The sequence below is a fragment of the Microtus pennsylvanicus genome, chromosome 7 (genome assembly GCF_037038515.1).
Source record: "Microtus pennsylvanicus isolate mMicPen1 chromosome 7, mMicPen1.hap1, whole genome shotgun sequence".
Lineage (NCBI taxonomy): Eukaryota > Metazoa > Chordata > Mammalia > Rodentia > Cricetidae > Microtus > Microtus pennsylvanicus.
In genome coordinates this window covers 66,410,502-66,482,590 of record NC_134585.1, presented here as the reverse complement: position 1 = coordinate 66,482,590, position 72,089 = coordinate 66,410,502, and positions in this window count along the sequence as shown.

Sequence of the window (72,089 nt, the reverse complement as noted above, 5' to 3'; positions counted from 1 at the left end):
ACCAGTAACCAAAAAGGAGATCTCCCATTTCCAAATAGACAAAGAGAATAAAATTGGAACACAGTTGAAAATGCCTCCCAGTAAAATACTTCAGTCCTAGCTTCTTATGCAGAAAGCCTGTTTTCTTAAATTCATATTTCAATACTACGAACATAAAAATGATATGTATGAGTCATATATATGATATATATGTCACATATATGGCATATGTAAGTTATACATACACATACTCACACACATTTATACACACACACACACACACACACACACACACATTTCAAAAGGCTACCTAAATTTTAGCTTTTACTATTTGAGTAGTAAGATGTTAGATTCTCAACATTAGGGATTTTCATGTTATTTCCACTATAAAACCAACTTAATTTTAGCATCTTATGGAATGCAGGTAATATCACCCAGCTTATTGTTGTCATGGTATTTAGCATACATTAGGAAGCCTAAACAGAGCTGTGTTTCAGGAATCACATTTCTTTAAAGCGAGTGACCTTGGTTCTTACAGGAGATACTTGAAAATTTTTTGTTCCTTATCTTACTTAGCTCGTTATTGTGCTCTTTCTAACATCAACAATTATAGTCTCTAGTTGCCTAAACATTTCTGATTCTTTCCAGAATCTTTCACAGAAATACTCTGTGTTGATAATTAGTTTCAACCTGCCACCAGGGAGTTAAAGACAGAAATATTTGTAATTTTTTAGAATAGATCATCGTTGTTTATACACACAAGATTGTAGCCATACAAGGAAGTATAATCTACAATAATTCAAGAAGAGATTGTCTTTAAACAGAACCAGTTTCCCTGTTACTAACAGAGAGGAAAGTTTGGACAGAGATTTCACTAGCTGTAAAATAAATTTACATGAAACAGTCTTAGTTACAATTTGATGAGTTATTAAGTACTAAGACACAAAGTCTTGAGCACTGTCTGCAAATGTTATGTACGCATGCACACACTTGGAGTGTTTATGGGCTACAAAAAATAACAGCAAGGCAACAACTATGACGCGGTAGTTCTGCTTTGGTGTTTGCAGAAATACAGCAAAGGACAGACTGTCCATGTCCTGTTATGATTTCTTCAGAATTTCCTGTCGCCGTTTTTCCTTTAAAGCATAGAAAGCGATCGATCACTCAATATACCCTATTGATTTTTTTTCCAGTTACGGATTGATGTAAAATCAGCCTAATTTTGAAATTCATTTTTGTTTGTTTTTCTCTGATTTGGGAAGTTGTTTAAGGTGGCTTACCCCCACTGCTTTGACTATCCCCATTTTTGTGAGATTTATAACCTTGCACAGACTTGTATCATGGGTATAGTTGGGTATTTTAATACCACTGGTGAAGAAATTGCTATGTCATGAAGAACTAGGTTTTCACTGAGGTTTAGAAATGGAGACCTGAGTCCTTTCCTCCCTTTGGGGACTAGAAATTCTAGAGACAATGATGAGAAATGTACATCCCTCCAAGTTAACCTATGGATAGTCACTTAGGTCTTAACTAGAAAGTATTCAGAATTATTGACTGATGTCTGAAACAGGTCAATTAAATAAACAGACTTTGAGGTGACATGCCCAGTCATTTTGGCCATCAATTAGCTAAACCTAACCCATGGAATTTAAAAATAAAATAGTCAACTCATACCTAATTTCTGCCCATATTTCCAGTAGTTCATCTCTAAAGTATGTTTTTTTTTTGTTGTTGTTGCTTTTTTATTTTTATGTTTCGGCTATCACTGAACACCACTGGCAATGGAACTTCATAAACTGGGTTTCACCCTTGTGGTCCCTAGTGACATGGATTGATTTCTAAAAACTATCCAAGTGCAATGAAAGAAGGGAACAAATGAGCACCTTTCAGTGTGGGGATGGGGACGGCTAACGTGGCAGCAGCTTTCCCCTACCTCATTGTTGGTGAATCCTCTTTGTTGTTGTGTGATGAAACTTTGTTTTGCAGATGAGAGCTGAAAGCAGAGTTCTAGGCCACAAAACTAAAATTAGGGAGCATTTAAGTCAGACTTTGAACCTTGGTAATACGGAGACAGTCAACAGTATTAATAGTTGTGTTCCAAAGTCCTTCGTCTGATAACAAAAACTTAGAGAATCTCCCCACAAAATGATTGTGATTTAATGATGATAATAATCAAATATGCATACAATCTTTGAAAAATGTTATTTTCTATAAATTTTAGATGATTAGTCAGGGTTGTGAATTGGCTCTTTTGGCTTAGTTTGTTCATTGAGAAGAACAGCAAAGTAATTTAACATGGCTTATTTTCTAATAGTAAGAACATATATAAAGACTTTACTGGGATTTTCAAAACAGTCATTTCATTTATGCTGACAAAAATGCAGCTGAGAAATCTAAATATGTATTTAAATGTACAGAAAATCATTATTTCTCTTCCTACCCCCACGTAAGCCCTCTATTATCCCTCTGGAATTTCTTTATGCTATGTAATGGCTCTTTTGTTGCTGAGTTTTTCCTGTGTTATTCATTGACAGCTGTAAAATTGCTTTGCCAAGTTAAAAATGAAATCTGTATTTTGCAAGACAGTTATTTGTTAAGCATGAGCAGATTCATTTAGCTGCCTGTTTATAGTAGTTCTCAAAAAATGTAAGTTTAGGAATATATTTTTATATCAAGAGACTATTAAGATTTGATTACATTTATCCCTGTTTAGGACCCTACTCTCTCATTTCCATCACATCCATAAAATACTATCAAGATGGACTCACCTTTTTTTACTTTGGACTCCCTTATCCTTTTATCTGCTCACTAGAGGAATACAACCAGATGAAAAATTTCTCTTAGATGCACATTAAGAAGGTAACACATCTGGATCCATCAGTTACTACATGAAGGCTCTATGATGATAGTTGGGATGTTCACTAAACTGATTATAGGGGGAGACAAGTCTCAGCTCCAGGAATCCAATTAAAGAGAAGGAGGAGGTGATATATGGAGGTCAAGATCATGATGGAGGAATCTGCAGAGACAGTTGAACCAAGCACATGGAAACTCATGAACTTTACACCAATAGCAGTGGGAGGAGTTTCCATGGAACTGAACTAAGACCTCCATATGTGGGAAACAGTGGTGAAGCTTGAACTATCTGAGGGGACCCTGGTAGTAGGACCAGGATCTATCCCTGGTGCATGAACTAGCTTGTTGGAGCCCATTCCTTATGGTGGAATGTCATGCTCAGCTTTAATGCAGAGGGGAGGGTCTTGGTCCTTCCTCAACCTAATATATATTCCAGACGAGGTTGACTGCCCATGGGAGCCCTTACTGGGAGATAGGGCTGGGCTGGGAGGAGTGAGAGGGGGCAGGAGGAGGAGTGGGAGGAAGAACTCTAGTTGGAATGTAAAATAAAATTAAAATAAATAAATAAAATAATAGAAGTTAGCACAGCAGCAGGGGAGATACAGTGGTTAGAAGCACCTAGTAGGTACTCTGCTGGAGCATGGGCATTTGGTTCCCAGCTGCAGCTTCAGGGGGCTTCCACAGGCACCTACATACATGTGCACTTAGTCACACACAGGGATATCCGCACACATAATCATACAAGAAAGTGTCGATCTTTAAAAGAATGTAAATGCAAAGTGCTGTGGGAACTGTTTCAGCCAATAGCCTTTAATATACCAGCTCACTTGAGCATGGTCTCCTGTACTATAAATGTAGATGTAAAGCTTGAATGTGTTCTTTCTCTCTCTCTCTCTCTCTCTCTCTCTCTCTCTCTCTCTCTCTCTCTCTCTCTCTGTCTGTCTATCTCTCTTTGTCTCTTTCTCTGTCTCTCTCTGTCTGTCTCTCTTTCTCTCTCTCTCTAAATAAAGAACCCCTAAATAAAGAACCCTTTATCACACTCCATTCCGAGCTAGTGTGGGATTACTTTATAGCGTCCATCAACAGCAAAGGTGGTTAATGCGGTGACAGTCCCTAAAGCTGTTGTCACCTAGGCTGTGCACTACTCTGATCTCTTCCCTCGTCTCATCTTGGATTCCTTCTAAGTGTCTACTTTCTACTGCACATTGCCTGCTTCCTGGTGAATACTCATGTTGAGGTGCTAATGGACACTTAACAGGAACTTATTTGATGCAACCCCCAAAACATCCCTTTCTGTTATTTATTGAAGCTACATTTCATGGTAGGGATTTCTCAATCTTTTAAATTGAAACTTGAGCAACTTTCTTTAGGCTGTGTGAGTGTGTGTGTGTGTGTGTGTGTGTGTGTGTAGAAAAGGCATGTTAGTATATTAATTTATTTTTGGTTAAATTAATTTTAATGATGATATTGCATAAAAATAATAATTGTACTCCAGAAAGAACAGTAATACTTAGCTCATATAAAGACAGATTACAGATTATATAAGAAGCTTTTATTTGATATCTGTCTCTTTAGTAGGCTCAAAGGTGTGTACAACCCAAGAAACTCAGGAGACTCACAAACAGCCTGCACCTTCTGGTCAAGTATTCTAATAAAGATTGAACATAATTTCAATGAAGTAAGTTGTGGCTTGATGTAGTCATGGGGAAGCCACATCAACTTAAATGTAGGGATTCTGTCCTGGAACTAGAACCTCCCAGTTGCCCCAGCAGTTCCTACCTTATACTCATAGAAAGGCAGTGAAGATCATTTGAGGAGGTATGCAACGCATGCCAAAGGAATTCTTGTGAGAGGAGATGAGAGGAGATGGGACATAGTGTGGTCTGTCAGTCTGTGGTGGGTCACTGATGTGGGAGGAACTGACCTGGGAGGAACAATACTGTTTAACTGCTCCATACATGGGCAGTTTTGTTTTCTATAATTTCTGAGTTAGGCCTCCCTTAGGCCAAGGCTATTTTTCTTTAAATTAGTTAGCTCCAATTATAGAGTTTTTAATCTGTCCGAGTTGTCAGTGTATGAGGCATGATCATCTTTAATAAACCCACATACTGTCCTGTATATTTGATAAACCTACAAACTGTCCTGTATATTTAATAAACCCACACATTGTCCTGTATATTTAATAAACCCATATACTGTCCTGTATATTTACAAGGTATAAATTTCCTGTCTTCATTTTTGAGATCAGAAATATCACATTTGCTTTTTTCCCTAAATCAAATTAAATTTGACTATGAAAGTACAGTCATCAATCCAGGAGAAATTTCACCTTAAACTTGAGACAGTTTTTCTCTTTCATTGTTATTTAGAAGTCCAAAGACTTAAAATGTGGCCAGGATGAAAAAAACTCATTTATTTTCATCTCATTCTCAATACTACTGAATACTTATTTTCTCTGATCATGAAGGACATTTCACTCAGACACTTCCAAATGCCCAAGCTCATCATGAGATGGATATTACTAAGTAATTTTGAGTCTTAACACATCCACCACACAAACTTGTCTTATTGATTATGGAATCTCTCCTAAATTCTGTGAATTGTGACAGTGGTGTGCTTTATTTCGGAATCCAATCCTCCATAAACATATTTTACTCTCTGGTTTATGGAAATTTTTTCTTCTTGAAGGAAAACCAAAGCCACTATATCTGTAGGAACCCAGATTTTATCAGTTTAGACAGGTTCCTTCTCTCCCATTACTTTTTATGGTAGAAGAGGTGGCAGGATATGATGAATGAGAGGAGGTGGGCAGAGACTGTCCTTTCTAAGAGTCTGATCTTATGTGTAGTCTCAGACACGATGTATAAGTGAAGAAGGTAGTTGTAGACACATGGTGTAATGTGTATCTGAAGAGCCATTCTGAAAGCCTTTAATGTAATTGAAAATAAAATAGTTAGGTCCAATAGAATGAGAGAGGAAATATTAGGATATGAAATGAGATAAGAAGATTGGAAAACTCCATTTCAAAGTATATAAACAGGCAGTTCATTTAAGTGTCTCTGGGCTGCATGGAGATTTGTGAGTCCAGTGTTGTGATTGTGTATTTTTCTGTTCTACATTCATCTTCAATATTATCAAACAGCCTCTCTCTCTCCACATACACACATACCATATATACGTACACACATATCTATATATGCAAACATACACATGTATGTATGTATATACACATGCATACATATATGTCTATATAATTTATCAGAAGAGGGAAAGAGAGAAAGTGGGGAAAGGAGAGATGAAGAGAAGTTGATGAAAGGATAAAGGGGATATAGATGTGTGTGTGTGAGAGAGATTCGGAGAGAGAGACAGAGACAGAGAGACAGAGGGAGACAGAGGCACAGAGAGACAGAGAGACATGGTTCTGGATTCCGGAAAGGCCATCCATCTTCAGGGTAGGAGACACTGAGGAAAATGTTCCTGTGTGAATCTTGAGTTCCGAATCAGGAACAAAGCTAGGGTTCCAGTTCAAAGACTGTCACACAAGAGGCAATCTATCCAATTAGACCAGGGCCAACCTGGTCTTCCAAATTATGGAAGTCAGCCTGTGACATGCCCTCTTAGAACTCTGTTCTTTCAGAATGTGTTTCCTGGCAAGGCTCCCGCTTCCCAGCTGTTGGCCTTTGTCCCCTCCTGAGCAATGTTCTTAGGATGATTTCTACTCACTGTGACTTTCATTTAAAAACACCTGCCTTTAAAAGGGACGTGTCTCTGAGTATGTAAAAGAAATAACATTATTTTCCCTGTAGACTTCTTATGTATATTATTATAAAAAATCACACTGAGTTAATTGAAAATGGCCTTGTGATGAAAAAATACATTTTTTCCCCTTGAATAAAAGAGTTTTTCCTTTGGCTCTGTCTCAAAAAGCACTGATCCTATCAAAACAGCGTTAACAGCGTTTTCAGGATATATAAGGAGCTGCCTCAGCACTAAAAATAAGTGTACTTAGGAAAATTCCAACTTTTTCTTACCATAGCTCATTCAGAACAATTCAACTAAGTAGTCTTTTTAAAAGAAAAATCATATTCACCTTATTTATGTATTATAAACCCTACAGAATTAGCTCTTGCTATCTAGAATAACTGACTTCCCACATTGTGAATGGGCAGAGGTCAGCAGGTGTGAAGAACTCAGTCTTCACAACATTTCCCAGCTGCTGGATTGTTCTCTTCCTCAGGATCTGTCTCTTAGGATTCTCTTATTAATCCCACTTAATAAAAAAGATTATATGGACTCTCTTGATTCTGTTTTAATATAAGGCATTGTTTCTAGAAGATCATCAGCATCACCTCCTAAGTGAAAACTCTGCAAAGTTGATATAATATAATAGCTTCTTCTTCACGGCACACTGTAAAATGCCAGAAATGCATTTTTATTTTCCACTGTGTTTTCCCATAAAGCTTTATATAACCTATTGACTTTATAGAGCACATTCTTTATGTCTTTTCTCTAATCAATGCATGTCCTCAAACAAGCCATTATGCAAGGCCTGATTAAATGACATTTCCTCCTTAAAGCTTTCCTTGATGCAGCATTAGAGAAGATGTTTTTCTTCTCTATATATTTCAGAAATGTTCCTAATCCCTCTCACAGAAAGAACAATTTGCACTTTGAATCATGATTATTTATGTGTGTTTTTGTAACCTTGCTAGAAGTCTTCTGTGGCTAATTCATTAAAATACCCCAATCTCACCAAGCAGAGTAGGTACTCAATAAACACATGCTGAGAACATAATTTTCCCACTGAATTTGAAAACTACTGAGTAAAAATTTGGTTCTAATGTTTAGCTTTTATATCCTGAGTCTGTTGATCTCTGCTTAAAAAGTTGTCCTAAACTACTCTAAGAAAAAAAGGTGTTTTATGTCAATTAGTTTTCATTAAAAAGCTACCATAGGACTCCTCTTCCTAGGCTGTGTACCTCCCAAGGGTCACCTAGGAGTCAAGGGTCTCCTTCTCTACCAACCCAAGAAGAGCCCATTTCTTGGCCTGTATGGGACACAGGGAAAGACTCTTATTTCGAGAGAAGACTGAGATCTGGACAGAGCACATAACTTCACCTTTGTAGAATAGTTTACTAAACATTTTGCTATTTACTTGTTCATACATTCCAAGACCATTCTGCAGACTGTCTAAAAGAGTCTACCTTTCGCCACTCTGATCCTCTTAGGGATCCAACTGTATAATCTTATTGTAGTGACTTGTACATCAGAAACCTCACCGATCAATAAGACGGAATGATGCTGCAACTGTAAGGATCAGTAGCCATTCTATTCATAACGCATAAAGGAGGAGGCTGTATAGACCCATGCAGATACGACTCCACTGGTAAATCAGATTCATAGTATACACACAGTGAAGGACAGATGTCAGACTCCTAATACAGATGTGAATCAATTTGTTGATGACTGTATATTTTAAATTTACTTAGCATATATTAGCATTTTATTTTAGAAAATAAACTATGCTAAAAACAACTTCCAAATTGGTTCTGATTTTGTTTTTCTATGAAACATGATTATAAATATTTTCTATTTCTCTTTTTTTTGCTTTATTGCACAAAGCAAACAAACCACTCAAATCACTAGATCCATTGTCTTACATTAGACCATAAGGGACATAACAAAGCAGGGGATGTTTTGATACAGCTCTTAGCTTCAGGGTGGTCTTACTTTGATATTTATGTATTTAATCCTTTCAAAAACTGTACTCTAGAGAACAAAGCATTATGATTATATTTTTATTATATTTTTAACTGGCATCTCTGCTTCCATTTCAACTATTAAATATTTAGAAAAAATGATATTAATTCACTTTTCCTCAAATGCAATAAGCCATAAGAGGTAAAATCTTCTATTTTTAATTTATCCACATATTTAATTAGACATGTGATCAGGATTTTCTTTTGTAAAAGCAAAAAACAAACAAACAAATAAAAAGCGGGTGGATTAAGCAGAAGCCGACCAGCGAGGGTGAGTAGGGTTTGATAGGGACCGTGACCAGCTATTCTTTAGGTTCAGAATTGTCCATATCTTTTTAAAAACTGAAAACAGACTACATGCCTGCCAAGAAATTAAAGTATTTTACAGATGTGATAAATCTATAATAAAATATTTGGTCATACAAAGGAATCCTATGTGTTACCGTATGCATGAACCCACACAGCTTCCTCCCATGTGACATAAACAAAACACAGAAGCAAGAAGGACATTGTGTTGACACTTATGTGCAGAATGCATACTAGCCAGCCTCTCCGAGACAGGGGAGAACAGCATTGGACAGAGCCAGGTAACAGCGCTAATCATGAGATGGGTTCCAGTATGCGAGCTATCCATCAGGATATGCCTGAAGGTCACAGCATAGTAACCTTGGTTCTATGAGCTGTGTTACTTTTCTGGAAATCTCATGCCACCATGGAAATGAGACCCGTGTGATAGCGCGGCTGTGTCAATTCGCTTAGGTAATTGTATGATGCATATGCATATACCGAATCTCAGTCTTGCAATTTTGCAATTTTGATTTCCTTCTCTGTGGAGCTATAGAACACATGATGGATTCTCAGTACCCCCCCACTCACACACAATTAAATAAAAAATCATGTAATCACAAGATACAACTTCGAGCTCTGTTTATAGAAAGGAAGAGTTATTCTTACCAAATTAATTTTTAATTTGTTTCTTTAAGTTTCCTTTTAAAGTTGATCTAATTTCAGCTATACTACGCATATAAAACTTAAGTCATTAAATTGTTTTTCAAATCAAGCCGAGATCTAGATCATGGGCTATTTCAAAATCAACTTAATTAATTTTGTACATCTTTACCTTATATATAATTATTATAAATCAGCTAGAGTAAGATTTCAATAACTATTTTTGTTCATTTTTAATTTTATTTATTCCTTAGAAACCCCCCCCCCCAAAAAAACCTTAAAAAATGCTTGTCTAGGTAGACGGTCAGTACTGGAGTCTCACTGTAAACCCAATAGTGGGATGTAATGTATGAGCTGGTCTTAGAGCCCAGTTTAGAACTGAAACCTGCGAGTTCCAGTTACCCGAGGCACAATAAGATCTAGATTTAGTTCTGATGTTCCCACCCTTCAAAGTAAACAGGCAAACCAACAGTTAAAAGTCCTTGCATGAAGAAAACAATTCCCTTTCTGTTGCATGATATGATGATTTTATTTCAGAATTAAAGACATATTTATAATAAAATTTTCTGAAATGTGTTTTCTCCTCTGCTTGTCAAGACAAGACGTAGAGAAGACAGTATTTCCATAGCTGCCTCCTGCAGCAGTGCTTTAAGTAACAGAAAGGGAGGCATCTCGGAGGGATGCTGTGCTCTGGGGAAGCCCCTTCAAATGGGGTGTCTGGGCAAAATGTGAGAGTTTCTCACATTGCACTTAGTGTTAAGCACTTCTGTGGGATGCTCCCTTCAGCATCATTTTACTGCATTCCTCCAAAAATAGTAAAAACATGAATCGGATTGGTGGGGAGGAGCATTGAGAGAAGTGACAGTCGCATCAGGATGGTGGCTTTGGACGATAAAACAACACCACTGTGAGTCCTCGCTGAGCAACCACCAACCCATGGTGCCAGGAGGTTAGGTCATCGACAGGCATCTCCACATCCCATAGCTAAGGAGAAAATATGAATTAGTAATATCTGATCATTTTCAATCAAGGAAAGTGATAATCTCTTATGATCAGAATTTGCAATTCAGTCCACCAATTTAGCAAACATGCTTTGGTGACACAAATGCACACCACAGAGAAAGAAGCTGGAGGGTATGGTCAGGATCAATAACTTTGTTGACTTGGGTATCATTATAGCAAGACCATATGAATAGTGAACCCCAAATAATAAATTCTTATTTTAAGTATGGATCTTTTAAAATTAGGTGGATCCCGTAGTTGCATCCCACAGAAACAACATTCACAGATGTGGACCATCTACAAGCAGGATGGGATTCAGACACGAACTCTTCTTCTGGACACAGAGCGTATCTAGAAGTTGAGTGTGTCATCTATGAAGGAACTTTCTCCTGACTTGTGAGAGGGATCCCTAAAGGGTTGCCCGACTCAGGTAACTGCTCTTACAAGCTGTTCACAAACTTTTGTCAGTGTGACATGGGACAACCTTACCTGTCCCAATCACCTTTCATCTAAAAACCATGTGACTTAAAAGAACACAGTGCAGGATGCTGAAGGAACACTGCTAGGCATGTGTCTGATGGTAAAAACCTTATGACCTGACTATCCATGGATCATCCCAGAGAGACATCAGTGTGTGAGAGTGTGTGTGTGTATTTGTGTGATCTCTAATGTTTTCTAAAGTCTTCCCATGCTTATACTCCCAAATATATCATATTTGCTTGTGCTTTCTGTGATTATTAAAAGCTTCTCATTTTTTCACATTTGAAACATCTAAAAGGAATCATTTTATATTAAAGGAAGTTGCTTTTTCCTTTTAGAAAAATAAATTAAAATTCTACAATATTTTATGTATGCACACACTTGTGTAAATGTGGTCTAATTATATAATTGTTTATAAATCTGTTACAGCATAGCCTATCCTCATGAATGTAATCATGAAAATAAACCTACCTGGGAGTCTTCAAACTCAGCAAACCAATACCTGTGAACTCCCTATAGACACCTCAATTAATTCACAATATTTTTCTTGGTGAAGAATCCTTAATCCTTACTCTGATCCTATATCTTTGTAGGATATAGCAGTATTTTTCAGTACTGACCCTCCTTTTTTTGTCTCAGTAATAGCGGAACAATGCATTTTCCATTACTGCTTGAATTTCATGAAAATGACACCATGATACGCACAGTCCTTTCTGATTTGCCTTTTATTAGCTCAACATGAAAAACCATCAAAATTCATCCCTATCATTGCAGAAAACTATAGCTTATTAGGTTTTCACTTCTGTTCACTCCCTTACTGTATGACTCTATCCCAACTTATGTGTATAATTTCCCTGGGGATGATAATCAGGGTAATTCTGATTTTGTTGTTTTGAATGATGCTGGAGCAAATATCTCCACAATTGCATGATAATTCAAAATAAAAATTTCTCTAGAGTGTATGTCTAAAAGGGTGATCAGTGCTTACAGCATGTATCATTTTAACAAATTGTATCAAACTGATTTTAAAGCCATTCAAACAAACCCTCCTGGTACTGAGTAGTCTACCCAAAGCCTTAATTATATTTGATCGTGTCTAAAAGTTTCATCAGTTTGTAGGCCTGGCAGTTATTTTGTTGACCTTAACTTGTTGCTTTTTTTTTTTTTTTTTTTTTAGAGCAGAGCCCTTTAAAGATTGGTGTTTCCAGGTTAACATTTCCTTCACATTTTTTATTTACTGAAGTCATTTTTTCTGCTTTTACTCAATCATAGTCTCTTGTTTAGAGTCCTTTCTGTATAATAGATACTAACTTTGTCTCTACATTCCTAGTTTTGTGTTTTTCAAATATTTCCCAATCTTTGACTTATTTTCCATGAATTGATGCCAATGGTGTCCTCTAAAGCTGTAAGTACTATCCCAGTGTAAACCGCATCTTCTTTGAGGGAACAGTAGATGCTGGGATTGACTGTGCACTGTTAAGTTTTATTTTTAACTTTTAGTTCTTGTCTTCTGTCTTTGGAGTCTGGTGTTTGTAACACAAGGGTTTCAATGCCTAGTTAAAATTTGACTTAATGAAAGAAGCATAAAGCAATATTCACACATTGGAATTATGGTAAAATATTTGGGATTTTATTAGTTTGGGAGACATAAAGCTTCATATTTTCTTAAAATAACTAAAATATACATGTTTTATTGGTAGCATACGTACATTATATATGTTTTATCATATACATTAAACCATTGCTGATTATTCTTTTTAAAAATGGAAGTGGAAATGACATTTTCAGTCATCGGTTTCTCTCCATTACTATTAAGGGATTTTGAAGTCACAGCTGTAATGTCTCACTTGACCTTGTGTGATTAAAGTAAAAAATAATTATCCAGAAAAAAATTCCAGACACTGACCCAACAAAGAACTGAGTGGACTTAGAAAGAAGTGGAAGGTGAACCTTCTCAGCATGAAGTATAATCAGGGAGGGTGCACTATTGTTCTGAGAAAACATCTCTGTAGCATTTCATGTTAAGAGTGTGTATGTGTGTCTGCGTGTGTACGTGTGCGCGTGCGTGTGTGTGCGTGCGTGTGTGTAAGAAAGAAGGAGACTGCATGGTTCAAAGAGTAGAAAAGGTTGAAAATGTCAGCTCCTGGTATTTCCCTTCAGTCGGCAGACTGGAAACAGAACAACTAAAGATGAATAAAGTTTTTTACAGTTTTGCTCTCTCCCTCCCTTGCTCACAAGAAACCTCCTAGTTGACTAGAAAAGGAACACATCTATAGGTCCACAGTCTCAAAAATTCTTCAGCAAGGTAGCTGAAACAATTTACTGAGCATCACTAATTTTAAGGGCATGGATGTGAAACTATATATATATATCAGTCAACAAAACAGGTATGGTGTTTTATCAAGTGCTCTGTGGTAGGCTGTTTCTGATCTACTTAAATCAGTCATGAAGGGCAAAGAAGAGGGGAGGGCAATGGCCAAGGAGACTCCAGTTTCCCCAATGCAGGACTTCAGACGTCCCTAGCATTGTGAGTGTGCTCAGGGAAGCTGAACCAATCCAAAGCAATGACGACTTTGGAACTTTGCATGTCCACTAGTGTTCAGTCCAGAAGGAAATCAAATCCATTAGCTATCATCTCTTCTTCCCTTTGCAGAAACTTTGGCATTAGAGTGGCACATTTTCTTGTTCCCTGTGATTTACAACATCACATAGAATCTCCTCCTTTGTTAAAAAATTAGTTTATGTTTTTGAAGGAGTTTTTTTCCTTTTATTTTACACCTTTACTAACTTGACTTTTGCTTTTGTATGTCCTCACTAATATTCTTAATAATCCTAGCATTATATTTAAAGATGAAGGTCAAATGGTTTTTACCTGATTTTGTTTCAAACACACACCTTTGCAGAAGCCATTTTTACTGACAGCAGTGTCCTCTTTAGCTCTTTTAAGTTGCAAAACTCAGCCTGAAAAAAATTAAAGGTTTAGCTTGATTAAAACTGTTTCCCCAAATCCAGTAAACTTGCAAAGTGTGTGTTCCTTGTCAGCAGAGATTTATAATGGACAGGAATGACTATCTATCAGGGCATAGCATAGGCTGGTCAGTTATAAATTCAAATGTGTAAAGGGACGAGAGTGCCTGGATACATATCAGGTCCTGGGATAGACAGAGACAGAAAGAGTCTTATTAACAAAGCAATGATGATGTTGTTCTTCTGTTTCTTGATAAGAGTTAATGAAGAAGTCCCAAGAGCATTTTAGCTTAAGTGGTTTGCTGTTTCTTTGGGGGCTCCATCATAAAATAGTGTATTTTATTGCTGTCTGGCATTGTCAGGTACCTTCCCCGAGCATGCAGTAATAAGTTCCTATTAAATCGGAACAGAGTAAGCCCCAGTTGATCCTCATGGGCTCCATGATTCTCAACTCTGTGTCATTATGTCAGACCATGTCCCCAGCCAGAATGAGAATGGCCCTAATGTGGCTGATGTGGGAGCCGTGACTGAGTATCGCTTCTTTTGGTATGCATGGCTTCTGAGAATTTGGCTCAACTATCCCTTCCTCCTAAGTTGCCTCAGACTTATGCGTGGGCACACGCTAGTGGAGGCCAAAGTGACCAGTAATCTGTGCATTTAGTTTCTCTTTAGAAAGGGAACAAATTGACTGCATTACATGAACAGAGGCACAGAAGGCGCCCTATGAAAATGAAGTCAAATACATGGCAAATTGAGCTGTGGCCTTTATAGCAATTCACAATAATCATAGTGTCTCAGACGTGCAGGATACTTCCTTTCCTTTGGTGAACGGAGTGTGCTCCCTGTCTCTCAAATCTGCCGTGTATGTACAGAAAGCTTTTCCCCATTTGTCAGAGATATTATCCAAGATATAGAGAGCAGTTATATGAGGTCACATCGAGAGGGACTGACAAGATGTAAAGTTAAAGAAATGGTTTTAATTATTTCCCTTCATTATATCGAGAAAAGTGATTATGATCCAGTAAATCCTTAAAAGCCTTATGCTATTCATACCTGTGAATAGAGAAAAGTAGAATCTCCCAGTGAATTCTTAGTAGGGGCATGTATTTTGTGGGAAGAACTGGATTTGAACCTTTATTGGACTTTGTACTGAGTGGTGATTGCCATGCACCAAACCCTTGGTCTCTAGCTTATTAATTGGTATTTATTGTTTGCATCGTCTCAGGGAGGGGATCTCATAAAATTGAAAGTTTGTCTTGAGGACGTAAGAGGCTTGATTCGTTCTGAGTTTTCGTCTCTGCAGGAGACTATGTCTCAATGGCAGGAAAAGGCCCTATCATAGTTACTCACGGCTATATACTCATGCATGTACTCAGTGTTGAGTGAGTACATACACAGACACACATGCTCATGCATCTACCATAAAGTACAATAAGCTGAAATACAGTCGAGGGAAACACATTTTTGTTATCACTGTGCATCAGTGCGGGGTAAAATTTAATTTACGGTTTTGTACATTGTTTAGAAAGGATCTCACAATGTAGCTCTGGCTGACTTGGATCATTATGTAGATGAAGCTGGCCTTGAACACACATTTTTCTGTCCCTACCTTCAAGGAACTAGGATTAAAGGTGTGTGCTGTCACTCCAGCTAAAATATAATTTTATTATAAAATATAATTTATAGAATATCAAAGTGATATTAGAGAATATTAGAGAATTTTAATTGTAAGTTCTTATAGGCAAACTCTTTTATTAATAATAAGAATTTTGCTTTTGTATTTACTAGACTTTTTTTACATGGCATTTTTTTGCCATAAACTAGCTATATCTATATTTAACTATTATTTTCATTTTCTTAATAGATAAATGACTTTGGCATACTAGATTGGCTGAAATGTATTTAACACTTAGACCATTTTTTTTTCAGATTTTGTTTGTATTTTTTAGATGTGTGGGGACGTAAAGGATTCAGTCCCTGAGCGCACACACTGACTTCCAGAGGACCTGTGTTGTGTGGCTCACAGACACCTGTAATTCTTCTAGATCCAGGGAACTGAACCATCGGCCTTCCTCTGGCCTCCACACACATATGACATACACACAGATATAAGTAAAATGATAGCACATCTTTGCAATACTGTAAACGTGTGTCTGATGGAGCCAGTATCCTCAATACCACACTCAGAGCTTCTCATTTCTCCAAGCTGCTTTGGGCTCTACCCCCATTTGCCTCCCTGCCAGCCCCAGTTCCTCGATGTTTCCCTCATATATTCCTCAGCTGAGCCTTCAGTTGTGCTCCTGTATCTGATGTCCATGTCTTTCTTCTTTGTAGCTATGAGTTTAAATATGCACTGTTCCTTCATGACCATTTCGGGAATTGTCGTGAATCGTACAGACATCTGTCTGCTTTACCTTCATCCAGTATGTTTAGGAAATATCTCAATGCAGGTGGATGAAGAGACCTGCAGCTCAGGTTTTTGTGGTCTGTTTTCTTACGATAGAATAGTGAAAAAACCCTAACTACTATTTTGATAAGGGATCTGAAAACTTAGAAATATAGACCATTTTGCTTAATAACTTCAATGTCAGAAGAAGAAATGCTACCTCTATGTATATAAAATGTATCATACACAGGGTTGCATGAAACTAACAACAGTAGGAGTGGAAGAGATTAATTACAGCTGATGTTTGCATGAAAGTCTCATATGCATACACACACATACACATACACACACATACTCAAAGCTATACCCCTATCTGTCTACTATTTATCTGTTTTTTCCCTTAAGTGAATTCAAGCACGTGGTGCTGTGTCCATTAAATTTTCTCAGTATGTAATGTCTTCCAGTTATGGGAAAGGGCACCGCTTACTGGTCAGAATGGGCTTCACACCTGTTCCTATGACCAGTTGCTGGAGTCCCATCATCTCTAGCAACATCACAGCTGGGCTAATTGCAATACTGCATTATGCCCCATGTCCTTACAGTGAGCTCTATGATAAAAGCTGGCACTGCCACTTCTGATATACAGGAAATAAACAGAACATTGTTTTCAGAGCTCCAAACACTGCAGAGTCACTTCCGCTTGTCATCTGTATCACCTGCTGTAATTGCATGGCAAAGCATGCACGAATCGACAATGCTGTTTGAAGAAATCCACTTTGACCTGTTTGTAAGCGCCACATAGGCCTCTATCAGGGGGCTGACGGCAATGGATTGCTCCGTTTATCATCCAGTGGGAAGGGAAAGTGCTTTTCCGTCACTATGGAGGCCTGGACTTCAAAGGCGATGATGAGCTGTCTCTGCACGACAAATCTAAGCACTACAGCTGGAGAACAAGAATTCTACGCTTAAAAATATTGTGCCTCTATGGCTAATTATGCTTTTGCAAACTTAGTACAACATTGCTGTTTATTTAAACTTGGGCTGCATACGCTCTTCCTCCAGTGAATAGGAGCTATTCTGAAAACCACGAGTAAACATCTATTTTGTAGAGAAACCAGCAATTAAAACTTGTAATGAATTCTAGTCTTTTTCAATCTTTTTAAAAAGAACATCATGAAGCCATAGAAAAAAATAGGATATGGGTATTCTTTACAAGACTGCTCCGTCTTTTTCTGGTGAGTTTAAAGAAAATCCAGCAAATGTCTAATTTTTTATGTATTTTTTATTTTTAAATTCATTTTTTTCTTGGGAAATTCTATGACTTCTGCAACTCAACAGTCTCTGGAAACACTCCGCATATAATTGGACAGTTTTAATATCTGTAATATTATTATAGATTGGTGAAATAATTCTCTAGATATTTCTTTGAAGCTCTAGCTCCATGGTACAGATTTGCTTTTACAGGTTTTTTGGTGTTTAGTTTACTTAATTAAAAAAAAATCAAGGCTTGTCCAAAGAGCATATAAAATGTTCCATAAATACTGGATTAATTTATCTTATATAAATGTAGCCAACATTATAAATTCTGATATAACTCAGGCTATTTATGGACATAAATGATAAAATTCTGTTGATCTATCAAGTGTGATAGTTTTTGTGAGTTAGGACAAAATCAAAGAATATGTGGCTATGTATATCTTTTTTATAATCATTTAAAAGTACATATCAATTTAAAGTATTTGAGAATTGTTTTCTTTTTTATTGATTTTTATTGAGTTCTACATTTTTCTCTGCTCCCCTCCCTTCCTCCCCTTCCTGCCTTCTGCTCTCCCCCAAGGTCCCCATGCTCTCAATTTACTCAGGAGATCTTGTCTTTTTTTACTTCCCATGTAGAGTAGATCTATGTAAGTCTCTCTTAGGGTCTTCATTGTTGTCTATGTTCTCTGGGATTGTGAATTGTAGGCTGTTTTTCTTTGTTTATGTTTAAGTATTCTATTCATATATAACAGAAATCAGGGCCAAATATAAGCAAGGGGGAGCCATTCAAGATAGATGGATCTTGATAATACTACCTGGAGAGGAGGGAGGGTTCAGATACTAGGCACTCTGTCACCTAAACCACAGCCATAAAACCCTCCCTTCCTATGCTCCCTAAATGCCCCTGGAAAGGTCATGTGTACCCTGGGGTCTCCCCCATGGCAGGCACACAGCGCAGGCCTTTTATTTACTGCAGCTGCTGGTGCTCTTTTTGATATTCTGAATCATAAAGAATTCATAGAGCAGAGAAGCGAACAATTACAAGACCAAGGCTGACAACAACCCTGGTATTCTCTCACCATAGAGTGCCTTGCTTTGAATTCGGGAGTGTTTAAGGTTGAATTGGAAGTTGGAATGCCATGCCAATTTCAAGACAATCATTTGGATTTAATCATATCCCACACTGCTGGTCTTTATAAAAAATAAAATCAACACATGAACAAAAACAATGAAAGGAAAATGCTTATCATCTCTGCTCCATAACCATGCCATGCATTGTTAGAATAGTGGTCCCTTTTTATATTTGAGTAGGATGTCAGTGGAACTGCATTCCGCCCTTCTTATGTTAAGAGGACACTGAGGTCTATGCTACTTATAGTCACTGTGACAAAGTTCACAGGAGCTACAGAATTAACATAAAATCAATTTATTCTCTCCAAACCCTCCTTAAATATTGGTGAATCTTAAAAGAATCCTCTATGGGTATTTTCTACTAGATGTGATGTGTTGCCCCATCTAGACTTCTAACATCATAGCAATGTCACTGGGGCACTGTGACAAAGGAAATAGGAAAGGAACACTGGATTTTCCACTCATTTTGATAATACTATTATTATCATTATCATTATTATTGTTATTATTATTATTATTGCTGTATTCTAGCTGCTAGAGACAAGCAAGCTGAGAAGATTTAAGCTAAAGGTGTTATGTATCCTCAAAACAAACTGTAGCTCTTCAAACAGGGTTGAAGGCACCAGGGCCAAACCAAGTAGGGGAACTCTTAAGACCAGGGAAGATGTAACTTGGTACAAAGTGCCAATGTGTCCTTCATCCTGGGAAATCAGGGACACTAAGTATGGTTTGCAGAGAGGGAAATGGACAGGCCAATCTACAGCAGAAGAGACATGCTGGAGACGTGTTTCTTTTATGTTTAAGTCACCCCCGAAGCCCCAGATCTCCTTAAAATATGTGATGTAAGATCATTGCAGCTGGGGAACATGTGATTTTGAACAAGCTGCCATCCTAGTGACAGGGTGCTAGTGCTAGGAGACAGGGGCTGACTTTCAGGATTTTCAAGAATTGTGCCAACTGTGAAATACTCACTGCTAAGAATTAAGTTTATCTTAAGGATAATCATTACTCCTAAAATTGTATGGATTCAGATAATGATTTCATATATATATAATTTTATATATGTAATTTTATGTATATATTCTGTATGTGCATTCATTTTTCAGGAAACTTGTTTTTAATTGCTACTTACAGACTAGCATGCTGCTGATGTAACCCTTTCAGACTTCAGGTATTTTTATTTGCTATAACTGGTGGACACACACACACACACACACACACACCCCTCTTAGGTTGAGCAATATGGAATGATAGACTATTTAGCTAATGCATTAGTAAGGCAGAGCATCCTTTTTGATCAATCTGAGTAGATTACATGCTTCATCTCCACAGTCAGTTTTCTTCCCAGGAACACTGCCTCTGTGTGTGACAGGAGGAGAGCCGCTGGCTCATTTAGAAGGCACATGAAGACCGGCTCCAGAGAAACAAGCCTTGAGAACTCCAGCCTCGTCAAGGGTTGCTAAGGCAACCACTGCCTGATAACAGTGCAGAGCAAGGAGAGAAAAGTCAGTCTGAGTAACAATGCCTCTCAAAATCCAGAGCAGAAACAAAGCCCAGAGGCCCACTGGAGAAGAAACAGTGTGCACTGGCCACGGGCTAAGTATTTCTTGGGTAGCAGAGGGATGGACAGACTCTAGCAGGGTGGAAACCGGTGGAGTTGGGACACATTTACTGTCTTTTTGATCTACAGCTTTAAGTTCTCAGCGTTAGTCTATGATTTTTTTGTTTTGTTTTGTTTTTTAAACTCAGATACTCAGAGAGCCATCCCCAGATCCTTACAGCGGGGATGGAAGCGCCTGTGTTATATGACTTTAGTGGGTGCAGATGTGTGTATTAACATATGCATGGAAGTTCTGAAGCCCCTTCCTAGGTCCCTCTGCCTCATTCATAGTGGCTGGGTTTGGCTTCTCATTGAACCCGAAGCTTACCAATAAAGCATGAGCAGCTGTCTAGCTTGCTCCAAGGTTCCCCACCTAAGATTTCCAGGCTCTGAGGTCACAGTCCCCTGCCCCATGCACCCAATATTTATCTAGTTCTGAGGATCTGAACCCTGTACCTCATGCCTGCTAGGTAAGTGTTTAGCAACTGAGTCCTTCCATGATAACTTTTGAAACAGGGCCTTGCAAGTTTGTTTGGCCGGGCTGCCCAGCAAGCTTCAGGGATCTTCCCTTCTCTGCCTCTACTAGGGTTACAAGCATTACCACACTTGGCCATTTTTGGGTTCTGGGAATCAAATCTATGTCCTTAGGCTTGCGGTATAAATCCGTTACTGACTGGGCCACCATCCCCACCTGAGCCCAGATTACTTCTCTTTAATGAGTCAGTAAGCATCTTCGAGGCTAGTTTGCAAACACAGGCTGATCCCGTGATAGCAGCGAGCAGCAGATGTTCGTGTGAGGAGAGGCCCCTGGGAATGGAGCAGTTTACTGTTATCAATATAACAGGTGCTGCGAGTTAATTTGACTGATGAATGGAAGCCATTAGTAAGAGAAAGATATGGAATGTATGGACACAGTTATTTTAAATCCTCCATTAATCCAATGAGTAGGGTAATATTTCTACCTTTCAAATGATGAGGATGAGGGTTCTGAGTATTAAATCCTACCCATTGGCAAACACCAATAGCTGAGCTGGATTCTCAGCTCATCCTTACTCTCGACCTGTAGAGGCTACAGTTAATGAAAGTTTCACAGATACATATTCAGAATGATTCCTTCTTGTTCCTTTGGGGTCATCTATACATTGTTTGCTATTGTTGGCCTTTCTGGATCTTAGATATCTTTCCGCAAGAACTTAGAGGAAGGATCTCATCCTAATGGGATCTGGTTAAAAGAGCTGATGTTTTTTTTCTCCAACCCAGCTATTTTAATTTAGCTGCTGACCCACTAGAAATCACCCTACAAACAGGAAACCATATGCAGATACTTGGTTTTAGTTCAGAAACGCTCCATGCAGATTCCTTAATTGTCAGTGCTGCATCTGGAAATTCCAGACATTAGCAATGAGCTGGAGAAAGTCTCCTGTCTATGCTCTGAAGGGATCGCATCTCTAGTTGATGTGGACACAGATCAAGGTTGTGAACAGCACTGAATTGTACGCAGTAAACAAATGCTGAAAACAATCTTAAACCAAATCAGGGAAATGAGCATTCAAGACATTTAATTTAGAAACTAGCAGTTTGAGATTTTATTTTATGGGACATTTGGTTTTCTTTCTTGGTGGTAATTTATATGACATTTAATGGTCATATCCGGTCATGGGCTTCACGGATATTTGCAAGTTTACCAATGACGTGCATATTTTACAACAATACATTTATTATAAATATTACTAAAGTATTGGACAGATAACTGGTCAATGAGGCTTGTCCATGCTTCTTGCTATTTCTAAAGCAAGGGGGCTGTAATGGGTGCCTGGCTATCAGTGTCCTCAGAGATTGTTTAAATTGGAACAATGCTCAAAGTCCAAAGGGGAAAATTATTAGAAATTCTAATTCCTGAGACTTCCCTGAATAATGAGTTCTAACTAAGCATGAACATTTGGTCACTTTGTATGCAGGTAATTCAGAAAAGGGGCGGGGGGACTGGACTATTGTAGAAGACATGCATTATTCCCTCGGGAGCATCCTTACACCCTTGCAAAGTCAGGAGGAAAATGCGTTTGTTTGCAGTCCTGCTGTTGTTCGATAAATGGTGTCTCAAGTGTGTGGAGCAGTGTGGGTTCGCAGGAGAAGACCCGGCTGCTAGCTAAGGGTCTTTGAGCCACCGCTGCAGCAAATCAGTTTGCCGAGCAAGGTTTTGCTTATGGTGTAAGGCCACCTCCTGTAAGTGGATGAGCCTTGCTTCTGTGCCTACCCAGTCACATATCAAATATACAGTGTAACAACTCCTCTTGATTTCTGAGTGTTTGTTACTATCTTTCAAAATTACCATCCTGGTCACTCATGTAAAACAGTGTCATGTTGCCTTGAGAAGTGAGGCGTGATAGTAATTAAACTTCATGCTTCTTCCAGGAACATTTTTACTTCCAACCGCTTTTTTTTCTAAGTCAGCATATTTTTTTTCTTATCCAATTTATTCAAAGGGAGTAAAAAGGACAGATCTGTTATTTAACCGAGCTTTCGGTTTATACTCCAATTTGAAAACTCTGAACTCTTTCACTTCTGGTACGCGGCGTTCTCCATCTGTGTCAAATCCTTCAAATTCTCTCTACATTTCTCAAGGACGATTTTCTTCAGAGCAGTAAAACATACAAAACTAATCCACATCACCCCGAAGAGCACGCCCTGGGTACGGCGGGGGAAGACAGCTTTCCATCACCTACATCTGCTAAATTTCAGAGCTGCGGTTTAAGAGATGCATGACATTTTATTAGCTTTTGCAATTTACCTTTGGTGGTTTAAACAATTTACTCAGTCAGGACATCAAATCTGGTGGCAGGACTTAATTTTTTCTATTTGTGCAAATTTGCCTGCCTGTTCCTTCCCCTGTCTATTTACTTAGTCATGTGAACTGCAGGATTCTAGGAAAGGTATCCTTGGTCTTTGATCCAGGTCCCTTACATGGCGGCTCTACAAACAATTGGAATTTTCTGAATCCTTTGTCTGTCCTTCACATGACTGGTGTTTCGGGGTGGTGGGGGTGGGTCATGGAACAGGGGCTTGAGCATTCTGTATCTTACTGGTAGAATAAGATGGCTGAGACCAGGACCTATGACCAGTGACTGCATCTACCATGTCTCTGTCACAGTCCTCTATAAGATCTTTAATTCAGGATTGGGTGATGTACTTTTATATCTGTACTCTGGTGAAGCCATCTCACAGAAAGCAATTTGAGTGGGTGGGAGAGTTTGCATCAGCTGATAGTCCTTGGGCCATTACAGACGGAGTGAGAGTGGAACTTGAAGCACAAACCATGGAGAACACATCTTGCTGGTCAGCTCATGGACAGATCCATTTGTAGTTAGATTTCTTAAGCATGCCAGAATCACCTGCCCGGAAAATGCTGCCATCCGTGGTGCCATTCACAACAGAATGAACCTTCCTACATCAACTCACAATCAAGACAGCCCCCAAAGACGTGTCCAGGAACCAACCAGTTAAAGCTAACGAGGGCAATCTGCTTCTTGGAAAATTAAATGGGCCAGCATAATCTAGTCCATTCTCCTCCATTTGTATGCAGTCTAGATCAATATAAACTGTCCATTCCAAGTAAAGAATGGCCAGTTCATGGTCATTTAGTCACACTGGCCTTCCTTCTGTGGTGGATGACAGTCATCTTTGAGGATACCTTGGCTCCTTACCAACACAGGGCAAGGGCCATGACTTCTTCCCTGCCATCGTCAGATTCCCTGATCCAACTTCTCAGCATGTCCATGTCTGATTTTCTCCACTGTAAATTCCACTGGGGACTGACCTTACCCAGACACCAGGGGAAGCTGACCCAGGTTGTGGGACATGCAGTTACTGAGTGTTCTCAGGTCAGTAGCGAACTCAATTTCAAACTATAGGCTCCTCTTTAAGATGGCATCAGACTAGAGGACTTCAGGGTATCCATGGGATGATATTGGATGGATTTATTGGAAATGCTGACCTAATTGTGGGAAGCTTACTGTCATGGTAGGTCCATACACCCTGGATTCAAAGCCTCTGAGAAGCCATGTCTGGGCATCTGGATGAACAGTCAGACCTTGTCTCAGGCATACGAGACCCATGTGATTGATGTGGCCATGGGTTCTGCCTCACTCCCCATCTTGCTGTGAGGAGCTTGGGTTGAAACCCTGCTTTGTGTCCTGTTTTGTTTTTTTCTTTAGAATTTCTGCCCTTCTTCGGCTCAGTTGCTTGAAGTGTCCTGAGATGATGCTTCTCCTCCTCCTTCCCTTCTTTCTCCTCTTCCATTCCTTTATTTACATATTTATGTATTCATTTATATGTTTGTTTGTTTTTTGAGACAAGTTTTCTCTGTAGGTGGCCCTAACCGTCCTGGAACTCTTCTGTAGACCAGGCTGCCCTCCAATTCACAGCGATCGTCCTGCCTCTGTATCCCAAGTGCTGAGATTAAAGGTGTGTACCACAGCCTCCCAGTACTGTCCTGAGATTGCTGCAGCTCTGTACTTCTTAATGGAAGAAAGTCAGTTTTATGCTACTCTGATTCCTGTCAATCAAAGAATCAGTGCCTGATCTTCTAACTTTTATGTATTTTATTCTTCTGCATTCTGTGTACCTTGGGTTATAACTTTTATTTTCAACTTCCTTGACACATATTTATTTATTGGTTGATTTTATACTTTGTTGGTGCAGATGTTGGAAGCTATTGGTTTTTAGCTAACTCTCATTTTGACATATTGGTGGTATTCTGATACCTACAAGTTTGCTCATTGTTATTTTCAGCAATCCCATGATTTCTGTCTGGATAACTTCTCTTACCAAATGGTTGTCTAACGGAGTGTCTATTAAACATCCAGATGGCAGAGCTTGTTTTTTTCTATTTTTTAAAGGAGAAATGAGAATATTTTAAAATTCCATTTGGTTCATAGTAATCATTAAGATTTCTGGATTTTCATTTTATGTTTTCTCATTCCATGGCTGTCTCATGAAATGGAGAGAGAAGTGTGTTATTTATAGAGCCTGATGTCCCGTTTCTGTTAATTTCCTGTCTTGCCCATCGTATACTGAGTGGTGTGCTAACCACACTCACTGTTCACACACTCTTCTATTCGGTTCTCCCTCATGACCTCCGTAGGTTTTATTTTGTAGCTATCACTGTTGTTTCTTTTAATAGATATTAATACTCAGTATACTAACCCCATGGATCCTGGATTCTACTTCAGTTTTATTCTATACATTGCGCAATGTTTTCTGAGTAAGTCCATTGCAAGGAGGGGTAAGATGTTCAGTCTGTTTTCTTCTGCTTCCATCTGCATGGGGAATTTCAGTTCTGATTGGCTACTTTGGATGAATGCAGCTTTAAACAGATTCCTACATATATCCTAGAATTGGGATTGTTTAATCAGAAAGTTGAAATTGCGCTTGGTCTCAATTCCACGACACAATCTGATGTTGTCTGGGATGCTCGTGTGCTGTTGGTGAGTTTGTTTCAAATTTGTGCATCTTCTTTACATTCACTTTCCCTTTAGGAATGTCTGCACTCTCTGCCAGTAGGTGCTCCCTCCCTCCCCACCTCCTTCTCTCTCTCCTTCCCTCCCTCCCTCCTCCCCACTTCCCTCCCTTCCCCCTTCCTCCCCTTCCCTCTTCTGCTCCCTCCCTCCCTTCCTCCCTCTCTCGCTCCCTCCTCCCCTCTTCCCTCCCTTCCCCCTTCCTCCCCTTTCTTCTCTCGCTATCTCCCTCCCTCCATCTCTCCCTCCCTCCCTCTCTTCCTCCCTCCCTCCCTCCTTCCTTCCTTTCCTGACAGGACTGAAGACTGTTCCTAGGACCTCATGCCTGAGGCAGGTGCTTGGTCCTGAGTGTCACTACAGAGCATCAATCTCGACTATTAAGTGTACTCAACTATCTTCTATGACATTTCAGTTGTAAATGGCTCTACCCATTCCCTATCAGAGATGCAGTGATAATTCTTTATTCCTTCCTTTAGAATTTCTGAAAAGTCGCCGCTTGGTCTGATTATACTTCTGATGCTGTTTCCGTTCGATCTTAACACTGTATTAGTATTACTCAGGTGTCAGGCATCAATTTTGTTAATGTTTCTCTTTATTTTTTTCTCTGCTCTCCTCCCTTCCTCTTTCCTCCCCTTCAACCCTCTCCCAAGGTCCCCATGCTCCCTATTTACTTAGAAGATCTTATCTTTTTCTACTTTCCATGTAGATTAGATCCATGTATGTCTCTCTTAGGGTCCTCATTGTTGTCTAGGTTCTCTAGGATTGTGATTTGTAGGCTGGTTTTCTTTGCTTTATGTTTTAAAACCACTTATGAGAGAGTACATATGATAATTGTTTTTCTGGGTCTGGGTTACCTCACTCAGTATGATGTTTTCTAGCTCCATCATTTGCCTGCAAATTTCAAGATGTTGTTATCTTTTCTGCTGTGTAGTACTCCATTGTGTAAATGTACCACATTTTTCTTATCCATTCTTCCTACAGAATGGGAAAAGAGCTTCATCAACCCCACATCAGACAAAATATATAAAAAATTCAAGAAATCAGTCATCAAAAGAACACATAATTCAATAAAATAATGGAGTACAGACCTAAACAGAGTAATCTAAAATGGCTGAAAGACACTTAAGGAAATGTTTGACATCCTTAGTCATCAGAGAAATTCAAATCAAAACAGCTCTGAGATTCCATCTTACACCTGTAGGAATGATCAAGATCAAAATCACTGATGACAACTTATGCTGGAGAGGATATGGGGTAAAGGGAACACTTTTGGGTATATATCCAAAGGATGCTCAATCGTGCCACAGGGACATGTGCTCAACTATGTTCATAGCAGCATTGTTTGCCATAGCCGGAACCTAGAGACAACATACAGGAGTGTTTTTACATGTATTTTCTGACTTTTCTTTTGTCATGTCATAGGTATGAGATACTTTTTTAAAAAAATTGCTTGCTTTCCTATTTTGAGCCTGTCCTTGAAGTCATGGGCCCTCAATCAGCTGTCCTTCATGGCTAGTGACAGTGCTGCCCAGTGCCGGAGGTAGAGTGTTTAGGAGACGATTCTCCGTTAATTTCTACATGACCTTGTTTCAGGGCTTCTTTCATCCCCAGTATTTCTGCGCATTTCCCTCTTTTGGGAATATCAGTAAAAGTAAAGGGGCTTCCTTCCTTTCTCAGTTTAGGATGGCTGCCCCTTCCTGTCCTCCATTCTGGTCTTCTCCACTGTGTTAGAGAATTTGACATTCATTTTAGGTTTCTTTCAGGGGGTAATTTAAACTACATTTCATTTATCATGGTTTTCATAGTTAGGGCACACTTGCTGGGATGTGTAAAACCCTAATTCTATATCTAACACACACACACACACACACACACACACACACACACACACACACACACACACCAAAACAACAATAAGAAACCGAAGAGCCAACAGACAAACGAAAACAAGACTCTTTTTACATCTCCTTTAAAAGAAATGATTGCATCTGTAGGCTAGACTGGTTGTCTTGAGATTACTGTGTGTCTTCAGCTGGTTTTGAACTCACCCCCTTCCTACCTTAGCCTCCCAGATAAGCATTAGCATCCTTGGAGTTCCCTCTCATCTGTTATTGACTCTCTTAACGACACTTCTAGACACATAGGTACCCATCCTCCCCTCTCAGGAGCTGTGAAAGCTGATTAGAGGCTCCTTCAAAGTCAAGATGCACCCACTTTACAATGCTAAAAGTGTCTGTATAGTTCAATTTTTTGTCATTGTTTCTGCTTCTTGGGAAACACTTGGGTGTTTCTTAACAAGACTTACTGAATTAGATGGGGCCTATGACTTTGAATTTTAGGAAACAATGTTACTATTTTTGTGGACATTTAAGAACTATTTTCTAGCCGGGCAGTGGTGGTGCATGCCTTTAATCCCAGCACTCAGGAGGCAGAGGCAGGTGGATCTTTGTGAGTTCAAGGCTAGCACAGTCTACAAGAGCTAGTTCCAGGACAGGCACCAAAGCTACAGAGAAACCCTGTCTCAAAATACCAAAAAAAAAAAAAAAGAAACATTTTCTTCCAGATAATTATATACTAGAATTAGAATACCAGGCACATTCTGTGAAAGCATGGATTTGTGTTCTGAGTATGTGGTAATAGATGAATAAAACTTTTGGAAAATAGAACATTTTAGTTTGATTTGTCAAATTTCTGGCTATGTACCTGAGATCTAGAATATACACATATAATAAAGGCACAAGGGGGCACAATTTATTTCAGGTTAGTCACTACTTGGATCACCTTTAAAATTCTTAGGAAGAAGAATGATGGACGTACTCTCTAAGACCCTCCTCTTGGTTCTAATATTTTCCCTCCCTATATTACTAGTGTAAAATGTTAATCTCTCCACTTTGAAAGTCGATTCTATGGATGGGTCCATCTTGGCCTGTGTGCAGTTCCTTGACACAGTGCTCATAAATTCAGCAGCAAAACCAGAAGTTTTTCACAGTGAAAAGGTATAATGAGCCCAAAAGGAAAAATACTACCATGAGGCAAGATCATACATACTAGGAACAAGTGACTTAGCTCAAGAGAACCTGGAATTTAATATATATCAGATTGCTACCAGTTTAAACCAACCTTAAGAATGATATTTAGAAGTACAATTCAGGACTGGACAGATGGCTCAAAGGTAAAAAGCACCGTCTGTTCTTTCAGGGGTCTTGAGTTCAATTGCTGTCAACCATGTGGTGGCTCAGAACCCTATATAATGAGATCTGTGCCTTCTTCTTTTGTCAGCACATCCTGTCTGCAGTGGAGCAGTTATGGGTGCCAAGGAAGCCTACATGCCATTGCCTCAGACAACAGGGAGGACTGACTCTTTTTACAATACCACCTAGATGTCCATTCCCAAAAGCTAACTGTCAGCGTCTTTACTTAAGTGAGCAATACCTGGAATCTCTTAGGAACTGGTCTCTGAAGGTGGTGTCTTCCAAGAACATAAAACTAGTCCACACTCTCAGCAGTTCAGATGCCATGGATGGTTTTGTCTGTTTGTTTGCTTCTTTTGTCAACTTGACACAGGCTGAAACCATCCAAGAGGACAGAATCCCTTTGGAGGAATTGCCTCTACCAGATTTGCCTGTAGGCAAGACGGTGGGGACATTTTCTTGAATGACAGTTGAAACTGGTAGGTCCAGCTCACTACAGCAGTGCCGTCTCCAGGCAGGTTGTCCTGGATGCTGTGAAAAATCAGAAGGAGAAAACCACAGAGGTAAACCAGGAACCAGAACCCTCCATGATCTCTGCATAGTTCTTGCCTCCAAGATTCTACCTTGAATTCCTGCCATGACTTCTCTAGGGAAGGACCGTGCCCTATAGGGCAAACTAAACAAAGCCTTTCTATACCATGCTGGTACTGGTCATGGTTTTTATCTAAGCAATAGAAACTCTAACTGGAACAGTAAGAGGTGTCAGGATCTGACTTCTCTTTGTGCTGATGTGCTCGTGGTGGGCGAGGAAGACCAACAGCTAAAAGACTGCCTGTTTCGTTCTTAAGGACCTGCTATCAGGATACTGCTCTAAAGACCAAACCCTTTGAATTCCTTGTCTGTTATTCAAGTCCAGTGATGCAGTTAAAACGTAAAATCTGAAACTCTGGGAGGCATCTGTGCTTGGGTCCTGACAGGTGCTGACACTGCTCTCTCCTCCTTTGCTGCTTTATTTTACTTCTGAAAATGTCTATCTTCAAGTGAGTTACTAAATTGTCTATTCATTTACCATTTTCTGCTTAGTACAATGTCTACCTTCAAGTGAGTTACTAAATAGTCTATTCATTTACCGTTTTCTGCTTAGTCCACCACTGACTGTAAGATACAAGAGAAATGAGAGGAATTTTCAATGTTATGAATCTAGTACCCATGTAACATTTAGAATTCAGCTGACTATAGGCATTTTCCTAAGATGTATTGCGAATAAAAAATCGTGAACACCCCATTTTATTTTAAGTTTTGTTATTTGACAACATTTTTGAAGGGTTTGTTTATAGCTACTGATTAAAATATGTGCAGCATATCCTATTTTAAGCAATCATGTTTTATTATAAAATACAATAAAGTAACAGATGTAGATTATGTAATTCACATTTGTAACTCTGAATAGCCAAGATCATATAGATGAGGCTATAGGTAGATTAAATTGTGGTTTCATTATTCATTTCCCTAAAATAACCAGAAACTTAACAACAGATTATATAATAACAGAAGAAGCGTGAGGGAGAAATTCTCACTTCTCTATTATTTCCTGAGATCATACGTTTGCCTTATTAAAATTTATAATATTCAATATCTTTCCATTCTATTCCCTACAAACATCCGGAACAAAGAACTCATTCATTAGCTTTACATAACAGTGGTTATTAATAGGTTCATAATCAATCCATATTGCCTGAATCAAACCAATCACACTAAAAAGTTTTTGCATATTCATACCTCTGTTTTTCTAAAAACAACTAAATTAGATCTGTAAATCTACAGACTCTTTTACAAACGTGTTAAGGAAGAAGGTCGGTCTGTTTTCTTTCTGTTCTGTGGTACTGAGGAGAGAATGCGGGGTGTTCTCATCACCTGGGTTTGAAGATTTTATCTATTTTCCTGCCAGTCACAACAATTCTATAATGGACATAAGCTTCCTTATTAGCAGCCCTGGTTACATGTTGATCAAGGACATCCTGCTAGCCCTTTAGATGCTGATCTACACTTTTAGAATGTTGCTTACACATCTTTCTGTGACCTGCTGCCTTTCCTCTTTTTCAAACCAGTAGAAAAATACGTGAATGAAACCCTTTGTAGAGTTGCCTGGTCCAGTTTTTAGAATAGAGCAGAAGAGTACACTTTATCTAACCCTTCCATCCTTCCTTCCTTCCTTCCTTCCTTCCTTCCTTCCTTCCTTCCTTCCTTCCGTCCTTCCTTTCTTTCTTCTTTTTTCCTTCCTTCTTTTCTGTTTTTCTTTTCTTCTTCCCTTTTACTTTTCTTCTTTCTTTTTTGGTCATGTTTATACATTGTACTCTTCTCCCTTTTATTAAACAGATTCTTTTTTCCTACATCATAATCCAAATACAGTTTCCTATTCCTCTATGCAGAGTTCCTCCCTACCACCCCTCCCCACCAGATCCATTTTCCTTTCTTTCTCCTATTAGAAAGGAACAGGCTTTCATGAAACATGACAAAATGAAATATGAGAAGATGAAGCAAAGACCAGCATATCAAAGTTGATGGAGACAAGTCAACAGGAAAACAAAAGAGACCCAAGAAAAGGCCCAAGAATCAGAGAGCCATGCATTCACACACTCGGGAGTTCCATGTATGCAGAGGACCTGGTGCAGACCCACGCAGACCCTGTGCTTGCTGCTTCTTTCTCTGTGAGTGCATAGGAGCTTTTCTCAGTTGTTTTGAAGGTCTTGTCCTCCTGGTATCCTCTGTCCTCTTCCTCTCTCTCTTCCTCTTTTGGCCTCTTAATCCACAGAGTCCACTAATCCATGAGGGTAGGGATTTAGTGGAGACATTTTGTTTAGAACTATATATTCCAAGGTCTCTCTCTGTGAAATGTCTGGTGGTGGGTCTCTGTATTTGCTCCCATCTCCTATAGGTGGAAGCCTCTCTGATGATGTCTTTGTTCCATTTTCAAATCTTTATTCACAGTAATATTTTAATTGAATTTATAAATATTGTTAGGTGCATATGCAAATTCCTAGTTGAGGTTTTTTTTTCGCAAAATGATTTTGTGTATTTGTGTGCAAGTATGTAGAGGTGTGTGTGTGTGTGTGTGTGTTTGTGTGTGTCTGTGTAGGCTGTAGGTTCACTTTGGCTGTCAGTTTTTAGTTTCTGTCCATTGCTTTGAGCTGAAGTCTGCTGCTCAGCAAGTCCCAAGGAACTTCCTTCCTCCCCGCCCCCAGAGCTGGGGGTATAAACACTCAGCATCACACTCGGGTTTCATATGGGTTGAAGACATCAGTTCAGACTCTCTATCACGCAAGAAAAACATTTTATCAACTGTTCTATCTCCCTAGTCCTGGAACTGATTTTTGCAATCTGATTTCTATTAACTAAAAAGGTCTGAGTGATACATTTTAAATTGACATATTCAGGAACAGAATAGAAAATAAAGAATAACTTGTTCTTTCTTTTGAAGTTACTGGATTGGTGTGTGTGCATGTATGTCGTGCGCATAGAGACTGTTGTGTGAACACAACCAATGAGTTATAGTTTTGAAAATTTAAGCAGTGCTGGTTCAGTAGAGGGTAATTAATAAACAGACGATGTGTAATTATTTCTTTTTTTAGAGCGGTGACTCCTATTAAGAAAATGCCCTACAGCTGTGTCATTGCCCAGCCCTAGCCGGCATCCTCAAATCCACACAGCTTCTCAGGAGCTTCTCTTTGTGACACACTAATGGTGTATGGCTGTGTCATTAATGTGGTGTGCAATTCCCCGAGACTCATTCTGTTCTTCACCACTAACCCACAAACATTCCCTCTCCTTTTTTTTGTCTTTAGTGCATTTAGTCGTAATTATGACCAAGATACCAAAAATGTACAGTAAAATGTGATTAAGCTTTGGAGGCCAACTTTGTTGTTCTCATTATCTTTGGGACAACAGAAACAACTACTCTTGAGTTAGGCCTAACACTCGATGCCACACCCGTGGGGCCTGGCAAAGGAAGTCCTATCATTGGGAGTAGTATAGTATTTAGACACTGCTCTGCCCACAAAGGCAATAGAGTCTGCAGATGCTCAGAGAGTAGGAAAATGCAGCTTCTGAATATTCAGCTGTGTGCACCACTGGACATTTTCTCATAACAGTGTTTATGTCTGCAGCAAGCCTGCTGAGCCTTAATGTAATTTTATTAATAATTACTTCCAGGGTTGCAAAAATATTTCATTCCAGGAACACGAACTCCAATGTCAAAAACTTTGTAGTGCACACATTTTGTCAGAAGGCCAAAGATTTCAGTGGAAAAGACTGAGTCAATATTTGTTTTGATCTCAAGCTTAGTCTTCTTAAAGCCGCCTGATGCCTGTGGTTTAGATTACAGAGGGCTCCAAGTGGAGATTTGTATGTAATTGATTATCTGTGTGGGGAGCTGAGCTACTGGTGTATTTCTGCAAATAAAAGAGGACCAGAGTGTCCTGATGTCAGAAACGCCCCGTGAATATGATTAATTCAGGTTGAAAACAGACTTCAAACATTAGTTTGCTTAAGGCTTATTTCAGTATAATAAAAATATATTCAAGTTTTTTTTTTGTTTCTTTCATTAACTGTAAAAAAAATTATCATTACTGAAACCAAATTAGGAGGAGGGTGCGGTTCTAAAATCAGCCAGAGTTCAGTCACTGGCCAGTCTTTCAGAACTATCATGTCCATCCCACTGCTGGCATCATTTCCCTTTCCTCCCTAGACCTTAGACAAACACAATAACGTATGCTTTAAGGAAGAAGTGCAAAGAGAAAGTTTTTGTTCTGGGTTGTTTTAGGAGGCCAGGCTGCCCAAACCCCCAAAATAAACACAGAAACTGTATTAATTAAATCACTGCTTTGTCAATTACTTAAGTGTATTGCTTGGCAGCTCTTACATTTAGAAACAACCCATTTTCATTATTTTATATTCTGCCATGAGGCTTGTGGTCTACCAGCAAAGTTCCAGCTGGCAGTTCCTGCCTTTCCCCACTGGTGGCTACATGGCATCTCTTACTCTGCCTTCTTTTTCCCAGCATTCAGTTTAGTTTTCCCACCTAGTTCTATTTCTGCTAAGCCACTGGCCAAAACAGATTTATTCATTAACTAATAGAAAGCAACACAGAGACAGAAGAACTTTCCATACCACTGGGTCTGGGTGACAGCCCAACATTCTCAACGTTTTCTAAGAACAAGACAGGTTTATATTAAAATAATACAATAAAACCAGGCATTAGTGGTAAACACCTTTAATCCCAGCACTCAGGAAGCAGAGGCAGGCAGATCTCTGTGAGTTTGAGGCCAGCCTGGTCTACAAGCAAGTTCTAGGTCAGGGTCCAAAGTTACACAGAGAAATCTTGTGTCGAAAAACAAAACAACAAAGTACTAAATGCCTCCTGTTCATGAAATTACACATTGATTCCCTTACTTCAGACTTCGGAGAATGAGCACTGTGTACAATGGATATATGAATAACTTGGTAGGTGAAGGAATTCTTTACGTCACCACAAAGCATGAACAACCAAAATTACTGCCAAATACCCTTACATGAATCCCATCTCACTTTAATAAGTCTTGTGCCCTTGTTAGTGACAAGAGATTATTTTCTTCTTTTATTACAAGCACAAAGGGTAAGAAGGAAACAACTCACTGAATCTGAGGGTCTTTAAGATGACTCAAAGTTTGCTCATGGAGTCCGAGACACAATGAATGGATCCAAAAATTGTAACAGACATATCCCTAATTATGAAAGACTTCTACCCATCTCACCCTTCCATGTGAAGTATGCTGCAACTCCAGGGAAGGAATCAAAAATATTCCTTACAGAAAGGTTTCAGGGCCTCAATTTCATACTTGTCCTTGCTGGTGCACTACTAACTTTTCCCACTTTGAACTAGGTATTCTGGTTAGGCCTCTCAGTAGTGTGTTACCATAGTCAGGTTGAGCGAGTATATAAGTCATTAAGTACTTAAAATACTAGGATAGTATTTTAAGGTTTTGTAGTAAAACTTAAATGATATGATTCAAATAAATAACTAGATTTAAAATAAGTATTCCATAATTGAGGACATTTTTATTTTAATGGTTTCACCCAACCATGTTTCTGTAACTTCTTTTGTGTTAAGTAAGGAATTAGTTGTGGCCCAGTTTTTCCTCAAGGCGTGTGAGTAAAGAAAACATGTATATAAACCCTTCAAAGGAATGTACCCATGTACATGGTTGTGGTTGTGGGATATGTATATTTTTCCTATATTATACAGTTCCTTTTCTTTATTGTTTAGATATTTTTGGGGAAGCAAAAACATGCTTATTTTAGTAGTATAACTGAATAACCTTTGGCAAAATTGCCTTAAAAGATAATCCAAACCATTGAGTAGGATGAAGAATCAGTGATTTAGTAAATTCAGAGTAATTGAAGTAGTACCCCCTTGCTGATATTCCTGTGAAAGTTCTTCCTTGTAAAGGAAGACAGTCAATAAAAAATAAATAAGGGGTAGCCAAACCTGTTCACCTTTCTTTAGTGGTCAACTCATTTTGGCTGTCATTTCAGAACATCACAGAAAACACATGCACAAAATATCTCCATCATGTACACCAAAACCCAGAGGTAAAATAATTGTTAATGCAGTAAATGCCAAGAGCTGATTAAAGAAAATCACTGTTTTCTCTCCAGCAATTAGAGGAGAACTGTCTCTAAACACTGACCTTAGAGTTAGAACAAAGAACACAAAGCAAATGCAGGACAGCGCTAACAGTATAGGCTTTTAATTCTTTTGAAGAGACCAGCGTTTTATGTTTGAATACCCTTAATAGAACCTGACAGGCCTGAGACATGCAAAATTAGGGAAGATTCCATTTTGTTAATTAAAAGACTTCATTTTGGTGTAGTTTTCCATGTATAGAAAAATTAAGCAGAAGGTGCGTGGGTCCTCATGCAATGCTCACCACACCCATCCCTCTATTACTGCCCTTACAAGGTTTGTTACATCTTACCACTGATAAGTCAAGGCATTGGCATCCAAGGCTTTAGTATATTAAATGTTCACTCAACAGCCCTTCTAAACTCTGTGTGTTTTAGAAAATGTATAACAAGAGCCTAATATTTCAAAATCATACAAAACATTTTAAAGTGCTAACAATGTTCCTCTGTCCTAGCTATTCTGTCCTTACTGCTCCTTATGACTGTAATGCCAACACCATTAGGAAACTTTGTATTTTTTGCAGAGTTTATTTGGCCAGAATGTCATATGGTTTATGTTACACATGTTTTTTTTTAATTGTTGTTGTTTGCATCCTTTGCTTGAACATGTGATTCAGGACATCTTGTGTTTTCATGTGGCTCAGTTTCTTTTCACCAGACCACTAACACATGAGTGTTCCCGACTGTGTTTTCTATTCACCCACTGGAAGACATGCTGATTGCCTCTAAGTTTTGATAATTATGAAAAATCCCCTGTAAGCACTCAGTAGCAGGCTTCCTTTGAAAATAAGTTGCGAAAGTATCTGAGTAATTACCAAGGAGCTTGTTGGTGAATGGCGTGGTAAAGCCATATTTAAATTAATAAGAAGTAATCAAAGTGATTTTCAGAGTAGGTCTACCATTTTGCACCCCTTTAAGTAGTAAAATGGAATTTTTTATGCTTTGCAGTAATTTATGCTTTGCATTTGTTTTACTATAATAGCCACACCATAATTTTGTTTGAATTTGAAATTTTCTAGTGACCTATGATGTAAACATGACTTCACATGTATGTTTTTCTTGTGTTTATTTTCTTTGGTGAAGGGTTGTCATATACATAAATTTATACTTTGGTTTACTACTTTCATCTGTTTGCTACTTTTAGAAAGATTTTTTTATCTGTTTTTAATATCAGAGAATTTGCTCAATCATATTTATCTTATATCCCCAGCACTTCTTGAATGTTAGTTCTCCCTTTAATACACTGTTATTTATTTTTCAGTGGCTTCTGTAATTCTATCTAGTTTGCATGTACTTAAGAAGAACACATGTGTTGGAGGGAGGTCACTTGTTGATTCCCGGCCTCCCGGCTAGCTTAGACTAAAAATAATAACAAAGACACTGTTAATTAAATCACTGTTTGGACCATTAGCTCTAGATTATTATTGACTAACTTTTACATATCAATTTAACCCATTTCTAATCTGTGTATAGCTACGTGGCTGTGACTTACTGGCTAAAGTTCTGGCGTTTGTCTCTGGTGGGGCTACATGGTGTCTCTCTGACTCTGCCTCCTTTCTCCCAGCATTCAGTTCCGTCTCTCCCACCTACCTAAATTCTGCTCCGTTATAGGTCCAAAGCAGTTTCTTTATTTATTAATGCTAATCACAGCATACAGATGGAAATCCTACATCACACATGTGTTTTTAATACCTTTAAGTGGATGTCTTGGAGTTGAGCTCAGCGGGAAGAATATGAGCAAACTTCATGAGGCATCTCTATGCCATCATGGAATATTCTAAATATGTAGCATGCTTGTTTGTTTAAAATCCTTCACTAGTTGATCTTTGGTAGTCAGTGTCCATGATCCTTTTCAAGATGTAAGAAGACCTTCTCCTGCTTATCCACTTGTCTCTACAAACTCATGTCTTCATGTTGTATGGTCTAGGCATGACATGTTGGTTTAAGAGAGTGACCATAATATCTTCTTTCTTAGCTCAGACTAATACTTTATTTGCTTGTTAGAAGCAGACCATACAAATATGGCTCCCAGTATCTGTGGATGCACAAGTTACATGCTTAATCCATGGGCAGGGATATGCATCTGCTTCCTGTTACTGTGTATAGAATCCAAATAACCTTGTTTTCTCTAAAACAGTCTCTAGTGGTATATTAAAGTCATGCCATTTTAAGGGGAAGGATCATGAACAGATTAAAGGATCTGATTAGAAAATCCTTTCTGTCAATCTAAGATGGAAGTGTTTAGGCTGTCTGGAAAGCCTATGGTTCTTCACAGTAAATTTTATATGGGAAAAAAGTTCTAAATTATTGCAAACCTCATTTTCTTTTCTGCTGAAAATAAAATGTGTGTGATATGTAAATTATAAAGTTATTAAAATATCAGTCAATATAATTAATATCCAAAAGTTTTGATCTAACTCCAAGTTATTGGAAATGCAGGATAATACAAATATCTTCCACACAGTTGTGAATTTGAAAGTTTTCAGAACTTTACTTTTATGAAAAGGAAGTTTAACTATTTACTGAGCTATGGTTTTGTGTCCAAAGTAGGGTTGATTAGATGTAATTATCACAGTGGTACTGTTAGAAACACTCCTCCTTGCCACCATTATTGCTGCCATAGAGCAGGATGACTTCACCCAGTTAGGGTGAGCTCATGAAAGTGACTCTTGGCTGCCACCTTTCTCAGATTTCTGCCTCAACAGTAGTGTTGGCTCCACACAATTCAAAACCCTTCACTACTATTAACAATGCCTCATCCATTTGAAATTTAAAGGCAACAACTTCTCAATTAGATTCCATAGAGCTTTAAGCATCACCATGCCCTTGGTGGTTACTAGATGGTAAACTGAGGACCCTGGATCTTTTTTTTAACTTTTGTTATTATTACTTTATTAATACTAGGAATCAACATTTCCACTTCCTCCCACTTTCCTCCCACTCTCCCCCTCTAGTCCTAAGAGAGGGCAGGATACCCTGCCCTATGTGAAGTCCAAGGCCCTTCCCCACTCCAACCAGGCTTACGAAGGTATGCATCCAAATAGACTAGGATCCCAAAAATCCAGAACATGCCATAGAGACAAATCCCAGTGCCATTATCATTGGCTTCTCAGTCTGCCCCAATCGTAGCCATATTCAGAGGGTCCAGTTTGATACCATACTCATTCAGTTTCATTCCAGCTGGTTTTGGTGAAGTCCCATTAGTTCAGGCACACTGTCTCAGTGGGTGGACCAACCTCTCATGGTCCTGACTTCCTTAGTCATATTCTCCCTCCTTCTGCTCTTCAACTGGACCTTGGAGTCTCAGTCCAGTACTCCTATGTGGGTCTCTGTCTCTATCTCCATCTGTCACCAGACAAAGGTTCTATGGTGATATTTAAGATAGGCATCAGTCTGACTACAGGACAAAGCCAGTTCAGGCACAAAGACAGTTCCTCTACTGACCAGGGTCCCAGCTGGGGACATCCCTGTGGACATCTGAGACCCCCTCTAGAGTCAAGCCTCTTGAAAACACTACAATGCCTTCCTTAATTAAGATATCTTCTTCCCTGCTCCCATATCTGTCCTTCCTCCATCTCAACCATCCCACATCACAAGCTCTCCCCAACCCCCCCTTCTCCTTTCTCTCTCTCCCTCTCCCCTTCCCCCACCCCAAACTCACCCCCTTGATTTCAACTTTTGCCTGGTGATCATGTCTGCTTCCAATTTCCAGGAGGCTCTATATATGTTTTTGTTTGGGTTCACCTTATTACTTAGGTTCTCTAGGATCATGAGCTATAGGATCTATGTCCTTTGTTATGGCTAGAATCCACTAATGAGTGAGTTCATACCATATTTATATTTTTGGGTCTGGGTTATCTCACTCAGGATAGTGTTTTCTACTTCCATCTATTTGCATACAAAATTCAAGATGTCATTACTTTTTACCACTGAGTAGTAACCTAATGTATAGATGTGCCACACTTTCTTTATCCATTCTTCTATTGAAGGGCATCTAGGTTGTTTCCAGGTTCTGGCTATTACAAATAATGCTGCTATGAACATAGTTGAACAAATTCTTTTGTATTATGATTGAGAATCTTTTGGGTATATTCCCAAGAGTAGAATTGCTGGATCCTGAGGTAGGTTGATTTCCAGTTTTCTGAAAATCTGCCACACTGATTTCTAAAGTGTTTGTACAAGTTTGCATTCCCACCAGCAAAGGATGAGTATTTCCCTTACTCCACATCCTCTTCAGCATAGGTTGTCATTGGTGTTTTTGATTTTAGCCATTCTAACTGGAGTAAGATGGTATCTCAAAGTTGTTTTGATTTGCATTTCCCTGATAGCTAAGGAAGTTGAACATGTCCTTAAGTATCTTTTAGCCATTTGAAATTCTTCTGTTGAGAATTCTCTTTTCAGTTTAATACTTTATGTTTTAATTGGTTATTTAGAATTTTAATGTCTAGTTTCTTGAGTTCTTTATATATTTTGTAGATAAGGCCTTTGTCTGATCTGGGGTTGGTGAATATCTTCTCCCATTCAGTGGGTTGCCTTTTCGTCTTAATGACTGTGTCCTCTGCTTTGCAGAAATTTCTCAGTTTTAGGAGGTCTCATTTATTTATTGTTGCTCTTATTGTCTTGCTACTGGGGTTATATGTAGGAAGTGTCTCCTGTACCCATGTATTGCAAGGCACTTCTCACTTTGTCTTCTATCAGGTTCAGTATGGTCAGATTTATATTGAGGTCTTTATTCCACTTGGACTTGAATTTTGTGCATGGTGATAGATATGGATATATTTTCATTCTTCTACAGATTGACATCCAGTTATGCCAGCACCATTTGTTAAATATGCTTTCTTTCTTCCATTGTATAATTTTAGCCTCTTTGTCAAAAATCAGTTATTCATAGGTTTGTGGATTAATAACCAGGTCTTTGAATTGATTCCAGTGGTCAACATCTCCATTTTTATGCCAATGCCAAGCTGTTTTCATTACTGTGGCTCTGTAATAGAGTTTGAAGTCAGGGATGGTATTGCCTCCAGATGTTCCTTTATTGTATAGGATTGATTTGGCTATCCCGGGATTTTTGTTCATCCATATAATGTTGATTATTGTTCTCAACGTCTGTGAAGAATTTTGTTGCCATTTTGATGGGGATTGCATTGAATCTATAGATTGCCTTTGGTAAACCCTAGATCTTACATCACATCTGAACCTTTCTTTTTATGTGTCCTGTTTTGTTTGCATCCCCATTACACCTATTGATTCTGAGGACCCTCACTAATTACCTTCCTACCTTCAAGTCTTTTTATCACTGTGAGCCAGAAGAGAAGAGGGAACAACTATGTTTCAAATGGCATCCAAAGTCATGAAGCATTGTGGTCAGCTAGGGATAGTCATAAGGTCCCAAGTTGACCATACAGAGCTGATCAACTCTGGGCACACTGTGTAGTTCATCACTCAGTAAATCACGTCTCTGGGACTATAGACATTGATAATTCTTGAAATGTAGTTCCTCTCCTTTTTGTTCACCCCTCTGGGGTTACCTATACCACACCTTACTTCACATTAGGTCACAATTTATCCCCAAGCAGCATTGGCTGTCTTAGGATTTAGGCAGACCACACCATGACAAACCGTCCTCACATGCAAAGCTATGCTCAACAATACCTGTTCAACTCGTAGACACGCTATGATATCCCACCCTAGTAGAAACTAGCCCTCCCTGTGTTCTACTCTTATAACTCCCTGGAGTAGCATCTTCCATGATTCATTTAATGTATCTTTATCATGTTTTATTATATTTAAAAAAAAACCCTCTGGCCATTTTCTGGACATTCCTGTATTCAGTATCTAATATTTGACAATATGTTTTCAGGGCAACAGCAATAAATATATTGCTTTCTGAATCTGCAAAGTACATTCTGGAATGAGGCAATATTACAAAAATGGAATATTCAAAGGATCAGATGAAGTTAAATGCAGATAAGAGTACATCATTAAGGCACAAAGCCATTTTGCTTTGCTAGTGTAATGTAATAAATGATAGGAGAATCCCCCCCCTGCCAGAAGTCTTTGTTATTCCCCATGAAAACATTCCTAAATTGTCTTTCAACCAGAACTAATGTATATAATAAAAAATGCAGTGGCGATGAAGTTGGCAACTGTGTCTTAATGAATATGTGCTGTGGAGATTGTACATAATTGACTGCATTGGAGATGCTGGCTTCAGTAGCAGCTCCAGCGCCAGACGCTCCCTTTCAGACCCTCTCCACTGTCCCCCTGGACAGGCTGGCTTTGACATATGAAAAGGCAATTAAATCTGTTTAGCTTGTGCAGGGATGAGAATAAGGTTGTGCTGGGTCCCCATACAAGACAGGCATTAGATTTATTTTGTTTTTGTTCTTTTATTAAAGGTTTTTCTTTTTTTTTCCTTTCTTGCAATGGAATCTCTCAACTGAGATATTGGTTTTCCTAAAGGTGTCACTCAACCAGAGAATGTTTTTTTCAGGCCTGCAAGAAAATTTAAAAAGCTTCTGTTGATGGAATAAGTAAGAACACAGGACAAGCCTTCTCACCCATTTAAATCAGCATTATGGCTTCAGTCTGAAAATTCACGACTGTTCCATTCCTCCCCAAAGGTTCTTGTGACAGGTGACCTGGCATATAATCCTGATGGCTGCTGGGGTTCAAGTTGGATCTTTATTTTGCCAAGAGATGGGAATCAAGCAGGGGGCAAGGTGCTAAATGGGAGAGTCATTCAGTGCACTGACCAGCACAGGTTTCTGGAAGTTATTACAAAGAAAGACATTGAAACCACTGGCTCAGTGCACAGCAGTAGGCAAGGAGGGCAAGGAGGGCAAGGAGGAGAAGAGCTGATGTTAGGAGCAAAAGAAAAAGAAACGGTTTGATCATTTTTTTATAGTTTATCATTTTATCCATCCCATAGCAGTCTTACAGATCTATATCACAAAAAAAGCATTATCCCAGATAGTCAGACAATGTGACATGCACTACCCAAACAACTGTAGCTGACAACGCTCTATGGAGGAGATGGGCTTTTCTGATGGAAGGGGGCCAATCTGAGGGGAGGGGGGACTTAACTGGGGGAGGGGGAGGGAAATGGGAGGCTGTGGCGGGGAAGAGACAGAAATCTTTAATAAATAAATAAATTAAAAAAATAAATAAAAATAAATAAAAAAATAAAATAAAAAAAAGAAAAAGAAAAAGACAACAATAATACCAATGACTAAATGGTTCTGACCATGCTTCCAGCCCACAAGAGAGTGAGACACACAGACAGGTTTAGCTGGTGTGACATCTCAAGGGAGATAAATGTTCTATTACTTTTTTTAATGAAAGGAAACTGAGATTGTGGAGGTCAAGGACTTTTCAAGGTCACAGTGCTAGTGAATAGGCAATCTGAATTCGGAAATACCATGGACTCTGCAGCACAGGTGCATCAACTCCAGAGATCATTGCCCCGCTTCTTTAGTAAGTATAGCACTGAAAACTTTTACAATGAACTGATAGGATCCTTATGTGGCCCATGAATTTTATGAAAAAAATACATAGATATAAATATACATTTGCTCCTTGTCTTACTGTGGGGTTATATCCTAATTGTGTGAAAACGTGCAGGCTGAAGGTACACTGAACAGTCCTAGACTATAGAAGACCATCCGGAGGTGAGGTGGGACATTGCAGAATGTTGTCATTTAATCTCGTGTTGGACAGGCTCATACTCACCCCTCAGCATTTTTGTCTGAAAGGGAATTGCATTATGCAACACTAGAAATAGAATAATTTCTTCCAGTCTGAAGAATAGATTCTATGTAATTCATGGGTCTTTGCATCACGGTGAGGTGAAAAAAAGTATAACTCTAGCCAGGACCCCAGTATAGTTCCTAAAATTGAGACATGTTATTGTTTTCTTTACTGTTAGAAACTTATGCTTGTCTATTCTTTCCTAGGCAACATTTAAAAGAACAAATTTAGTTTCCTGGTGCTTACAGTTTCAGAGGGGTATAGTATGTGATCCTTAAGACGGGAACATGGCAGCAAGCAGCCAGGCATGGTGCCGGGGCAGCTGCTGAGAGCTCACATCTTATTTACAAGTAGAGGCAGAGAGATCTAACTGGGAATTGTATGGCCCTTCAAAACCACAAAACTCACCTGCAGTAACACAATGACTGCTCACAGCCACACATCATAATTCTTCCCACACAGATCTACCAACAGAGAACCAAACATTCAGATACATGAGCCTATGAGGACGATTCTTACTAAAACACCATAGGCTGACTCTGGTCTGGAGGAGAAAAGTGTTCAATAAAGTGTACAGAGACTTGAACTTTGCTAAAGAAAGAACTCAGACAATGTGTAACGATCCTGCTGGCAAAGAAATAAAAACCCTTAAACAAGCTTAAATATAATGTGCTAAAATGTACCAAATTCATTTCGAGCCACACATACATAAATATCATACAAAAATAAAATGTATCAATCATGTTCAGAGTACTCATGAATATCACAAAAACTAGTCAATAAAAAGAACTGAATCTTGATCTCACATTTTCTGTACATCCTCCACCCATTGACGTGTGCTCATGAGAGGGTTTGAGTCATAAACCGAAGAAGAGGTTGAAAAATTAGAGTGTTGTACATCCTGGTGGCAATAGTACTTCCAGGTGAACCGAGTTCAGTTCTCAAGACCCATGCTGGACAGCTAATCCTCCTGCAACTCCAGCAACGTGTGGTCTGATACATTCTTCATGACTCCAGAGAAGTTGCCCTCCACAAAAACAACACAAAAATATTTAAACTCTCATAAATCTGTAAGCAATAGCAGCCTGTTGCATCTGAGATGACAGCTAATGACACCTCACAGGCCTTAAAGAGAAAGGTCTACTTCACATGATGCCTTGTGTGAGAAGAGCACAAGGTCTTGTAACATCATCTATGAACAACAGCATGGGTGTGTGAGGACCGCTGTCATTGCATTTGGCCCCAGAATACGGAGACCAGGAAGATGCACTCTTGGGTGCTTGCAAGCTCTGAGCCATGAAAGCCATCACTAATATACTGTGCAAGTTGAAGGTTTAAGACAGTACCAATACACAGGGGCAGAATATGTGTCCCCTGTAGTAATATGGGCGGCGGGGCTGCGTCCCCAACACCCCAGCCGCCTGCTCGGCTAGCTTATGCCCTGAAATAATTACACAGACACTGTATTCTTTTAATCACTGCTTGGCCCTTAGCTCTAGCCCTTACTGGCTAATTCTGATATCCCAATCAACCCATCTGTAACAATCTGTGAGCACTGGTCTTACCGGGAAGATTCTAGTTCAGAGCTTCATTGCGTGTGTCTGCCCAGGAGCCAGGAGCATGGCGTCTCTCCTGAGGCGTCTGCTCCTGAAAGGAGAGCTGTCGGGTCTGAGCTCACTTCCTCTTCCTCCCGGCATTTTGTTCTGTCTACTCCTCCCACCTATCTTCTAACCAATGAAATGGGCCAAGGCAGTTCCTTTATCAGCCAATGACCTGGGCGCCAAAATGTAGCGGCGTAAACAAATGCAGACAGTTTGTAAAAATATATATAGTTTTAATGTAGAAATAGACTTACAGAACCACCGTTCCCGCGGAGACCAGGAAAGTAGAAGAGACAGCTCGGAGCACGCTTGCCAAATTTATAGGCAGACATTAGCCCGAGGCGAACACGCCCCCTAAGGGGCAAGACTTATCCCTACAGTCCCCAGTTAATGGGAGAACTTTCTCTCTCTTCTACCTTACCCTTGATATTTTAATTTCCCAATGGATACTTGTTTTCATTGGAGAGGATATTTTAGAAACAACAAACCAGCAAAAAAATGAAAAATGTTTTTCCTGAGGCTTGAGAACTTCATGCATATGTGTAATGCATGCTGATTAAATATAAATCCCATTCATTTGACACAAAATCTTTCCCATCATTTCCATTACTTTTCTTCCCAATTTCATGTTATTACATTTTTAAACCCACAGAGTTCGCTAAGTGATGACTGTGAACAAACACCTACTGAAGCTTGAATAGCCCTTGAAAGGATTCTTGGACTCTTTCACATCCTTCTTCATCTGTGACTTCTGTATCTCTGCTATAAACCCTGAAATAAAACTACTCAAGACAGAAACAGCGAAACATATTTCTATCTTTTCTACCTGTACCGAGAAAGCACATCAGCTGTCCCTTGTGCTTCCTACAATCACGTTTACTGAACATGTAAATGTTATATTTTTCTTATACTCATTTTCTGAAAAACACATAAACAACATTGAATCCCCTTTGAGTCTTATTAATAATCTAGGCATGATTTTGTGTGAGGAGCTTGGGATCCACAGGTTTTGGTATCTACACAATGTCTCAGAATCAGTCTTCTAAGCATAAAAATGAACACCTATAACAATGGAAACAAACATCTCCTCTACCCTTCTAGTATAGACTAGTGCTTTTTAATCTTAAAAAGTTTTAATTTTACACATATGAGTGCTTTACCTACATATGTGTCTGTACACCCTGCATATGTCTAGTATCCATAGAGACCAGAAGAGGGCATTAAATCCCCTGGAACTAGAGTTAAAGACATTTGTGAGCCATCAGGTTAGTGCTGAGAATCAAACCCAAATCTGCCAGAACAGCCAGTGTTCTTAATCACAGAGCCGTCTTCCCAACCCATGAACCAGTGAATCTTAAATGACAAAATTTTCATTTTGATCATGGAAGTGCTTCAGCTAGTCACATGGAATGTTACCACCTCTTTTAGCTGCTGGCACTGAGCCGTTTTGGACAGTATCTGCTGTGAGTCTGTGCTGACAAGCTTGATCTGATCCTATTTTGTGTTTTTTCTGGCTCTATCTGACACCTCTAGCTTACAGTCCTATACATGAGCAGAATTTCTCTCTGTGCATCTTACATAATTAAAGGGCTTGGTGAGTGGAGCATGCCTTCTTGGGAGTCTTGCTTTGAGAGGTGAGCACCATTGTCAAATAGTAAATGAGATGGAAGTATTGGTCATGGAGTAACTCTGCTTTGTCCTGTGTGCCAGAGTGCAAATAGAGAGAACAAACAACCAGAATGCAGATAAAAGAAAATTGTGCCATTTCCTTTGATATATAAATTAGTATGAAAGGAAGGAAAATGATAGATTTAAGCTATTTGAACATTTTTGAAATTTAAACCTGCATACAATGTATTTATCATTTTATACTTTATTTAAACCTGTTTATCACACTTAACTATATTAAGACTTACTTGTGCATATGTGTGAGTTCTTTCTCATGTGATAATCTCTCTAGGAATGTGTACATGACCTCACCTCTGTTTGTGTTTTTCCCGCTTCTTACATCAAATGATTTAAAGATAGCATAGAAAGAAACACAAATAAAAATGCATGCAATGAAAATACATACAAAGAGAATATGACATGTATGAACTGATAATCAACATTTATAGAACTTTATCTATTTTTAATGTTTATGAAGCATTTTCCCTGTTTGTGAATGCAGCTATGGTGTTTTCATTATAAGGCCAGAGGTAGAGAGTCAGGCAGACAGATAGATTTCAGACTCTGTATGCTGTAAATATGTTTTATCACCAGGTATAATAGAGGAGCTGCTTTGGTCAATAATTTAGTAGAGTAAAGCCAGGCTGGAATATATATATATATATATATATATATATATATATATATATATATATATATAGAGAGAGAGAGAGAGAGAGAGAGAGAGAGAGAGAGAGAGAGAAAGAGAAGGCAGAGTTAAAAAAAAGGCAGGAGAAGGACCGGGTCCCTTTCAGTAAGCCACAGCGTTGTGGCAATACACAGATTAATAGAAATGGATTAATTCAAGATATAAGAGCTATCTAGAAATATGCCTGAGTCATTAGCCCAACAGTGTTGTAATTCATACTGTTTTTGTGTGATATTTGGGTCTTGGGTGCCCAGGAAATGAAAGAATAGCCTTCAACTACAACTAGTTGATTAGATGCTTTGGGGATGGGTAGGAGGTTACAATCTGAAAGTAGTTTGTTATTGGAGTTGATCCCCTCCCTCTACAAAAGAACAACTATTATGATCAGAATGTATTTCCTATAGTCACAACTGGGGTCATGTGCTATTGGCAACTAAACAAAGTGGTTAGGGACACTGAGCATTTTCAGATTCTTAAAACATGACCTTTCCCATGCCCACATACAGGGCCATATCAGAATCATTTAGTTTACATGATAGAGACAAACTACTTCATTTGATTTTATACATCTGTAAATTATCCATTAATATTCAAACCTAGATAAACCTGCATAGGATGGAGGTTTTATTCACATGTTCACAATGGTGGGGTGATGTACAACTATGACCAGCGGGGGCCACCTCAGGAGGGTTTAGTCACAGAGATGTCATCTGTGAAACCAAATCAAAATGATATTCTAATTAATCTGTTTATGCTAAAAGAATAATGAAGCCAACACACTGGTTGAATTTGAGAAGTTCAGACTATGAATTTATTTATACATACTTGACTAAGAGGCAAATTCTGTGGCTCTTACAAAATGTGATTTAAACTGTAACCAAAGCACTAAGTTCAAAATGTGCTCAGTTATAGACCTGAAATGTTCAGTACGAAAATATTTCAGCACCTTCAAGAAAATCTACAGCTGCAACATGGTTCAACCTGTAGTCATGTTTTGCTTGTGAAATTTAAAACTCAATTCTTCCTCTGTTGAAGGCTGTAGAAGAAGAGAAATAACAGAAACTTGAAGAGGGCGGAAGTGTGAAAAATTCAATGCCTAGTTCTTTGCCAATTCTCAGAAAAGATTCAGGCACTGTGAATTGTGCTTTTCTTATCTATCCTTAAAATAGGATTTAAAGCAGACTTTAATGGGGCAAAATTAGGATCTCAAGGCAGTTGTTGGAGAAGGCAGGGGAGACGTGGCAGAGAAAGGTGTGCATCAGGTCATAGTGGTGGGGTATAAATTTGTAATCTTCACTCTCAGATTAAGACATTTGGGGGGAAAAGAGTCAAAGTTTTAGCTTGACCACTTGATGGAAAAATTCAGCTTACTGAGGAAACCAGACGGAGAAAGTGTTTATGTGAATGAGAAAAATTCTATTATATCTTTGTAAAGTGAGAAATGCCTGGTAAGTATGAAACAGAAGTGTTAAAGATGATTACATTGTGGCTGGTAATATTGATTGTCAGTTCGAAAGGTTCTGAAAGCAGGTGGGAGACAAACCTCTTGGCATGTATGGAAGGAAGTTTGTGGATTGGGATATTGATGTGTGAAACTCACACTAATTGTGGGCAGCACCATTCCATAGACTGAGTAACAGCTGATCTGAGCAGTCCTGCCCACCTCTCTGTTTCCTGTGTGCAGGGGCAGTGGGACCATCCAGTGCACTCTCCAGTCTATGACCTGCCTTCATGGACAGTGACCTTGAACCTCGAGCCCAAAGAAAGAGCTCCCTCATCAAGTCACATTTCTCAAGTATTTTATTAAACCCATGATAAAAATAGCTAGTACAAATATATCAATATGTAGTTAAAATTTGTAAAATAAATATATATGTATTCTAGATTAGATGTTTAAGAACTTGCACAGAATAACAGTAATATATGCATAGGTGTGTGAATGTGTGTGTACACAAACATTTAAATACAGACAGTAAAGAAGTGAGAAATTGAAGCAAATATTATAATTTTAAGAAAAACAATCTGACAAAAGATTGAAAATGAATGGTTCTTCACGACCCATGTTGCAGACTGAGTGGTGTCTCAGACACCAGGTGAGAAAACGTCTCCAGAATGGCAGACACATGACCATTCTATCACTCTTGTTTCAGGGAAGAAGTTAGACCTTGGGTAGTTAGCTCTTTGGTGACAGCACTTAGCCAGGCACTGTCAATGTCAGAGCCTTCATTTGTAATGTGTTCAAATTCACTTTGTTCTGTAGCTAATTGACAAACGGTTATTTGTCTTTTTGTAAATCATAGCCACATCCTATGTCCTTCTATTGAAAACTTGTGGCATCCTTAAGACTCAGGTCAAGTATTGGCTTGGCCTTACATAGTTAAAAAAGTGAGGGCTCATACAATCCTGACTAGACGTCAACCTCCAGTGAGGAACTGCTGCTGTATTTCAGTCCTTTGAATTGAGATAACAATCACAGTCCTAGTGGAGGGTGTAAGCCACACTGAAAACTTAGATATCTAGTGCTGTGTTTACTGGCTGGCCACTTCAAAAGTGCCAATGAAGTAAAGAAGACTGTAGACATTTTCTTCTTTCTGCTATTTCTTCAGGTACCTGTTTGGATCACAAAGCTCCAAGTGGCTGATGTTACATAACTCTGAGACTCAGAATATCTGTGATTTTTTTGGAGAGTTAGAGATAGCCCCAAAATATAAATCCTATCATCGATTTTCCTTCATCCTCACTCGTTCTTGCTGCCTTGCAAGTTACATAGTGAATATACTTACTATGGAGGTACACTTACTTACTGCAGCATCACAGCCAGGAGTTGAGTGACAGATTGTTTAGAGTGAGCTAATGACGATTGTTCTGATAAACTTAAGGCTGGCCACACAGTGGTGAGTCTAAGAGGTAACCGAAAACTGGTCTATTCCTGAGCATCCTGTTTGTCCCTCCAGGTGGACTCTCCAACTATCTCCCACCTGCCTGCGGTGTTAGGGAGGATGGATAGGAATTGGAATCAACCTCATGACTGACACTATTACCTCTGGCTGTCTTCTCTGTTTAGCTGCTCCTATCAGAAGAAGAAAGAGCAAGACACTTGTTTCCTAGATATTGAGGCTAAATTTCTTAGGATGGTCACCCAGACTTCTGCATACATCTTCATCTGCCTTTGGGTTCTGGCTCTTTCCTGTTCTCAGTTCCCCTGTGTTACCCATCCCACAGCAAGGAGTGGACCCTACACCGGGGTTGTAAATTAATTTGTGAGCAGTGCTGTTATTAAGCTCCTGCCAATTCTCTCAGTTTTCATTTGCTCTCACCTTTTGGTAAAACTTGCTCTGGTGTATATGATCATGAGAAGCAAATTACAAATTATATTTCCTCTGCTTTTCACAAAAAACTAATTGTATTCCCTAAAAGAATTGTCTAATCAATAATATGTTTTTCCATCTCTGTTGATTTGTTTCTGAATATACAGTCAACTAATTTTCAAAATAAACTAGATATACTAATTATTTTCCCCCAAGAAAATGGAACATGGAGACAGAAAATGAAACAAAACAGGAAACACAGACTGGCATCTACATATCATTTTAAAATTAGTAAATAAATGTTATGCACTGTAAAATACACAGAGTGTATTGTAAGTAAACTTGACTAGAGCTGAGAACAAGATGTGTTGTGGAATTGGAGGAGCATCTATTGTGCACGATGGCCTGTTAATATACCACCCCATTGCCATCTTCCTCAAACTCCACTGGCAGAGCTGTGCTTGTACTGTGGACCACATTCCGATGATGGCGTTGCTACAAGAGTGAAGAGACCCAAATATGGTTAAACATCACAGGTAATGTAGATGGGTTTACATTTCACAATCAGTATTCCGAGTGTATGACCTTGACAGATGCAACTTATTTAATGTTAGAGAAAGAAAGCCACATCTAGTGATGTAACTTAGTCAAAGCACAGCTCCCACTCAGCTGCCCTCATCAGTAGCAAAGGTGAAAAGACCAATTCAATACTCTGCAGCTATTTTTGAATATTCGCTCTCTGGGTTCTGCCCCTGGACTAAGTGCTAATAAAGTAAAGGTTAGAAAGACATTGTGTTTGCTTTCAAGGCAATAATATAGTAGAAAATACAGGTTAATGCTCAATTTCAACACCGTGGGGCAAGTTCTGGCAGGGAATATAGATACGAGGGGTTCCTGATGAAAGGTATCTTCTGTTGATTGGAGAACTAAAGGAGATGCCTTAGAGGTTGTGCTGTTAGGTTGTGATGGCCAGAGGTGAAGAGGAATTAGCTAAACAAAATTATTGCCAATGTGTTCAAGATGTGTGTTAGGATTCGGTAAACTATTGAGAAATGGTGGGTTGGTTGGAGGAAGAAGACTATGACTATAATTAGAAATAAAGCCTTAGTATTGGTTGGGAGCTGATCATGAACACTGTGTTTCCATAAGAAGGATCGTATTTTGAAGAGGAACCACTGAATTGTTTTTAATAAGGAGACAAAGACCTTACTTTTTTTCATTAAGACGGTGTGTACTCAATGTTTGGGAACCTGGAAACACAGAATTTATATGTCAAACTGTTTACCATTAACTGCTCTTCAGCTGATGCCTCAGTATATGTGTTATGATAAAAGCATCAGATGTATGGTATCTATATTTTTCAATTTAAACAAAAGCTTGGAAACTTAAATGCTTTCATTTTAATATATTAATCAAAATGGGTCAAGAAATATCAATTAATGAGAAACACAGCCCGCTATTTCCTTCCTTAAGAAGAAAGACACCTCCATATTTGCTATGACTCTTCCCTGTTTGGAAATAGCTATACCTACAGAATGTGTTTTATTAGCATCTAATGGATGTTTGAGGGAGATAAAAATAACAGCAGAATTAAAGAAAACAAGTAGGCAGAAGCAGACTGCAACCTGGGAAGCAGCATTCCAATTAGTAAACAACACATAGGCGTTTTCTAAAGGAGGAAGAGTCTGTGTGAATAAGGACACGGAGAACTTAGCCTGACTTTGTGGAACAGTTAGCTGTCAACAAGAGAATATTAGGGTGATCCTCACACTAGAAAGTGAGGACTGAGAACCACAGGCGTGCCAAGCAGGGGTGTTCTAAGGCTCTGTGTGGATTAATAGCATCATAATAATACTATCAATAGTTTCATATATAATACTATAAATAGTTTCATATGGGAGACTCACTTTAGTGCCAATTATATCAGATCATGCTAATCAATAGTGTTAGTTAGAACCACAATGGATAACAATGCTTTTGAGAAGTCATTCCAGCTGATAAAACCAGAAACTGTGATTGGGGGCTGGGGAACCTTTTTGTTACAGTGCAAAGATAATTTGATTAAAAGTTAAGACACTTTAAAATAGTCATATTATTGGGTAACTAGAAAAATATTTTTAACTAATTAATAATAAAGAAGTCACTGTTACTAGAAGGGCTATTAAGGCTCTATTTCCAGGTGGTGGTGGCTGAGGCAGAGACAGAGGCAGGTGGATCTCTGTGAATACAAGAGCATCCTGGTCTACAAGAGCTAATTACAGAACAGGCTTCAAAACTACAAGGAAACCCAGTCTCAAAACAAACAAAAATAAATAAATAAGTAAATAAATAAAATTTAAAGGCTACAAACTGTAGAGGAACGCCCACTTTTTCTCACGAAAGACCAGCACACCAACATAGGTGTTCAAAGAGCCTGATGTTCCCACTGTCACAGGCACCTGGTTGGATGCTGATAGACAAATGCAGTGATCAGGAAAAGATCACCTCACTGCACAGTCTCAGCCAAGACAGAGTTCAACACCAACAGGACTATTTCCTTCAGGCTCTAATATTTTATTTCATTAAGAAAAAGAAAGTAAAAGACAACCCTTCCTAGGAGAATCAAACTGTACTTTCTAATTGATTTTCTGCTTTAGTTTACAGTGTTTCACCGGCTATGGTATTCAATAAACGTTTATTAAACCTACACTTGCCCAGAGTGAGTTTGGGAAAGGGGAAGAACAGCAGATGATCTCACTCTATTCTGATAGACACTTGAAATATAAACGATTCTTCTACCTGTGAAGGGAAAGAACGCTGGAGCACACTCTAATGATGGAGACAGATGCACAAGCATGCTTTTCATCACATCTGTTCTGAATCTGTGATTCTGTGGCAATTAAATATGGAAGTAGGATGTGCATCTCAATCCATTCTCGTGTTCTCTCAAAAATTACTGTATATATACATGTATATAAATTTAACATGTGTGCTATTGAATGCATTGCTATAACAGTAAAACTTCAAGAGAAGCAGGAAGATGAGATACCATCAACTTCACACACACAATTAATATTTTGTTTGGCATCATTTCTTTGTATAATGTTTTCCCTTTATTTAGCAATATTTAACTATTTACCAATATCTTTTGGGAACATTGGCTCATGGTAAGCATATTACCTTAATTTCTTTGGTAAATAAAATTTTTGTGGAATTAAGTATCCCAAAAATTCAGGTTTGATTTTATTTTAGTATTCTAAACAGTCAAAATTCAATATATAATGATTACTAACATCGTATAATATTTTATATTTATTTCTTTACATAGCATATAACTCCATTAAAATCTAAAACATACAAAATACAAGCATAGCTGTTAAATTCTAGGGAATCAAAAGATGTAAGAAAACATAAAATTTTCACAATAAATTCATTTTTATACAAGTCAACGTAGTCATATGTCCCAACTAAAATACATAAAATGCATGTGTGTTCTTAAAATTTTATCATTCACGTTATTTGAAAAATACAAATGATAAAAGACACCGCTGGTGTCCAGAGCTTCCTCATGTGTGCCGTTCATCTTTAGAAGAGACTTCCATCTGCAGATGGCATCTGACTGTAGCCTTCTCTGTATCACTTCTTGCTGTTCCTTTGCCATTTCTGACTCCATTTCTTTTACTCTTGTGATTGAGTATGGTTTAATATTAATAGGATTGTGTTCTGCATAATGTTCTATCATAATGTGTTCTCCTAATGTTCATATGAAATATCTGTGACTATAACATATATAACCTATCATCTCTTTAAGCAGCTCCATATATCCATCCTCGAGTTACCTTTTATTGTGGACCCATGATACTCTAAAACATGAATGTCTCAAGCTCATTCAATTGTTTTCCCGCTAAGAAAGGTTTTGTTATTTTTTTAAGAATGACACAATAAGGACACAAATACAAATTGTTTTTATTTTAATTATTTATTTACTTACTTTAAAATCAGATTACTAAGACACGTTTTATCTTTTGAAGGCTTTAATGAATAGTTGACTATAAATACTTTCTTTGTCTGCCTCAACAACTTATTTTATACTAATATATGGAACTTAATGTATGTCTTGTCCTGTGCTATGTACTTCAGACTAATGAATAAGATATAATCTAATCTATAGAAAGCAGTTTTTTTATAATATGGCAACAACTTTATTGAACAAACCAAACCAAAAATTGTCTTGCTCTAGAAGGATGAAGGAAGGTCAGGTGCCAATTTTTATATGAAAAACAACTTGAGTAAGTTAACTACATTTGGAGTTGATGGAAAATGATGAGAAAATGATGAAAGAAAGCTAGGATTCAACTCGGGTTCCCTTCACTAGAAGTAGTAGGCTAGAAGGACACATCCATGGTTTCTCGAACTCTTGGTGATTCCTGAAGGGTAAACAGCAGACTTTAATACTTACAAGTGGACACATGAAGGGTAAACAGCAGACTTTAATACTTACAAGTGGACACATGAAGGGTAAACAGCAGACTTTAATACTTACAAGTGGACACATGAAGGGTAAACAGCAGACTTTAATACTTACAAGTGGACACGTTTGCACTCAAATCTCTGGTCAAAAGTTCTTAGTGTGAATATGATGTCACCGGAAAAGCAGTGACGGAAGCTAGAGCTACAGAGTGCTCTCTGGGGTGGTCAGCAGGAAAGAACCTCTGTCCCAGTGATGCTTCTAGGGAAAACAGGTTAAGGGTCTTTTGTCGACTACTTTGCCTTCAACCATCTTAAGTTTACATAATGTACGGAAACTGCTTGACCTGGAAGACTGATTCCATTATGATTTGGTTGCCATAGCCCTTTACATACTGAGAATGACAGCAGGATAGGATCCTGGGTGCTGAGCCTCCCATGCAATCATATCCAGATGGGACCCTCTTCTGCCCAGCATAGATATATTCTTGATGGATCAGCAATACATGACAAACAGTACCAACTGAACTGATTCATTAGTTTCTAAACCAAAGACTGGAGACAAATATTCAAACAGAATTGTCAACTAGTGTAAGAAGTATGAGCTAACCGGTTGAAAGGCCATTTGAGAAAACAAAGACAAATGTGATATCTGCAGCCATATTTCCATTTCAAGCATCCTGAACAACTAAGAATACGGCTTTCTTTTCAGTGTGCATCCCAACACTGCTTCTTTTTTACGTTTCAGGTATTAACCACCTTCCTCCTCTAAAATGTACTCATTTGCACTTTTGGAAGGTTATGGAGACCTTCACTGATTATTCAAGAGACAACACCAGTGTAGCACGTTGCCCTTAGATGACTCTAAAGAACTTTCTAAAATGTAGCTGTTCTTGATTATAGGAGGGCATTTCCTAGGAGGACAAACAGTTCATTATTTCTGGGTCGGCCACAGTTATTTACTCAGGTAATGGGTGTCCTCCTGGAAGGAAGAAGGTGTGGTGAAATTTTGTTCGACTTTCACTGAGATGAGCAGTTTGCAGTTCTCACTGAATCCCAGGTATCAGATCACCAGCCAAGGCTGTTACAGATGATGGATTTGCCCTGGAAATCTTTCTTCTAAGCTGGAGCCAAGTTGCACAATTGCAGACAGATGCTGCTGTACCTGGGCAGATGCCTGTGAATAAGTGCAGAGGTTGATACAAAAGATTCACAGGCTGACTGAATAGAAAATCCAGCTGCATCGTAATCACAGCCCCTGTTGATTTGTGGGAGTAGATTGGAGGGGTCTGGAGATTTTGGAAGCATGGTAAGGCCAGTACTAGAGCCTGAGTAATCTTGATGCTCAGGTCTCTGATTAGAGCGTCCCATGTTAAATTCCCTATGGGAAATGGAGAGCAAGCTGGATTCTAATTGCCCATAAGATTTATGTAAACAATAGTACAACATAGTTGAGGAAAAATACGTAAAAAACAGTGATAGGCGTCTTCAATATTAAACGTCATAGTTAGACTATCCAAAGGCTTCAGGAAAACCAGACTAATTTTAGTAGGTATACCATGCAAGGACTTTACAGATTAATATGCAGAAACTAAGCAAAAGCCTAGATCACCTTTTGGGGAAAATTAAATTGCTCAAACGTTCTCTCCCATGTTACTCTGTCACTTACCTCCCCTATGTACAGGAAAATCTTTCTGCTATAATTATGAAAACCAGTTGTTTGTTATAGGAAATTTGGGAAATTGTAAAAAATGACTTCTGAGGTAGATGCATTTGATCTGCAGGAATATTTGTCACGGTTAATCCCTGTAATTATTGTCATACACAAGACATTTCATTTGCATGTAGCGTAAAGGTTTTCACGGAGTGCCAATTCATTAGACGCCGGCTAAATGAAGGAGCCTGTGTGTTATGTTCTTCCTGTACCATGTGCTCCCCTATCAGGGCAACTGCATACAAATGACCGCAGGTGAGCGGCTTCAGAGGGCAGAGTGGAAGAGTTTCTGGTATTTAAGAGATAGACATCTTAACCTACACTAGGATGTGTTCCCAGCAGATATAGAACAGCTCGTGTGAGCACCACGCTGTACACAGTGTGCCACTGACAGCCAGGGAAGTGATAGTCGAGGAGCAATTCAAGCAAGATAAGATTCTGGGCTCTCCTGCTGCTTGCACGTCAGAGGAAGACATGCAAAGTGAAGGGAATGTTTCTCATATTGGCATCTTGGTCTATGACTACAAGTTATTGAAAAAGAAGCTTTTTGTCTGTGAATGCAATTTAGGGGAAGTATAATTACTTGAGATCCTCAGTGATCCTTCAGCCACATGAATACATTCACCTCTACCCACAGGCCAGAGGAGCAGCTGGGAGCCCACTGAGCACACAGGTGAACCTGATCTCTACACGGAAACATTTGTCACTTGAATTCACCCTAAGGGTGTGATCCCAAAGCCAGACACCACATTTTAAAGCAACTTAATGTCAACATTCAAGTTGGTGTTTGTGTTTGGGCTTCCCACATGTCCATTATATTACAGAGGTGAATTTGACTTAAGCCTTTAAGCACCTAGAATCTTGGTGTCCTAGGAACCCTCAGCCATTTGAGTGAGATAATGGAGTTAGAAACTTAGTCAGGGTCAAACCTAAGTTATGACCACACAGAATCTACTTGTACCTCCCTTTCACCAGTCAAAAGCCATAACTCTGGACCACATGTCAGCTCTACCTGAATTAAATACAGAGTCAAGGTAAATAGTTTTATGTATTAGAAAAATGTAGATGCATTTATGTTTTAAAATCACCAAGTTAGGTGTTTTCAGATTATTGAAATATAGCTGAAAGGTAAATTATTTTTTTTCCTTGAGAAACTTTGCAGCTTTATTTTCTAAATCATGTCCAGTACAGTACAGGTAGGCAGGAAATCAGAAGAGATCTGTCCGAAATGATGAAGATGCTTTGTGTTAAGGTGTGAATTAAAAGGCTGAGATCCTCCAACCATCTCGTCCTGGAGTCAATTCCTCTCATGTCTATAGCCACTGTTTCAGAAGAGGGTCCTCACAAAACCTCTGAGATATTTTTTAAACAAATGGATGGACTTTATGTAAAATTTGAGTAAGCTTGTTCATTTTCTACCCTGGACTTACAAATACAAAAAGGATCTGAATTATTGAGGGACTTTGATCCAGACTCTTAACCAAACACAGTTCATGGTAAATGAAGGAAGAATGGTTAACACAGTGGTGAAGAACATTTTAAATATTTGATAGTATGTTAAAAATCAACTTTTTTCATGTGAATAGTTTTATGAATTATTTTATAAGACTCCTAATTTTAAAAACATATTTTGATCTAACTTCTCAATTATTTCTAAGAGAAACTTTTCCACCAATTTCATTAAATTTTTTTCTTCCAGTGTAATTCTTATCATTCAGGTAGGCATTTACTACTTTGAGGTTTCACAGAACATAGTATTTGGTTATTTTATTTATCATGCTAATAAGTGCACACACCACCCTTTTATCATTTTACATCTATATCATCAATTATACCCACAGAAATACACTGTTATTACTGACCCTATGTATTATTTCCCAACTTGGCCAAAGTGGAAAATTCTCATGCCATATAAAACATTATATTTCTTTAGAAGTAATAACTTGAACTTTTTTCATTTGCCTAATTTCCTATGTGGTTTGTGCATTATTAAAATTAGGCTAAAATATAAATCTCTATTAAACACTGTTTGAATGTCTTCAGTGTTCTGAGAAGTTGGACTAGAACATCAATGCTCTTAGAACCACCAGAGAGGCTGATTATAAAGAACATTACAGTAGATAAGCATAGTATGTTAGGAAAAGTAGAAGCCCAAGGGACAAACTCTTAGAGTAGGGGATAGTAGGTAGATTCTGACATCCTTAAACAACAAGGTGTTAAGGAAGATGAAAAGAATATGGAAGTTTAGAAATGGGATACAGAACTCAATATAAAGTTATTATTCCATACTAGAGGAATGTGTGGGAGGAACTGGAGAAACATGAAAGCAAAGCCTTGGAGAAGGTGTTAGGATACAGAGTCTACATGGTACAGGTTTGCAGGTAACTGTTAAGGCTTTCTACTTTTACTTTGAGAGTTGGAAGTTGAGTAGAGACATCACGTGAACTAACTTGAGGATTTAAAGAATGCTGTATCAATGACAATAGGTAGGGTCTATGTTCAGATGTGGAAATGGGAGACTGAAGAGATCTTGGAAGCACCTTAAGGGAGTTGGAGAAGACATGGGTATCGTTATTATCACACACATAACTGTTACTTCTGTATTTTCATGTTAAGAATTACTGTTAGTGCCCAGCTTTCAGATGACTGCTCAGATTCATCCCTGTGGTGGTTTGAAAGAAAACATCCCCCAAAGGGAGTGGCACTAATGGGAGGTAGGGCCTTGCTGGAATAGGTGTGATCTTGTTGGAGGAAGTATGTCACTGTGGAGATGGGCTTTGAGATCTTACATATATGTTGAAGCATTGCCCAGTGTCTCAGTTCACTTCCTGTTGTCTGTAGATCAAAGATAAAGAATTTTCAGCTCCATCTCTAACATCATGTCTGTCTGCATACCATCATGTCCCACCATGATAATGGGCTGAACCTCTGAACTGTAAACCATCATTTAAATGTTTTCCTATATAAGATCATCATGCTCTGGTCATGTTGTCTCTTTACTACAAATAGAAACTCTAAAACAACCTAAGTGATTTTCTACTTGTTATCATCTGCAGGGCACAGTACGCTCCCAATGGCTGTACTGTTTTCTGTCCAGTCTTCCTCTCTCCTATGACTTTTATTTCTATAGAAAATATCAGAAATATTTTTGAGTACTTCCATATCTTAAAATTAAATTTCTGCAGTCTGGTGGATGCTTTAGCTAAGTAAATAATTCTAAATTGAGAAATAAACTCATTTACAAGTTTTGTGTCATTGTTCTTTGACCATCTGGCATCCAGCACTAAATTTTTACGTTAAAATTAATGAGGCATTAATATTTTATTCTCAATCCTTTTCTCTTGTGCTTTTCAATCTAAAACAAAATTTCCCATCACTTTTAAATTTATTTAGTTTTGTATTCTTCATCCTTTTATCATTCACTTTTCTATAACTAATTTTTAAATTCATATTCCAAATTTATAACTACTTAACTACTGGTTACATATGGGGAGTATTTCTCAAATTCCAAGCTGCTAAATTTTTTTTACATATTTCCTGCTCATTCATCTGGTTTCTTTTGTGTTCCCCAAGCAGTTTGTTCTAATATCACTTCTTTATTACAATATCCTTAGCCATCACTATAATCCATTCCCCTTTTTTTTCCTAAAAGATGATGGATTTATTCCTTAAGCCTTGCACATAAATTTAAAAGACCTTCTCTCCTATGGATATCCTCACCTGAAGGTCTTGCATCCTATTTCACCAAGAAAAAAACTATAATATATAAGCAATGACGTTTTATAATTTATTAGAACCATTTTCTTTTAGTAGAGGAACCCCATATAGACTGCATTTATTCTACCTCCTCTTTATTATTATAGATGAATTATCCATGTTTCAATCAAATGCCAACATCCTCTTACTGATAGATTTCACCATTGAAAGTTTAACATTTTCCGTGCATGTAAATATTTAATCGACTCTTGGATTCCTCTGATAAGTTCATCAAATCACTCTACTCTGTCCTATACTCAATAGTTTCCCAATATTTAATGCTTGTGTCCAATCCTTGTGTCCATCTTTTTGGCACAACTTCTTGAAATGCTGTGTAGAGTCAACTGCAACTTTCTCTTACAGTTGTGTTCCTATTGGTTTCCCTGTTGGAACGATCTGTGTCAAGTCTCTGAGGCCAGATTTTTCCTATAACGGCAGTCTATTCTCCACCCACTATTTCTGACTTATGTTGCAATGAGAAGGCTGTTTGTTTCCCAGCTGCCCAGCCACTTAGACCTGAAAATAATCACACAGAAACTATGTTATTTAAATCACTGCTTGGCCCATTAGTTCTAGCTTCTTATTGGCTAACTATTACATGTTAATTTAACCTATTTCTATTGATCTGTGTATTGCCACATAGCTGTGGCTTACCAGCAAAAGTTCTGGCGTCTGTCTCCAGCAGGGCTACATGGCTTCTCTGTAACTCTGCTCTTTCTCCCAGCATTCAGTTTAGATTTCTCCGCCTAGCTCTGTTCACCTATAGCTCTGCTATAGGTTCAAAGCAGTTTCGTTATTAACCAACGATATTCACAGCATACAGAGGGGAATCCCACATCAACCGTAGAATGTATACTGTCTCTTCCTTGACACAGTTATTTTACATGGTTTCTCAGATGTCACTTTCTAGAATTTCCTCTTAAGATGTTGGCAGATTGTCTTGTCTTTAGATTATTCTATTTCATTTTCCTGTAACTCTTCATGCTATGTTATCCTCTCTACTTTTTCCTATGCTCTTGCTTACTCCCAGGTCATCTCATTCAGTCATGTGCTTTTCAAGTCTCAATAGTGACTTTCTGCGCACGTGCTCCTGGGATTTTCATTGACTCTGAACTTTCCACATATGGCTGCCCTTTTACATTTCTACGAGCTTGCTTGCTACATTCTTCAAAGGTGAAAAGAGTAAAATGTAAATTCTTTTCCACTTCAACTCTCAACCATCCTGGATCATAGCCTTTCTTCTTTTGAATGGTAACAATGTGTTTCTTTCAGACAACCAAATCAAATATTGAAGCTAACTTTTACTCTTCTCTTTCTTTCATAATTTATAAAAATACCTTACACTTTATCTTTAAAGTGTATAATAATCAGTCTGACAAATCAAATTCTGTAGGTCAAGTCCCAGTGACTATTCTTAGATTATTACCAAGGCGTTTATCCTGATCTCTTGCTTCTAGCCTTGACATTCTAACATTTGTTTTTTTAAATAAATTAGCGGAAATGAGAATTTTTAGATAAAGAAGAAATTGTTCCTTTGCTGACAGCCCTCTAATGACTATCTTCTTAAAGAATTTAAAATTATATTTATTTATCTTTATGTAAGAGGAGAGGCAAATATTCCAGGGCACTCATGTGGAAGTCAGAGGGCAACGTGCAACAGTCAGTTCTCCTACCACGTGGATCCCAGATATTAAACTCAGGCTGAGAATTAGGATCCTTCACATGCTGAGCCATATTTCCAGCCTTCCGCGTTTCAAACAGGAAACTCAATCTTTAACACAGACTTGAATTCAACACACGATTTCACCTCACATTACCTCTTAAAATCTCCTTACCTCTTATGTTGACTGCCTGTTAATCTTAAACAACCCACCAGATGGTTCCTTGCCATGTTGTCCCCATTGCTCTCCGTCCTCCCCTGTGTCGTGTGTTTGTTTTATTCCCCCTCTTCATTCCATTGCCCCAAATTATTCTGCAATAATTTTATTAGAAGTTAAAAAGTACCTTCTGATTTTACCTTTTTTCTACAATAATTATTGTTTTGTGACTAGTATAAATTATTCACCTAGCTTATTAATCAGTTCCATCTCCTTTGAATATTTGTGTGTTCTATTTATTGACTTAGAACAGTTACTCTAGTAGATCAAGACCAAACCTTAGATGCTAAACTCAGAAGATGATACTCTAGAGCAGTTATAATGGTTCAATTAAATTATACCAAGGAAAAAAACTGAGATATTTGGACAATAAAAGATCTAGAAGTATATAAGAAGTTAAAACAAATCAAATAATGATTCTCTGGAAGGGGCCTGCAATCCCCCTGTGATATGCTCCTCCTTCATTCTTGTGTTCTGTTTCTTACTCTTTGCATCTGTACTGACACCTACATTACAATCTCTTAACAAATGCCAACTTAGCCCCATGAGAAGTACAATTAAAAGAGAAAACTGACAACTGATATATAAAAAATAGTGAATAATAAATAAAGTACCTGGACGAGATGAACAAAAATAGTCCTTATTATGATATACAAACGGGGAAAGGTCTGGAAATTTTAATATAAAGACCTAAAAATGATCTAATTTGAAAGAGGGATTAAAATAATGGCCCCTTTTGATAAACAGATTCTTCTGTATTCATCATATCAGAAGTTGTAATCTCCTGGCAAGTGCTTGACCAAAAACTCAGAAGAGGTATTAAAATGGTGCAGAAAAAATTAGAAAAGCTTTCCAATATGCCCAAATTTAGAAAGCAAGCATAAATTTATAAAGTTGAAAGAACCCTAATAACAAAATCAATACATAAAAATTAAATTACGTCACTGCTATACTGAGAAATTAAAGATAAGATATGGATAATAGTGATAAAAGTGTACCTCAAAATAGGAAAAATTCCAATACTGTGAATTTCTCAGCAGAAACAGAATTTGCAATAGAGTGGGTATGCATTGAGGACTTAAAAGAAGGATTGTATAAAACATTTCTAGAAAATTCTTCATCTATAAGAATGAGAAAATGTTTATATTAAACTCTAATTTAGAAAACTTACTGTTATAGGAGTTCTTCACCTACAGGAATGTGATAACAGGGGAACAGCTTTTCAGAAAGGTGTGAAAGTCACTAAAAATTGATTAATTTCAAAGTTAATTTTTCTAAATTTGTTGAGATTTGCCTTTTGTGTCAATGTGTGGTAGATTTTGTAGACAGTTCCATAGGTTTCTGAGGAGAATCATCCTGTTAGGTTCTTACAGTTAATGTGATGTTAATGAGAACAGCAAATGTGAGGATGCCCTACAGACCCTCGAGCTGTAGAAATATTACAGGCATTACCACGAATTAAAAAAAAGATGAAAATTTCAACCCTATAAAAACAGTGAGAACGTAGCTACAAAATTTTATAGCACAAGGCCGTGAAAATATTATGAGATTTGTACTTTAAAATGTTCAATGTCAAAGGCTTAAATATGAGATAAAAGAAAAAAATAGTTGTACACCAACTCTTTTCATTCTGGCAGGAATTATATTACTTGCAAGTGGTGTTCAAGAGATTATCAAGAGGGAAGAGAAGGGTTAAAATAAAATGAGTCAGAGAAAACTGATATTTAGGGCCATTTGAGGGGCCATGTGGAACCCTAATACAGTAGAAGCTTCCTATAGTTTATACATCTAGGAAGGTAATGAACTTGCCAAATAATGGGGAGTTACAGAGCCCAGTTGGACATCCCTGGTCACCGAGTGAAGCCTTCTGTAACCAAGAGTGATCACATATAAGCAAGTTATTGTCTAAAAGGTTTCCACTGAAACTCTGCAACAACCCAAGCTACTTCCTAGGCTATTGATGACTCTCCATAAACTGATGGTGGTTTGCAACAAACTGACTGAAGACATCACCTACCTAACTCATTGAACATGGAGAAGTCAAGCTGGTGCCTACCTAAAGTGTTCACTCAATTGACTCGCTTTAATGGTACTCGAAGAAATCCTGCATACTACCAAAAGAGAAGGCAAAATACCAACCCAGATACAAAGCTTTGATCTACAAGAGTCTCTTGCCTGAAAGATATGCTGTTGTAATAGAGTCACAAAGCTTGTGGGAGTAACCAACCAATATCTGATTTGACTCAAGGCTCAGTCTGTAAGATGGAACACACCCAAAATTTCTTTGATGACCGAGAACCTGAGACTAGATAGGTCAGGAACCTAGGGTAAAATCACATATTCCTTCTACTAAATAATCAAGTAATTCCTTCTACTGAAAGAATATAACATCGAAATGACCACTGATGGTGTTCTGCTACACTCAGATGTCAGTACTTTGCATAGATATCCTCTGAGAAGCTTACTCCCGCAGGATATGGGAAAAATACTGACACTGAAGACCAGAAAACATGCAGAAAATTAAGAGACCTTGTAGCACTCAGTCCTTAAAGGGATGTCTCCATCAGACCCCTTCCTTCAGGTCTCAGGGTACTGTCCTGAAGAGAGGTGGCAGCACTGCAAGGTCCAGAGGAAGAGGGCGACACTACGGAATCAAGGCCTTCTAGACACAGAAGGGCTGATGCATACATGAACTCAAGAGGATGTGGCAGAATGCACAAAGCCTGCTTTGATTTGCACCAGGTCTTAGAACTCAAGGGAAAAGTAGACACTTGTGCCCATACCTAATCCAGAATCTATATTCAATTGATTACCACTTTCAAATAAAAAATTTATTTTCTTCAAGGGAGCCTCACTGGGGAAAGAAATCACTCTTAGGAGTAAGTTGCATGTTGAGCAGTAGATGGCCAGCAGAAAATGAACTGAATGGCATCTTCAAATATTCTTTGTCTCACTCTTAAGTCAGGCAATATTTTTAAACCTTACAGGTCCTTTGAGTATACACTTTTTCTGCTATATTTACATGGTATTTATATAAATGCAAATGTCTGTGTCTCTATGTCTATTACACATTTTATTTTTCTTTGGCTCTTTTCCCTTTCTTGGCATTTTACAATTTGTTTGATACTTCTTCAACTTATTTTCTTTTATTATTAGGCTTTTGATGCCGATTTTCTAAGGAGAGACAGAAAGGATGTGGATCTGCATTGGAGTGGGATGGGAACTTGGAGAAGTATGGGGAGGGAAAACCATAAATAGAATGTATTGCATGAAAAAAAATCACTTTCTATAAAAAGGAAAATGGTTATCAGAATGACTAGAAAGCCAATGGGAACTTGTACTTATGTGGCCTGGATGTGTGAGATTAGGCCTTTATTTGGAGATTCTTTTTACTTCATGAAAAGGATCTCCTCCATCAGAGATAGAAGTCTGACCAGTATGTACTGAGATGGATGTGTTTCATTTAGTATTGTCTTATTCCATCCTCCTCTTCTCAATGCTGTCTCTTTACCTCCACTAAGTCCAGAACACTTGTTCCCAAGTCCTCTCTGACCGACACACTGCTGCCATAATGGTTGTGCATAGCATGTCATCTTTAAAATGTCCATGTTTCAGCCTTCCCACTAGGAGTTGCGAGATATGGTTTTGTGCATCTGCAGAGAAACCTCACCTGTCCTAGTAAATAAGCTTACTCTGTTCTTTATTCTTGATCCCTCTAGGGGATTCTACAATTGTTATTTTCGAAAAAAGTAAGAAGCAACTAACCAGACTGAAACACGACTAGCTTACTCATTCTAGGTTTCAGTCTATATGTTTTCTCATTCCGTTGCTGTTTGCTTCTCTTACTGTACCTGATGAACGTGTAATAATACACACTTGATCTGTTTTCTTTTGTGTATGTGCCACCAAATGGGAAGATCCTTTGAGAGCTCTTCCAGCCTCTGTAACAGTGCCCATAGCTGTCTAGTTAGGGTGGGACCATGGTAACAAATCTACGTTGATCTCCTTAAGAAAAAGAATAAAGTTGAAAAATTTCCTCTTCAGTTGTTTCTACCTTCTATTTATTTAAATAGTTCCAATTAAGGAAGAGAAAGGGCTACTATTTAATTATCCTTGAAATCTCAGCAGAAAACATTGATTTTGCATAAAATTGTTAACATGTATAGTTTATAAAATGGATATTTATTCTCATTGGAATATTTTCAAACAATTACATTATGAAAATATAAATTGACTTTTTCCTGAATTTGTGTAAAACATTAACCATCAATGCTGACTTAGCAAAGTTACTAATTTAAAAGAAAATTAAGAATACCAAATGCTATACATGGCAGCCTCATCCTGTTGATTAGAGAGAAAGCAACTTTGGAAAATCATTTTGTAACTCCTAATAAAATTAATCATGACCCTAATCATTGATATACAGATTGCACTGCTATGTATGTTTCTACTTATGAAAAATAAGTAGATACATCAAAAACTAAGAAGGAGAACAGGCATGACTACTAAAAAACATTGTTCAGTAGCAGCACAGTTCCTCAAAGCAGAACTGTTAATAAAGCAGAACCCTAAATAGTAATGGAATAAGTCAGGCAGCACCAGATGCCTCAAAACAGAGCTAACAGACTTCATGTTGATATAAAAGCTTCTGCACTCCTGATTCTGTTTGTATGTGGTTCCACGGTGAATCTATCATAAAATAAGTCAGAAGAATATCTGGCTTTGAAAGTTGCCATTAATAAAGAAGAGATTAAAAGATGCTAATCTTGATGCAGATAAATATTTAATAAACATAGGCTAAAGCTCACAAGTGTTTAAAGGTGTCAGTTACAGTGAATGTGGAAATAAGTCCTGATTCACATCTGGTGGTAGTGTAAACTATGTCAGGTATTATGACGTCTTCATGGACAACATAAGAAAAGGAAAAGTACAACTACCAGATGATCCACCCATAACACTCCTGTACCTGTACCCAAAGGGTCTGCCTCCTACTTTTGCAAATATAGTTTTGTTGTTCTGCTCAAAACACCAAGAGAATATACCCAGTCAAGATCCCCATCAGCAAATAGACGGATCATGAAAATGTGTTTCATATGTATAATGGTATTTTATAGAACTGTAAAGAAAAGTGAAATTTGATGTGGGATGTTCTTTTGTATGTGTGTTGCTTTTATTGGTTGATGAATAAAGCTGTTTCGGCCAATGGATTACAGAGTAAAGCTAGGTGGAAAATTTGAAAAAGAGAGAGTAGGTAGATTCAAAGAGATGTCATGTAGCTGCCAAAAGAGAAAGATACTGAAACTTTACCAGTAGGCCAAAGCCTCTTGGTGATACACAGATTAATAGGAATTGGTTAATTTAAGTTCTAAGAGCTAACTAGGAATACACCTAAATTATTGGCCAAACAGTGACGTAATTAATATATTTTCTGTGTGAATATTTGTATCTGGCTGATCAGGCAACAAATGAGCAGTCTCTGTTTGCAGAAATTATGAAGTCTGCAAGGAAATTAATATTTCTGGAAAATATTATATTAAGTGAGGTGTTTCAGGTTCAGAAAACCAAAATTCTTGTGTTTTCTCTAAAATGAAGATCCTATTAGAGTGTGTGTGTGTGTGTGTGTTATGTGTGTGTGTGTTATGTGTGTGTGTGTCTGTGTGCATGTCAAGGAAGGGGGAAAAGGTCATGTGACATGAAAAAAGACTAAGAGTGTAACACACAAGCTGAAGAAAGATGTGGGAAATGGGAAGGAGAATGATATTTTGTCTGAAAATGGGAGAAAGAAATTTAATTCTTCATATGCTTTATAAGTGTATAAAATACACTTTTTATACTTATTTATAAACACTAACATTACATTAAGACTTTATTTGTTTTCTAATTTCTTTTGAGAGTTGTGAGGCCAGCCTGGCCTTGAAATTAAAATTCTTCTGTGTTGCCTCCCAAGTGCTGAGGGTACAGCTGTGCATAAGCACAATCAGGTAAATGTTGAATTAAAAAATATTTTAATATGTTAGTAGATAAGATTATTATTTATATATAGTTTGATAACACATGATAGATTCTTAGTAAGCATGAATTTAATGAAAATTAATAAATAAAACTATTAATCGTAATCAATTCTATAATCTAATGACTCAAAATTTAACTAAATGTTAACAGTGCAATTACTCTACTTGTGGAATAAGATAGATTTTTCTTACATAATTACTTGGCTTTACAGGTAAACATAAAAGGGTGGGATGATAAAAATGATTAGTCATTTTTCTTATGACTAATATTTAAGTTATAAGATGCACACTGCATATTGTCAGGTCACAAAGACAGACATAAACATTATATTTGAGGAAGAATTAAGTATTAATTCAAGATCACCTAAGTATATCAGTTTGGCATACTCAGTCAAGCAGCAGTTTTTGTGAATGAAATAATTGGTGCATTGTAACTTAGTTCATATGATGTTAGTTTAGCCTGACAGTGGGGGAGTTGGAGGCAGGGTGAGGATGAGGCTACTCCCATTTAGAGCACACAGCATTGTTCTGACAGGAAGGCTGCTTGCTGCTATGCATCTTCATCATGAGCTATCGGCAAATGTCTGTCATCTCCTCAATATGAGTTCATCTCCCTGTTCCTCATCCTTACACAAGAACCTTAGTTGTGTCCAGTAAATTAATTATTTGAAAACAGGACACTCAGTTTTGTTTAACTTTCATTTAAACATGATCTGGTTAGTGGACGGCAGAGCTGGGAAGAGGAAAAGGTCTAAGCTCTGAAATAATTGTTCATATACTAATACTCAATTCACTATTACTCTTAGTGTGATTATACATTTAAAAAGTTCATTAGATATAAGAAAAATGCCCATAAAATTAATTGATAACAGAACTCTTTGTCTTATTTTTTCCAAAAAGAATGTTTATTTTGTGAGTTTATTTCTAATCTTTAGAGGAAAAAAATAATCTATCAAGTATGGTGTCAACAATTCGGTCAATTGAATTAAATGGTAGACTTATCACCTCCCTGTATGCTAGATAAAAACGCAGCAGGTGTTCTATTTCATGGTGATTATCTCATGAGCATGGCTTAATTTTCATGCTCTGGGGAGGACGTGGTGACATATTTATAGGTGGAAGGCAGAAAGTCTAAAAGGCGCTACTCTAAGTCCTCTCTATGTTTAACATAATTAGTAGGAATGTTTCCATTTTTCATTTTATAATGGCACAGGGACAAGAAAGACATGTTCATGAGTCTATATTTTTAAGCAAATATTTTATGTACTAATTTTGGAGCAGGTGTGAAAATGTGTAACCAAAAGCCTGCCTTTATCCCATGATATTTATGTAGCCTGTTGTCTGCATGTCTCCTATGACACCTGTATGGCTCATGGGCTCTATTTAGCCCATGATGCCCATGTGGTATGTGTGCATACCATGTTGACTGTGTAGCCCTTGGAATGTCTGTTCCCATGACACCTGTATGGACTATGTGTTATGTGTATCCTATAGCACCTAGGAATGCTTGCTAATACAAATGTAGATGACTCTGTCATGTTTCAAGCACAAAATTTTCCTGAGTTTTATAAAGCACCAACTCCCCTTACTCATCTGAAAGGTAGTAATAGTGAGTAGAGCTCAAGCCTTCCTCTTCTCCACTTCAAATATAATTGTGAGTATGGAGAGATCACATTTGGGTAACAGTAAAAGCAAGACCAGTTAGATTCTATAACACACAAATCCAACACATCAAATATAACACATCAAACAAGCCACAAAACACAAGGACATTTCCCTCTCTTCAGTTAAACTCAAATTTCCCCAAAGTCAAGGGTGAGATTGGTGAGACTGGAGCTTCAGTTCCAACAAATAAGCCACTGTTCTCAAAATGATGTAATCTTGAGTAGCAAGGATGCTGCAGAGCAGAGTCCTTGCTGTTGATGCTCTGCTCCTTCCCTTATCTTGTGACTTTCTTCACATTGTCCCTTGAAATCCCTGTCTCAGTTACAAGCATGTCACACATATCAAGGTTTTGTGGAGGTCTCATCTACCTTATGCTCTGAAACTAATTCATGACTCATTTCATATTAAAATTCTCTCAAATAGACATTTACCACCTCCTTGGTCTTCTTAATATATACTTTCCAAATTCTACTTGATACAATGGAAAGTTTGTATTATGACATTTCATTGATACTTTTAGGTCTTTTTAGAAAATACTAATCTACTATAAAGCATCTCATAGAGGATGCCTTAGTTAGAGTCTCTATGGCTGTGGAGGAACACCAGGACCATGGCAATAAGGAAAACTTTGGATTGGAGCTGCTTTACAGTTTCACAGGTTTAGGCTATTATCATCATGACAGGAAGCCTGGTGAAGGCAAACAGGGTGTGAGAGAAGAAGCTGAGTGGTTTGCATCTGGATCAACAGGCAGCAAGATAGCAGAGTGAGCTACTGGGCCTGGCTGGAGCTTCTGAAACTTCAAAGCCCACCTCCTGTGAACATACTTTCTCCAGCAATATCACACCTACTACAACAAAGCCACACCTACTACAACGATGTCACACCTACTTCAATGAGGCCACATCTATTACAAAGCCACTTCTCCAGTAATGCCATTCCCTGTGAGTATATGGGGCCGTTTTCATTCAGACCATTACAGATGATTTTGTCCCTCTATTCTGTCACCTTATCTCATTTGTTCATGTCTCCCTTGGCTTTGTTTTTGCTTGGTGTGTACATTAGTTCATATTCAAGTATCTAGTCAGCTTTATTCCTGCAATCTCCTTGGATTGCTTCAAAATCTAGATAAGATTTAACAAAAAATACTTTTACACAAATAGGTACCGAATGCATCTAAATTTGCAAGCATCCTATTTAATATCATGGGTGAAGTTATTATTCTAAACCCTTTGATATGAAGAAGTTCACACAAGGAATTATTCAGCTGGGCCAAGTAACCAGGGAAGAATTTTTATGAGTCATTATACCAACCCTAAAAGAAAGAAAAACCACATGCAAAACAAGTTGTCACAGAGCTTCAACTCCAGTCTGTCCTTGTAACCCATATGTATTTCTTCACTCCCCTGCAAGTCTCCAGCACCCACCTTAACTCCTGGCATAGCTTGGTATAATGTCTCTAAAATTCTTTTCTGTTTTTCATGTGGATCCATCTGTCTGGAGTATCTGCCGTTCCACTTGGCCATCTGTCAAACTCTTGCTCACACTCTTTAATAACACTAGCAGATGAAACACCCCGCTACATTGCAGTGGAGGCAGAGGTACCCATTCCTCTGTCCTGCTAACCCTGTGGTTGTAATTTTAGAAACTGTCACCATTCTCCAAGGTAATTTTAAATCGTGGTATTTTTAGCATGTCTCAGAGCTCTTAAAAGATACAAACTAAAGACAGAATAGATACTTCATGACTAGAACATAACAAATGCCCAGAAGCTTAAGAAATGAAGACTGGTTTAAAAAAGGAAAGAAACTTAGATTAA